Below are 72,089 nucleotides of genomic sequence, written 5' to 3'. Positions count from 1 at the left end.
ATTAAGTAAGGGGAGTGGAAAAGTTGAAACGGTAGAAACATGAGGTGCAGGAGTAGGCCATTCGGCCCTTCGACCTGCACCGCCATCAATATGATCATGGTTTCAGTATCCTGTACCTGCCTTCTCTCCATACCCCCTGATCCCCTTAGCCACAAGGGCCACATCTAACTCCTTCTTAAATATAGCCAATGAACTGGCCTCAACTACCCTCTGTGGCAGAGAGTTCCAGAGATTCACCACTCTCTGTGTGAAAAAAGTTCTTCTCATCTCAGTTTTAAAGCGGTTGATGTCCCGACGGCAATTAGAAATGAAGAGGTTTAGAGAGGTGGGAGGACCATTCTGGGCATCCAAGAGGAGGGGGACCCATGGAGACAGGAGAAGGGTCATCACTGGGAGGTGAGGACTCCTTCCCATAGGCGACGGAAGAAAAGCTCTACGTCGTGGGGGGACCCTGAACTCGTTGAGGTGGGGGTGGAGGGGAACAAAGGTGAGGACTGGCCATTCCGTATCAGAAAGGGGGAAGTCAGGGGGGATGGTGAAGACACGACAAGGGTGGAGATCGGGCAGTGGGCACAATCCGAATCGGGATCTGGTGGGGGGGTGGTGGGTGTACAGAGAGGAGAGGGCGTGAGGACCATTGCATGATTGGGGGATTGCAATACATTATTTGCCCATAGATGGCAATGTTTCACTTCCATAACCTTGCCTGCCATTCCCATTTGCAGCAGAGACGGTGCTGCAATGTTTCTCAGCAGGTCATGCCAACCACAGCACAGAAAGTCACAAGAGACTGCAGAAGCTGGAATCGGGAACAACAAGCTATTTGCTGGAGGGACCAGGCAGGTTGAACAGCATCTGTGGGGGAAATGAAGGGTCAATGTTTTGGGTCAAAACCCTGCCTCTGAACTAAAACCAATAGCTGAAACCACTTGTGAGCAAAGCCAATCATTTCAATGGAATATCGACACAAAAAGCAGGAGAAACTCAGCGGGTCAGTCAGCATCTCAAGAGAAAAGGAATAGGTTGACTTTTCGGGTCGAGACCCTTGTTCAGTGTCTATCTTCGGTTTAAACCAGCACCTGCAGTTCCTTCCTACACAAATCAATGGAAGGATTTATCAGTGTTTAAGAAGGAACTGCAGATGCTGGAAAATCGAAGGTACACAAAAAAGCTGGAGAAACTCAGCGGGTGCAGCTACATCTAAGGAGCGAAGGAAATAGGCAACGTTTCGGGCCGAAACCCTTCATCAGACTGATGGGGGGTGGGGAGATGAAAGGAAAAAGGAGGAGGAGCCCGAAGGCTGGGGGATGGGAGGAGACAGCAGGAGGGCTGAGGAAGGGGAGGAGACAGCAAGGACTGACAGCAGGAGGGTTGAGGAAGGGGTGGATTTATTAGTATTTTTTTACATTTCAAATGTCTTTCAAATCACTTGAATAGTTATATAACTTACATGTTAGAAAAGTAGCAGCAGCACCTACAAAAGGCAGCATCATTTTCAGTCTGAGAGAGGTATTGTGTATCACTCGATTGAGGTGAGAGCAAAGACGTTTCGCTGGTAGGGCTGATGTCTGTTGCTCCTCTGCAACTGGCCTTGCTCACTTGGCAATTTTCTGAGGTCGGCAAAAAAATCAAACATCATTGCTGGGCCTCAAAGTCACCTGAGGGCTAATCCAGGAATATAAACCAGATTCCATCTCTCGAGTTTATGTCGAGTTTTTACAATAATCTGGCAGCCTCGTGAATACAACTACTGGGTTCTTACTCATGTTTTGCTCAGTATGCCATAGAGGGAGTACAGAGAAGGTTCACCAGACTGATTCCTGGGATGTCAGGACTTTCATATGAAGAAAGACTGGATAGGCTCGGCTTGTACTAGAATTTAGAAGATTGAGGGGGGATCTTATAGAAACTTACAAAATTCTTAAGGGGTTGGACAGGCTAGATACAGAAAGATTGTTCCCGATGTTGGGGAAGTCCAGAACAAGGGGTCACATTTTAAGGATAAGGGGGAAGTCTTTTAGGACCGAGATGAGAAAAACATTTTTCACACAGAGAGTGGTGAATCTGCGGAATTCTCAGCCACAAATGGTAGTTGAGGCCAGTTCATTGGCTATATTTAAGAGGGAGTTAGATGTGGCCCTTGTGGCTAAAGGGATCAGGGGGTATGGAGAGAAGGCAGGTACGGGATACTGAGTTGGATCAGCCATGATCATATTGAATGGCGGTGCAGGCTCTAAGGGCCGAATGGCCTACTCCTGCACCTATTTTCTAGGTTTCTATGTTTCCATGTTTCTATGAGTGATATTCCTAAGCCTAGGTCTTGAGGCCATACCTCTGAATCTTTAGATAAGGCATCTGAAGTCTGAGTGCAGTAATACAATCTATTATTTTTAATTTCAGGTAACCCACTCTAATTTTTCTTCCCAACTTCTTCCCCTCTTTGTTCCCCTTTTCCATTCCTTCTGTACCTGCCTGCCCCCCCCCCCCCCCCCCCCCCCCCCCCCCTCATCATCCAGATCCACCTATCTTCCCATTCCTCTATATACTGCCCATCTTTCCTCTCCTCCACCACACCCCCCATTCCCAAACCCCCACTAGTCCTTCCTCCAGAGTGTTGCAGGTTCTCAGGGTCTTCGTCCAAAACATTGACTTCATTCAGGCTTCCGTGCCAGACCAATTTACCCCTTTCAAAAAATCAAGAAATGGAGACCATATTCTGGCAAATAATTTTTGTTTGTCAATTAAGACAAGTCTAGTTCTTTCCAAATGTAAGGTCTCCGACATCTCCATAATCCACATTTTAATTGTGGGGGTTGTTGGATTTTTCCAAAATTTTAATATTAATTTTTTCCCAGTTATTATACTATAATGAATTTCAAAGGGAATTCCCTGCTAATTGTTCCACATTATCCACTTTCCCCACGTTAATCTCTTTGGCAGCCTATTTTTATTTTGTTTCCTCCATCTCTGTTCTTCAGTGACACACGTTTGTGAAGAGCATGAAGATGAAGGATTCAGTACATGGAATCCTGTGGTTCCAGGTGTCAAAGATTGGCAACAATGCACATCCCTGTCACTTCATCATTGAAACCTTCCACTGTTGGGATGGAGCATTGGATTGCAGTGAGACCAGCTCATACCAATCAAATTTAGTTGATGGTCCATCAATTAGGATATTGCGACAGATCTATCTTCGACACTGATGTCTAAATCCTTACGTCACACTGTAAGTATAGGATGTCTGTAACCAGGATACCTGATGTATGGCCTATCATGTACAACCTAAGAACAACTTTGGCAGAAATGAATGGAACTGCTACAAACCGATCTTGTCAGAAACCACCAGCAGTCTGTGTCCTATGGAGAGAAGGCAGGTACGGGATACTGAGTTGGATGATCAGCCATGCTCATATTGAATGGCGGTGCATGCTCGAAGGGCCGAATGGCCTACTCCTGCACCTAATTTCTATGTTTCTATGTTTCTATGTCCTGAGGAACTTGCCCGAGTTCCTTGAGACTAATAACTGCCAAACAAAGCTGTTCTTTCTGGCCTTTCTTTCGCTTGCCCTGAATGGATTTTATTTCTGAAGAATAACTAGTCTCTTGCCCTGACTTAGTCCCTGTGCATGATCTGTTTTGGAAGGTGATGGTTTTTCATTCTTTCAACATGTTCAAATGTCCTAAATTGTGCAGGTAGAAGCATTTTTGCAGTTGGGGAAGTCCAGGACAAGTGGTCACAGCTTAAGGATAAGGGGGAAATCCTTTAAAACCGAGATGAGAAGAACTTTTTTCACACAGAGAGTGGTGAATCTCTGGAACTCTCTGCCGCAGAGGGTAGTCGAGGCCAGTTCATTGGCTATATGTAAGAGAGAGTTAGATGTGGCCCTTGTGGCTAAGGGGATCAGAGGGTATGGAGAGAAGGCAGGTACGGGATACTGAGTTGGATGATCAGCCATGATCATATTGAATGGCGGTGCAGGCTCGAAGGGCCGAATGGCCTACTCCTGCACCTAATTTCTATGTTTCTATGTTTCTATTTTCTAGAAGCTGGTTCTGTCCCTCATTCAAGGGCCTTGACATTTATCATTCCAACCTGCCAACAAATTTGTATTATTGAGCAGGAGGAAGGTGATATAAAAGCGCTTGATGGGACACCTGTAGAAGGAACGTGGCTCATGGCTGTGAAGGAGAGTTGAGAGGGCTGCGATAGTTTGTTGCATGGACTGATGGATGTTGTGTTAGTTGAGAGCTTGCTCGGAATCAACAAGGGCTTGGTTAGCTCTTTTGATTCAGCAGTCATTTGTATTTCCAAGAAACTGCTATTGGAGATGATGTTATCCAGATTATAAACTTTGCTCACAATTCTCAGCTTGTATAAATTCCTTGTTGGAAGGAAAAGATCCAGGATTCATTAGAATATCCTGACAACCTCAAGGGTGTGATTGAGTCATGGGCTGGGGTCAGGGGTTCACAGCAGTTGTGGGCCAAGACAAAAAAACCTCCCTGATGTACCAGTGGCCAGAGGACCTAGGGTGATGGAGGAACTGAAGGAAATTCACATTAGGCAGAAAATGTCGGGAGAGAGAAAACTATGTCCTGGGAATTATAGACCAGTTAGTGGGGAGGGAAGATGCTGGAGTCAATTATAAAAGATGAAGGAGGCACACATTTGGATAGCAGTAACAATACAATACAATACAATACAATACAATACAATACAATACAATACAATACAGTACAATACAATTTATTTGTTGTCATTTGAACCCAGAGGTTCAAACGAAATTTGGTTTCTGCAGTCATTCCAACAAGAAGAAGAACAAAGACGCAACACAATTTACACAACATCCATCACAGTGAATCTCCTCCTCACTGTGATGGAAGGCAAAGTCTTATCTCTCCCCTGCTCTCCTCGTTCTCCTCCCGATGAAAGAGTCAAAGCCCCCTGCGGGCGATGGTAAATAAGTCCCGCGGCAATTATAAAGCCGCGCCGGGTGATGCAAGGCCCTGCTCCGGGTCTTGGTGTTGGAGCCCCCGGCGGGCGCTAACAAGTCCCGCAGCCATTTAAAGCCGCGCCGGGCGATGATGTAATGCCCCGCTCCAGGTCATTTTCAACCCCGCAACTCGGGCGGGAGATTCAGAAATGCTATGTCGCCGTTGCAGAAGCCCCGAAAAGCAGTCTCCCAGCAGGGACCCGCGGGCTCCCGGTGTCACCGTCCACCAGACCTGCGGTTGGAGCCTCCGAATCCCCGGGGTCGGGTCGCAGCCGCGCGCCACCACAGCTCCTCCCGCTCCGAACTCGGCCAGCTCCGCGATGGTGGGTAGCTCCGCAGCTCCGTGACTGGAGCCCCAGGTCGTTCCGGTTGGAGGCCGCTCCACGGTGCTAGGCCCCAATGACAACGGAGACCCGACAAAGAAAAGGTCGGGTTCTCCGTGCAGGGGAAAGATTTTAAAAGTCCCCCCCCCACACACATACCCAGTTTAAAAAAAAAAACTACATTCAAACGATAGATAAAATTTAAAAAAAGACAGACAGACTGCAGAGGCTGCTACAACGTGAGTCGCGCCGCCCACCCAAGATTGGTCCAAGTCAGCATGGATTTACAAAGGGGAAATCATGCTTAGAAACATAGACACATAGAAACATAGAAAATAGGTGCAGGAGGAGGCCATTTGGCCCTTCGAGCCAGCACCGCCATTCATTGTGATCATGGCTGATTATCCCCTATCAATAACCCATGCCTGCCTTCTCCCCATATCCCTTGACTCCACTAGCCCCTAGAGCTCTAGCTAACTCTCTCTTAAATCCATCCAGTGACTTGGCCTCCACTGCCCTCAGTGGCAGGGAATTCCATAAATTCACAGCTCTCTGGGTGAAAAAGTTTTTTCTTACCTCAGTCATAAATGTCCTCCCCTTTATTCTAAGGCTGTGGCCCCTGGTTCTGGACTCGCCCAACATTGGGAACATTTTTCCTGCATCTAGCTTGTCCAGTCCTTTTATAATTTTATATGTTTCTATAAGATACCCCCTCATCCTTCTAAACTCCAGTGAATACAAGCCTAGTCTTTTCAATCTTTCCTCATATGACAGTTCCGCCATCCCAGGGATCAATCTCGTGAACCTACGCTGCACTGCCTCAATCACAAGGATGTCCTTCCTCAAATTAGGAGACCAAAACTGGACGCTGTACAGAAGACTAATCTTCTGGAATTTTTTGAGGATGTAACTGAATTTGGGAATTAATAAGCTTTATCCCTACTCGTTGTTTCCTGTCTGCCAACCAATTTTCTATTCATGTCAGTGCCCTACCCCCCAATACCATGTGTTCTAATTGCGCCCACTAATAGTAAGATTAAACGAGAACTTACCAGTTTGAAGTTTGATCTGTATTTTATGAGGAGTTACGATGAGGAATTACATGAAGAACCCCGCCAGGACGCATGCGTGTCATTCTTCAAAGCAGCGGTGTGAAATCACAGATAACTGTAATGACTAAACATAGTAAGATTAGAGAAGAGATTCCAGTTAAGTATATGATCAGGGTGGGAGCGGAGGGCACGTAATCCCTCATCGTAACTCCTCATAAAATACAGATCAAACTTCAAACTGGTAAGTTCTCGTTTAATCTTACTATTTTACTTCGGAGTCACGTGAGTGACTACATGAAGATTTTAAAGCTCTGTGATTTCATGCCGTGGAAACGAGTCCATGCTTCACGTCTGCCTTTGCTGTGGGAGGAATTGTGTTAACAAAATTTGGACATGAGTTCGATATTGAAATCATGAAGTTTATTAACACAAATTATAACCCTTTTTTGGGTTTGAATTAATTTACAGAACTTAAATTTTTTTCTGCAAACGTTCCAGGTTTCATTACTGGCTTATTATAAAATAATTGAAATGTTCTTTCCCCGGACCATCCTGCTGCTTCGAGGACTTGGTCCATAGGTACATCCAATTGTATTGCTGCCGATGTAGCTGCAGCCCTGGTGGAATGAGATTTAAAAATGTTACTATCCACACCAGCCTGTGTAAGCACCTGTTTCAGCCATCTGGACTGTCACTCTTTTGTGTGGTTGCTTGTGGCTGACCAAGAGTCCCTTCTCATTGCCTCTTAGGTTTTTTGTTTTCTCTATGTATAATGACAGGTGTCTGACTATACAGAGACGGTCATCTGTACGGTATGACCTAAATTGTATATTAAGTCCTGCTGATCCCTGTCTGTTCTGCTTTACTAGTTCGTAGATATGGAACGTAATATTGTCAGGTGAGGAAAGTCTAAGTTTGTGCAGTGACTGTACCCTCTGTGCCGTGACCAATGCCATTAGCATGACTGTTTTTAAAGTCAGTCTGTGTAGTGACAGCGCTGTTGCTGGGGACCAATTTCTTAGCGTCTTCAGGACAATGCTTACATCCCAAATTTGGGAGTACCTGGTTTTTGGGGGATTTGTATTAAAGATTCCCCTCATGAGCTTTGTTACCAGGGGGTGTGTCCCTACAGAATAACGCTCTGTCCCTTGCCATAAGGCACTTCTGGCACTGTTGATGGCACTGTAACTGAGCCCTTCATCATAGTGGAGGCCTGCCAGATATTCCAGAACAGACGGGATGTTCATGTTCCTGCTGGTGATATTGTTTTTGTGGCAGTATATTTCCCACTTCCTGATATAGACCAGATACTGTTTTTAGTTGATTGTCTTTGGGCCGCCGAGATCATGTTTGCTGTTCGGTCCGTTAGTCCCAGTTGTAGCAGTGGTGTTTTCAAACTCTACAAATCAATAAGTTCAAGTATTTATGGCATGGGTGGCTATCCCTTGTTACGGGATGTAGCAATAAGTCTGGTCTATGTGGGATAGTAATACATGGTTCTAATGCCATGTTTTGTACCACTGGGAACCATGGTTGAGTAGGCCAATCGGGTACTACCAAAATACCAGACGCAGAGTCTTGTTGTATATTCCTTAATACCCGACTGATGAGGCAGAAAGGAGGGAATGCGTAAATGAACAATTTCCCCCAATGCAGCGAAAATGCATCAGTCGCTGCTGCCCCAGGGTCTGGATCCCATGAAACATAATTTGGTATTTGATGGTTTAGTCTGGATGCGAATAGATCGATATCTGGTGTTTCATATTTTGCTGTGATATCAGCAAATACTTTTTTGTCCAACATCCATTCGGTGTTTTCATTAAATTTACGTGACCTGGTGTCTGCCACTAAATTTAGTCTTTCTGGTAGGTAAGTGGCTGATATCCAAATATTTCTCTGGATACACCATTGCCAAATTGAATTAGCCAGATTGTCACATGATATCGATTTGTTTCCACCCATGTGGTTAATGTATGCTACCACGGTGGTATTGTCTATTGGTAATCTGACATGCTGGTGATATAACCCAGTACAATATGACTTTAGGTCATGGAATGCACCCAACATTTCCAAGTAGTTTATGCCAAATATGAGTAAAAAAAGATGCCTCCTGTGCAATCCATCTACCTCCACAGCTGGTGATGGTATTGGTGGCTCCCCACCCAAATGCAATGGCATCAGTTTGTAGTACCATAGAAGGATTACTGACAATGATTGGGTTGGAACAAAGCAAGATGTTATCTATCCACCATTTTAGTTCCATTTTGGCTTGGATTGGTAGTTTCATAGGTCTATCAAAGTGACCTCTGTTAATTTTGAGCGCTTGTATTTTTGCTCTCTCTAAGTTTTGGTAATGTAGAGGTCCAAATTGTGTGGCTGGAAAAGCAGCCACCATTTTACCAATTACTTTTGTTACCAATCTGATGGATGGTTTCCAGATGTCAATGGGGTTATTGCAAGCCTCTATTAAATCTCTAGCCTTCTCCTTAGGTAGTGTCACCGACATGTGAATTGAGTCAATGGTGAACCCCAAATAGTCCATAGTATTGGAAGGCGTTAGTTTAGATTGAAGTGGATGGATGATAAATCCCAGTTTTTCAAGTAATTGTTTTGTGGCTGTTACTGTTTGTATGGCCAGTTCCAAAGTTTTGCCCACAATGAGTATGTCATCTAAATATGCCATAACCATGTGTTTACGTTTACGTAGAAACGCTAGGGCTGGTTTTAAAATTTTTGTGAACAGCCTGGGGGCTGATGATCGTCCGTTTGGCAGTGCTTTATACTGCTAGTTGTCCCATCTAGTTAAATTTTAAGTAACATCTGTGGTCACCTCGTATAGGCACTATATAGTAAGCATCTTTTAAATCGATGCTTGCCATGAAGTAACCTTTGGAAATTAAATGTTTAGCAGTAACAAAGGTTTTCATTTTAAAATGAATATATTGTACAAATGTATTCAATTTTGTCAGATCGATGATGATACGACAACCACCATCCTTTTTGATTTTGGTAAATATATTAGACACAAATTCTAATGATTCGTGTTGTGTTTCCTCAATTACACCTTTTTTGTAAAGCTGCTCCAGTTCTGCTTGTGCCTCTGATTTTTCTTTATCAGAGAGTCTGAACACTCGGTTTGGTATATGTTGAACTGGAGGGCTATACTGGTGTATAAACTCTATTGTATATCCCTGGATACTGCTTAAAATGTAAGTATCAGTTGTTAACATGCTCCATGCATTCAGAAAATAGTGTAATCTCCCCCGAACCTCCATGCTCTCCATATTTTTTAGGGAACCAGACCCACCTACCTCCATTGTTACCTGTGGCAGGTTTACTTCTTTTTGTAGTGCCTTCGTTGTTGTTGTTGCGCTGGTGTCTGTTTTTTTTCTGTTTGGTTGGCGTTGGAGGTCCCCGCATCCTCCAAGAAGGCCGGCCTGGGCCATGGCCTAAAAAAGACTCATGTTTGGAATACCGTGCCTTCGAGCTTTCACCACTTCTACTGGTGGGTGCGTAGGGGTGCTGTCTTTGGCTGTAGTGGGTTTTCGTTGGTGTTCCTTTTATTAGTCACAGGGTTTTGGCTTCCTCATCGAGTTATTTTACTTGTTTCGACAGGTTGCCTCCAAACAAGAGTATAGGTGGTTTTGAGGTCCCGGGTTTGCATAGTCCTGCGAATTTTGGGTTCAGTGTAGGTTGTATGGCACTTTTCCTGATGTTGTTTATCTCATACTGGGTATTACAGAATAGTGCCAGTGCATCTTGTTGGCCTGGGAACATGTCCACTGTCAGTCCACTGTATGGGCACAATGCTGTTATCCTGCGGTCAATAATTTCAGTACTTTTTGCAATTTTACAGGTCGATACTCCTGACTCCTGTTCCAATCCGATCCAGGTGGAAGCAGTGTTTACTAAAGGAACTGTTTAGAGATATGCAATTGCCCGGTGCCTGGTGCCTGCTCGAGTTGCGGGGGTTGTCCAGAGCTCCTACAGCGGGGCTCTTGTAGCCGGTTTAGAGACATGTAGTCTATGCTGGCAGCAAGCGAGTGGCTCCAGATTTTTACCAGTCTGATCCTGCCCGGCGTGGCTTTAATGGCCGCGGGCATACAATCGCCATCGTCCAGTAGGTTCTTTTCCTGCACCCCATGCACACTTATCTTTTCTTCTGCGGACCCCTCTTCCAGGTCAGCCCAGAACTGACCCGCAGTGCTCCCCTCCGATGAGGTGGAAGCACTGTGCAGCCCTTGAAAAGGTACTGCTGTGGGTTTATCATAGGGCCCACAGTGACCCAACTCCATCTCCCGGAGCCTGTCACGTTGGAGCAAATGCTCCACACACCGCTCTATTCGGCTCCAGCATTCTCGGTCGCTGGCCGCCCGCGGTGGTTCAAAGTCGGACTCCTCTGAGTCCACGACGTTGTTCGTTTTGTGTCTAGCCTTGCCGCCCGGTCGCGTGGACCCCACTACGGGTGATCCAAGTGCCTTCGGCTGCTGCTGCTGGCTGCCCGCTGCTCCGCGGCCCTCCCTCCCCAGCTTTGTCGCAGCCCTCGTCTTCTTTGTTTTGTCCATTCCTACCTGTAGCGGGAAATGGGAACAAAAAAGACCGCAGAGTAAACGCTTACCTGCTATTAGCGGCGTTTAAACTGCCGCTGCGGGGGAACGTCGTTCTCACGTGACTCCGAAGTAAAATCTCCTATGTGGGACATAATCAAATGCTTTCTGAAAGTCCAGGTACACTACATCCACTGGCTTTCCCTTGCCTATTTTCCTAGTTATTTATCTATTTATCTATTTATCTATTTATCTATCTATTTATTTATTTATTTATTTATTTATTTATTTATTTATTTTGGACTGAATAAAAGAATAAAAAGCAAACAACATACAAAAAACAAAACAAAAATATTTATAAAGTGTCATAAACAATATCTATAAATAAATGAAATCAAATGTGTCTGAAAAGGAGCAGGAAAGGCTTGGGAGTATAGATACGTTTTTAGTCTTGACTTAAAGGAGTCGATGGAGGGGGCAGTTCTGATAGGAAGGGGCCGCAACCGCAAAGGCGCGGTCTAGGAGCCGCAACCGCAAAGGCGCGGTCGCCCCTGAGCTTATGCCTAGACCGCGGGATGTTCAGCCCCAAGTCGGCCGATCTGAGGGACCTGGAGGTCGAGTGGTGGGTGAGAAGACTTTTAATGTAGGAGGGGGGAAAGCCCATTGAGGGCATTGTAGACATAGAGTAGGGGCTTGAACTGTATATGGAACCACACAGGGAGCCAGTGGAGAGAGGCCAGGATCGGGGTGATGTGGTTCCTTTTTCGGGTGCCCGTCAGGAGTCTCGCTGCGGCGTTTTGGACCAGTTGCAGGCGGGACTGGGAAGATTGGCTGATGCCAGTGTAAAGAGAGTTGCAGTAATCTAGGCGGGAGGAGATAAATATGTGGATGATCTTTTTGAGGTAGTGGAGGAATTGTTTTATTTTAGCTATCGTCCGAAGCTGAAAGAAGCTAGCTTTTACCATGGCTACATAACCATATAACCATATAACGATTACAGCACAGAAACAGGCCATCTCGACCCTTCTAGTCCGTGCCGAACACATAATCTCCCCTAGTCCCATATACCTGCGCTCAGACCATAACCCTCCATTCCCTTCCCATCCATATAACTATCCAATTTATTTTTAAATGATAAAAACGAACCTGCCTCCACCACCTTCACTGGAAGCTCATTCCACACAGCCACCACTCTCTGAGTAAAGAAGTTCCCCCTCATGTTACCCCTAAACTTCAGTCCCTTAATACTCATGTCATGTCCCCTTGTTTGAATCTTCCCTACTCTCAGTGGGAAAAGCTTGTCCACGTCAACTCTGTCTATCCCTCTCATCATTTTAAAAACCTCTATCAAGTCCCTCCTTAACCTTCTGCGCTCCAAAGAATAAAGCCCTAACTTGTTCAACCTTTCTCTGTAACTTAGTAACTTACATAGTACATAGGCTGCGGTATTAGGCTCCATTTTGGCAGTGGTGGGGTCAAATCAATCTGGCGTAAGATTTGATGTCATGACCCTCCATGTTTTTGGTGGCCGCTTGCATTACATGCACTAACGCCCCTTCCCTTCATGGCTCCTGCTGTTGTACTACAAACACACATGTACATCAGTCGTCATAAGGAAACCAATCTACAACACCCAAACAACAGTTGCAATCCAGCTGAGATTTGCACTTTCTGTTTCCATCAACGACGATGCATTCAGGATTATGTTTAGTTTGATTAAAGTTTGATTCAGCACAAGAGCACTGGTGGGAATGTTGTAGGAGGGCTAAGGTTAATTCACATATGATGTCTGCTAATGACTGATATAGCACAATTGGCCGAAAAAAGCAATGGGGCTCGGGAAACTGGAATATAACTACATCATTTTTCAAAGGAATCCATGGGAAATTGGCAGAACCTATCAAAACAAAGTTAGTCTGCAATCTTTACATTGCAAATCTTTAAATACCAACAATAGTTTATTAATTTTCGATTTCCCACTCAATTGTTCCCAGTTTTCCCTTCCCATGAGGGTGCTCAACTCCAAGTAACCCCTTCCAGCTGGGAAGAGAGGGCAATGCAGAGCAGAAACTTCACAACTCCCAATAATACATACATTTCCACAATCAGCCAAGAGCAGATTTAGTCATTTCTAAACCTTCCTGGGAAACAGAGTACTTTACTGCTACAATAAAAAGGGCTTGTCCGGTTTTGGAGGCTGGATTTGTATTTTTGTCCTGGCTGACCTTCTGTTTAACTTGCTAAATAGCCCTAGTAAAAATGCTGACAAGCATGCTTGCCTTACATCTATCCAGCGTGGTGTCATAGGAAACATCGTTTTATTTACTACCTTTTGTGGTCTTTCAAGATAATCATCAGGCTTTTTTTGCAAAAGTGGCGAAAGGAATTGTTAAAGTTTTCAAATTGCTGACTACACATAATCCATTAAACTTCCCACAATAGCTCTAAGATCACTTCAACTTTATCTGAGAATTTTAGATAAAGTATATATTTTTTCAGTAACGAAAAATTAAATGTTTTATAGCTGTTTCTCAACAAAGTGGATGCCATTTCTGATATCATCGTTTGAGGAAAGGGAACTTTGAGTGGGTAGAAAGGGAAAAATCTTGACCCATCAAATTAACTCTTCACTAAAAATATTTTACAATTGCTCCTATCATAGTTTTGTCTCTCTTGGAGAACTGTAGTTAGCTTTCCAGCTTGCATGTTAATAATTCACCAGCGTCCAGTTGGTACATTGTATGCCTGGTCAGGAAGCATCTTTGTTAACTTAAAGGCCTGTCCACCAGCATGAGATTGCATGCGTCTAGCGCGACCAAACGGAAGCGGAGTTCGCGCTAAGTTCGCGGTGAGTATGCGGTAAGTTCGCGCAAAGTTCGCGCGTGGCGTAATTTAGTCAAATTCACCTATCAGCTGGACAGGAGACGGGCCGAAAGGCATCGGTCGATGATGTCATCGCGCAACGGCATGCCAGGCGGTGACGTCATCGCGCATCACAACGCGCTGGGCGTATGCTGTCGAGACGATGCGTACGACGTCGAGACGTTGTGTACGCCCGTCGAGACGTCGTGTACGCCCGTTGAGACACTGCGAACGCCCTCAATGCGCCTGCGGGCCGACAGGCCATTGGCGTGCGGGATTTTCGGACAATGCAAGATTTTTGGAGCCCCGCGCGAGGTCGGGACCAACCCCGCACAACTGCATACGCCTCCGCCAGTCAAAGCGGGACCGGCCCCGCGAGGCCGTACGCCTCAAGCAACCATGTTTGGTCGCGCTAGACGCATGCTATCGCATGCTGGTGGGACAGGCCCTTTACTTGCAAAAAATGGTCCTTGGTATAAAGAAAGGGACTACATTAAATAGCATTCTTCACAACGACAGGGTGCTCTAACATGCTTAATGAAGCATGATTGAAATGCGAGAACCATCGCAATGCATAAAATATGACTGACAACCAAAGTGCAACAAGCTCTAAGAGTCAACAATGATGTTAATAACTAGTATTATTTTTTAAATGGAATTTGAAGGATAAAAATTGGCAAGGTCATGGCATCTTTAGCATCTATTTGAGAATCCAGACAATAACTGGTGAGGAACTGGTGCACGGGGCAGGGATTTAGATTCTTAGATCACTGGGATCTGTTTTGGGGTAAGGGGGAACTGTACAAAAGGGACGGATTGCATCTTAACAGGTGTGGGACCAGCATTCTGGCAGGCAGGTTTGCCAATGCTACACGGGTGGCTTTAAACTGAATAAGGGGGGTGGGGTGTTGAATGGGACAGTGGAGGATGGAGTTAAAGGGAAAGGGTTTCTTAAATGTGTGAGCGTAGAGACCGAAGGGTGTAAAATGAGGGTAGAAGAAATAGGTAGCAAGGTGAAAAGTAAAAGTGGCAGGCAGGCAAAACCAGGGCAAAAATCAAAAAAGGCCACTTTTCAACATAATTGTATAAGGGGTAAGAGTGTTGTAAAAACAAGCCTGAAGGCCAAAGGTCTCAATGCAAGGAGCGGCGGAATAAGGTGGATTTTTGAATGTGCAGATAGCTATTAATGACAAATGATCTAGTTGGGATCACGGAGACATGGCTCCAGGGTGACCAAGGCTGGGAGCTGAACATCCAGGGATATTCAATATTCAGGAGGGATAGACAGAAAGGAAAAGGAGGTGGGGTAGTGTTACTGATTAGAGAGGGGATTAATGCAATGGAAAGGAAGGACATTAGTTTGGAGGATGTGGAATCGGTATGGGTAGAGCTGCGAAACACTAAGGGGCAGAAAACGCTGGTGGGTGTTGTGTACAGGCCACCTAACAGTAGTAGTGAAGTTGGAGATGGTATCAAACAGGAAATTAGAAATGCGTGCGACAAAGGCAAAACGGTTATAATGGGTGACTTCAATCTACTTATAGATTGGGTGAATCAAATTGGCAGTGGTGCTGAGGAAGAGGATTTCTTGGAATGTATGCGGGATAGTTATCTAAATCAACATGTAGAGGAACCAACGAGAGAGCAGGCTATTTTAGACTGGGTATTGAGTAATGAGGAAGGGTTAGTTAGTAATCTTGTTGTACGTGCCCCCTTGGGCAAGAGTGACCATAATATGGTTGAGTTCTTCATTAGGATGGAGAGTGACATTGTTAATTCAGAAACAATGGTTCTGAACTTAAAGAAAGGTAACTTTGAGGGTATGAGACGTGAATTGGCCAAGATTGACTGGCAATTAATTCTAAAAGGGTTGACGGTGGATATGCAATGGAAGACATTTAAAGACTGCATGGATGAACTACAAAAATTGTTCATCCCAGTTTGGCAAAAGAATAAATCAGGGAAGGTAGTACATCCATGGATAACAAGGGAAATCAGGGATAGTATCAAAGCGAAGGATGATGTGCACAAATTAGCCACAAAAAGCAGCATACCGGAGGACTGGGAGAAATTCAGAGACCAGCAGAGGAGGACAAAGGGCTTAATTAGGAAAGGAAAAATAGATTATGAAAGAAAACTGGCAGGGAACATAAAAACTGACTGCAAAAGTTTTTATAGATATGTGAAAATGAAAGAGATTAGTTTAAAACAAATGTAGGTCCCTTGCGTCAGAAACAGGTGAGTTGATCATGGGGAACAAGGATATGGCGGACCAATTGAATAACTACTTTGGTTCCGTCTTCACTAAGAAGACATACATAATTTGCCGGAAATAGCAGGGGACCGCGGGTCAAAGGAGTTGGAGGAATTTAGTGAAATCCAGGTTAGTCGGGAAGTGGTGTTGGGTAAATTGAATGGATTAAAGGCTGATAAATCCCCAGGGCCAGATAGGCTGCATCCCAGAGTACTTAAGGAAGTAGCTCCAGAAATAGTGGATGCATTAGTAATAATCTTTCAAAACTCTTTAGATTATGGAGTAGTTCCTGAAGATTGGCGGGTAGCAAACGTAACCCTACTTTTTAAGAAGGGAGGGAGAGAGAAAATGGGGAATTACAGACCAGTTAGTCTAACATCGGTAGTGGGGAAACTGCTAGAGTCAGTTATTAAAGATGGGATAGCAGCACATTTGGAAAGTGGTGAAATCATTGGACAAAGTCAGCATGGATTTACGAAAGGTAAATCATGTCTGACGAATCTTATAGAATTTTTCGAGGATGTAACCAGTAGCGTTGATAGGGGAGAACCAGTGGATGTGGTGTATCTGGACTTCCAGAAGGCTTTCGACAAGGTCCCACATAAGAGATTAGTATAAAACTTAAAGCACAAGGCATTGGGGGTTCAGTATTGATGTGGATAGAGAACTGGCTGGCAAACAGGAAGCAAAGAGTTGGAGTAAACGGGTCCTTTTCACAATGGCAGGCAGTGACTAGTGGGGTACCCCAAGGCTCAGTACTGGGACCCCAGCTATTTACAATATATATTAATGATCTGGATGAGGGAATTGAAGGCAATATCTTCAAGTTTGCGGATGACACCAAGCTGGGGGGCAGTGTTAGCTGCGAGGAGGATGCTAGGAGACTGCAGGGTGACTTGGATAGGCTGGGTGAGTGGGCAAATGTTTGGCAGATGCAGTATAATGTGGATAAATGTGAGGTTATCCATTTTGGTGGCAAAAACAGACTATTATCTAAATGGTGGCCGATTCGGAAAGGGGGAGATGCAGCGAGACCTGGGTGTCATGGTACACCAGTCATAGTGAAGGTAGGCATGCAGGTGCAGCAGGCAGTAAAGAAAGCGAATGGTATGTTAGCTTTCATTGCAAAAGGATTTGAGTATAGGAGCAGAGAGGTTCTACTGCAGTTGTACAGGGTCTTGGTGAGACCACACCTGGAGTATTGCGTACAGTTTTGGTCTCCAAATCTGAGGAAGGACATTATTGCCATAGAGGGAGTGCAGAGACGGTTCACCAGACTGATTCCTGGGATGTCAGGACTGTCTTATGAAGAAAGACTGGATAGACTTGGGTTATACTCTCTAGAATTTAGAAGATTGAGAGGGGATCTTATAGAAACTTACAAAATTCTTAAGGGGTTGGACAGGCTAGATGCAGGAAGATTGTTCCCGATGATAGGGAAGGGAAGTCCAGGACAAGGGGTCACAGCTTAAGGATAAAGGGGAAATCCTTTAAAACCGAGATGAGAAGAACTTTTTTCACACAGAGAGTGGTGAATCTCTGGAACTCTCTGCCACAGAGGGTAGTTGAGGCCAGTTCATTGGCTATATTTAAGAGGGAGTTAGATGTGGCCCTTGTGGCTAAGGGGATCACGGGGTATGGAGAGAAGGCAGGTACGGGATACTGAGTTGGATGATCAGCCATGATCATATTGAATGGCGGTGCAGGCTCGAAGGGCCGAATGGCCTACTCCTGCACCTAATTTCTATGTTTTATGTCTATGTTTCTAACTGGAATTACAGACAAATCCAGGGGGGGTTGTGTCTCACTGACTAAGCGGTAGGTCTTGTCTCACTAACGTGACTGAACGTTTTGAGGAGGGGCACAGGAGCGATTGATGAAGGTAGGGCAGTGGATGGAGGTGCAAAATACACTTCTTATAGAGCGAATACACAGAGTATTTTACGTATGTTTAAGCGAGGACGTAGGTTTAAGCGAGAGAGGAAAGATTTAATAGGAACCTGAGGGGCAACATTTTCACTCAAAGGGTGGTGGGTACACAGAATAGGATGCCAAAGGAGGTAGTTGATGCAGTTTAAAAGACAATTTGACAGGAAAGATTTTGAGAGATATGGACGAAACACAGGCAAATGGGACTAACTTAAATGGGGCTTGTTGGTCAGCATGGAAGAGTTGGGCCAAAGGGCATATTTCCATGCTGTACGGCTCTATGACTGGTTATTTTCTGGTGTTGCTTATGTTGGGTTAACTGCTCAAATCTCTCTGGCAACTAGATTATCTGACAATAAAATAGTTTGATTCACGTCAATGTATATCTTCTTCGACCTCAACTGGCAAAATCCATTAGAAACCTAACTTTACCTCTCCCTGATGTTTCGGTCAAAGATAATTGAAGACCACAAGGACACAAAGGACCCAGCAGGTCAGGCAGCGTCTGTGGAGAACATGTTGAGTGATGCTGATTTACTCCATGTCCTTTTGTGTAACAACCAGCATCTGCATTTCTTAGTTTCTATGATTGATGACCATATATTTTGTTTACAATTCTTCCCACTGTTGCTTCTTGTGTTGGTCATTCACACTAACCGTCTGGTTCCATTTCAGAATTCTTTCCCAAATGTGACTTGCCTTCTGACTCTGCCTGTTTTTGTTTGTCCTTCCACTGAGCATGCCAAATTTAACTTCAACAATGACAGCCTGGCTCCTCATTTTGAGAGACAGCTCAACCAGTCTTCAACAGCAGCGGTGTAAGGAGAGTTTCAATGTTATCAGAAAACATGCCATCTTTGTGATCTAACATTTGCTTATAAAGGGCAAGTTTAACAATTGGCACTGTGTATTCAGCTGTTCCCATAGAAGAAAGGTGGTGTGGTGATATGTTTTACACAATTTTCATTCTCTTATTCTAGTTATTATCTGGATCCTCAGATAAATGTTTAAGATCCTATCATTGTATCTATTTTTAAACTATTTTTATTCATAAATTTGCACAAATTCTGCTGCATAAAACCGTGGTCTGTAATCCAATACATTACTCTGAAAGTCTGTGTGATGCTATCATACTTCGCTGAACAATCATTATGAACAGTTATTGTTCTTTCAACTCTACAGAATTTATACTCTGGAAAACCATTCGCAAGGGTGCAAAGCTAATTAATGACGCATTTTGCTTATTGACCTGCATGTGGGACACCCCCTCTATTGTCCTTTCTCTTCCCCCTTTCCCTTCCACTTATTATCCCTCCCTTTGGTTCTACATTTCACTCCCCAACTTGCAGAATTGTATTGTGTTGAAAGCTTGTTATGGCTATAATAAATTCACATCCGATCTCATCTTGGAGCTGATTCCCTGTTCCAAAATGAAAACTTTTGACAATGTGCAAGTAGTCAGGTTTGTAAAGGTCTTCCAAATGTTCACAATGTCCTTCTGCTTTGCATGGATAAACAAAGTTGGTCAACGTTTCATAAAGGCTTGTTTCAGTGAAAAAAAAACATGTTTTTGTTGCCAACAGCAACCAGCTTTGACCTGGATGATCTAGAACTTTGTCAATATTACCTGCTCTGAGGAGAATCTCAGAGGGTTTTTCAAGAGAAAGTGGAGCATTTATGAAGCAGGCATTTTATGGACTCGGGAAGAGTCACAGCAGCCAATAAAAGAAAGGAAAAGTGCAGAAGTGTGGGAAATGTACTTACATTTTCAGAAAGCCTTTAATAAGGTGCTGCACATGAGGCTGCTAAAGAAGTTGAGAGCCCATGGTATCAAAGGGCAGATACTAGCATGGATAGCAGGTTAGCTGGATGGCAATAAAGGGGGCTTTTTCTGGTTGGCTGCCAGTGACAGAGTGACAGTGGAGTTACACATGGCTCGGCATTGGGACTTGGGAGTGCTGGTGCAAGAATAGGTGGTAAAGAAGGCAAACACAATGCTAGCATTTATTTCAAGAGGGCTAATAAAAAACAGGGATGTAATGCTGAGGCTCTGCAAGGTATTGTGAGCAATTTTCAGCACCATATCTGAAGAAGGAAATGCTGGATGGACACAAATTGCTGGAGTAACTCAGTGGGACCGGCAGAATCTTGAAGGATATGCTGGCCCTGGAGAGGGTCCAGCAGAGGTTTACAAGAATGATCCCAGGAATGAGTGCGTTAACATATGATGAGTGTTTCATGAAACTGGGCATGTACTCACTGGAGTTTATGAGGGGGGTCCTCATTGAAACTTAGCAAATAGTGAAAGGCTTGCATAGAGTGGATGTGGAGAGGATGTTTCCACTAGTGGGAGAGTCTAGGACTAGAGGTTTGATTGAATGCCTGAATCGGCCTGATGGGCTTGATGGCCTAATTCCGCTCCTGTCACTTCCAATCTTATGACCTTATAACCTTATGTGCAGTAGATTAGAGATGGTCTTAGGATCATGCTCGAACAGACATAGTGGGCCGAAGGGCCTGGTGTGGTTCTGTACTGTTTGATGTTCTAACTACTCCAATGTGCATCATAAGTCTTTTGGTTCTGCTCATCCATTCCCAAGGCCTTTGCCATCTTAGAATAATAGATCAGTCACATGTACGCCATTTTTATTGGCTTCTCAGTCTAATTCAGTCTCAGGCTGAAATTATCAAGGAATTATTTTCCCTTTCAGCAAACAATGGATGAACTAAAATGTGTTGAGGAGCATCTGTAGAGGCAAAGGGATAGATGACGATTTAGTTTGAGACACTGGATCAGACAGGATATCAACAGTTCCCTCAGTTGGTTAGAAGTAATATGCAGCAACAAAACAAAATCAATTGGGATATCCCTATATTGCTCGTCAACACAATTTGATACTTTCCAAAGGCAACAAATCATGCATATGTACACCATTGTTACCAGGTTCTGGCTGCCTAGTAGAATATTTCTCCAAACGCTGCTATTACACTACAATTTCTAGAATAGGCAATAAGAAGTTGATTCACAATATTAGATATAATCCTGGCCAAACCAGTGCATCAATAATGGTTCAACTAATATATACATTTAAAAAATAAAAATCTTAAAGTAATAAAGCCTATAATGTTTGAGCATCAGTCAAAAAAAATCTAAAATAATCACATTTCTTACAGGTACGAGCCATTTTGAAAAGCTGTATTTGTATTGTGTTTGTATTTGTATTTGTATACACCTGGAGTATTGTGTGCCGTTTTGGTCCCCTAATTTGAGGAAGGACATTCTTGCTATTGAGGGAGTGCAGCGTTGGTTTACAAGGTTAATTCCTGAGATGGCGGGACAGTCATATGCTGAGAGAATGGAGTGGCTGGGCTTGTATACTCTGGAATTTAGAAGGATGAGAGGGGATTGTATTTAAACATATAAGATTACCAAGGGTTTGGACACGCTAGAGGCAGGAAACATGTTCCCGATGTTGGGGGAGTGCAGAACCAGGGGCCACAGTTTAAGAATAAGTGGTAAGCCATTTAGAACAGAGATGAGGAAACAGTTTTTCACACAGAAAGTTGTGAGTCAGTGGTATTCTCTGCCTCAGAGGGCGGTGGAGGCAGGTTTTCTGGATACTTTAAAGAGAGAGCTAGATAGGGCTCTTAAAGATAGCGGAGTCAGAGGATATGGGGAGAAGGCAGGAACAGAGTACTGATTGGGGTTGATCAGCCGTGATTACATTGAATGGCGCTGCTGGCTCGAAGGGCCGAATGGCCTACTCCTGCACCTATTGCCTTTTGTCTATTGTCGGACTACGAGCGTGTGCAATTTGCACCCATTTAATTCAAATTAGCAACATAAGTTATTTTATCACTAAATTCTCACTGTGGGTGATAATATTCATGGCACTTACCACATATTTGCTTGTTCTCAGATATTCAAAGCAATTAATTTAGCAGATGTAGTTGATGTATTGGAATATATTAGGATATGCCACAGAATTCCAGGTGGTTGTAAGTACTGTAAGAGCTGGCTATTCAGAATGCAGTGTATTTCATCAGATTAATAGCTGGTATAGCTGTGACAAAAATGATCCTGTTCTCTCATCCTGTTAAATATAGTTGTAAAAATAAGATCTTTATTTGCTTTCCACAGTTAGGAATCTAATTAGTATTTGCAAATCATAAATGGGTCTTGCTGATGGGTAAGTGCAGTAGTCAATATGAATGAAAGACAATTTATTGTTTTTGATAAATTGCTTTGTAAAGCAACTGCACCAACAGGCCAAGGGGTTGCACCTACCGCTGCCTGAACAAGACTTGTGCACACCAGGATACAGCATGTAAGCTGATAAAACATGGCAGGATATGGAGAGCCACACAGTGAAGAAGCTAATCTGATAAAAAGAGGGGTTGATGACAGAGGGTGTAATTTTGTATTAACTTTGGCTACTGCTTGATGTGTGTTGATAACTGGCTGTAGGCCATAATGATTGGAATGGCAGAGCTCTTTCACACTGATTACCTTATCCAGCAGGGTCTGATTCCCATGTATACGTGTACGTGTACGAAGACAAGACCTCCCTGGTGGAATAAAACTGGGTGAAAAAAAAGTCTTGACTTCCACTACCTGCAACTTCCAGTAACAACCTTCAACTCGCATCGCAACCAGCTTCAACTAAAAAACTACTGATTTTTAAAACGGCAAACTATTTTTAGTCGAGGCCGGTTTTGAATTTGTTGAAATAATCGCCGGAACATAGAAGAAGCTCGACTACGCGGAAACCACTTTCGGCCATTAGGGAGAGTGACCAAAACCTCCGGGAACCTCACGGAAATCTTGGGTGGGGCGCAAGGTCTCCAGAGGTTTCCGTTCAGGTTTCCTAAGTGGAACAAGGGCGTAATGAAATCATCCATGTCCCTTTGACTTAATGTCGGAGCTCCCTTCCTTTCTCTTGCAGTCCCTACGTATACTGTGAAAGTGCATGTTGCTGCTTTTGGATTGCCACAGTAATTTGCCTTTAAGACCTGTGCAGAAAGTTGTTGGGAGTTTTGCTCACAGGACTGTGATCCAGTTGTGAACAACACCAGTCCTGTTTTAGTGTTTCTGAAAATAAACAACCTTAACACTGCTTAAAATGTCTTGACCTATTTCATGTTTATTGCAGACGACCCAAATTAGCATTAAAGCTAATGCAGTTAAAATCAAAGGAAATTCAATGTATGGAATTTATATTTATACATATTGGAACATAAAGTTAATAATAAAACCTGAAAAAGATAGAATAGAAGTGGGGTGCTATATTTGAATAAGCCAATAATGGAAAAATGCCTTTTATAATGTAAACGTACTTAGCATAGTGGGACGACAGATGGCACAATGGGCTAAGTGTTCGGCTGGCGACCGGAAGGTAGCCGGTTTGAATCCCGCTTGAAGGACTGTCGTTGAGTCCTTGGGGCAAGACACTTCACCCACCTTTGCCTGTGTGTAAATGTAATGTAATTATGTGAAGCACTTTGGGGTCAATGCAAGTTGACTAAAAATGTGCTATATAAATAAGATTATTATTATTATTATTATTATATTAGCATATTCGTTCCTACTGCATTTATACTTGCTGAGAAAGTTATGAAGCAACACCGTTGCTTTCTCTGCACACATACACACTCACATTTGGATATTAGATAATAGGTAATAATAATTATATATTTCCATCAAAGACTATATATTCTCATCTACAAAGTTGTACATTATTTTTCATTACTTTTTAACTGAGTTTGGCTGCAGATTATGGATGAACTCATAATAGAAATTATGTTTAAAATTGAATTCAGGGAGACTCGTGGATTGAAATCTGGTGAACTTTATCACTGTAACTCAACCATTCCTGCTCTTTGTTTGTGAGGATCCAATAACTCGTCAAATATTGTTATATAACTGGTAAATGTTCAATGGAACCAAGGCAGAATTATAGCATTTTTTATAAATACTTATCTTTGCATTCAATTATTGGAGAAGCTGGCCATCTAATAACGTTGGTCTCATATTGAGTTATGAGTTTATGAGTCATTTAATTAGAATAGATAGAATCTATTATTCCTGAGGATTTTAATTCCACAGTTAGTCTATTAGAATTTATGTCGCCACGTTACTGCAGCAAATATGTTTTTGATGCTGTGGAATATTTATTTCAGTATGCACTAAAGTATTAAATATCCACTAAAAATTAAGAGTACATTTTTTTTATTGCTGTCATCAATTTTTATTCAGTGCTTATTATTAATTCTTAGTGGATCTGCAATTGAAACAACTGACAAAGCAAAGCATCTTTGGTTTATCACTGATACAACTCGAACAAATAAAGATTCTTGGACATAATCGAAGAAAACTTTATGTGGCACACAAAGTTCTTAAACGCAAACAGACACTTTCAGCAAAGCAGGACAAGTAATACCTTTCACACACATCAGATACTAAGCCAGCTGTGACCGAAAGGAGGTCCAAATGCGCCACAAACCTTCTACTGTATGTGCACCAATAAAGAAGGTAGGATACTGGCAGAAAGAAAATAGATTCTTTTAATGCACAAAATTATGCAAATATGACAACATATCCTTCCAATACTCTGCATTGGATGTTTCCCTGAATTTATGGGACAATTACTTATATGTTAAAATGGAACAATACGTAAATTTATGTTATAAAGACCCAGATTCTGCCAAGTTGACACTTTTATTGACTCTCCATAAACTTGCTAAAATTGTTTCCATTTCATTGAAAAGTCATGTTAATACAATAGAATATAAGCTGTAACGAGTTTATTAATGAACGCAATGCAACATTATTTTTACTAGCTTGAAAAATAGTCTATAAATGTCTTGGAGAATCTGTTAGAAGTCAGTTTCACATAAATCAGTTCCTACGTAACCAGAGGAGACCATGCATATATTTGTATTGCTTAACTGTAAATTCAAAGTTAATGATCTTGGAATATTTTAGAAACGTTATTGATTTTTAATCCCACATCTTTCAATTTCAGCCTTTTTCTATCACTCTATCTCTACCTTTAAAAACTCTCTTTAAAAATAATCTCAGCTGTCATTGCAGGTGGGCAACAATGAATTAAACGTTTCCACTCCTTCCACTGTTCTCAACTTACTTATTTTGCTTTGAATTTCCCTTTATATTTTTAATGCCCACAATTTCCAGAATGCTAATATAAATCTTCAATGTGGGTAGATGAAGGAGTGATAGGGTGGCACAGTGGCGTAGCTGGAAGAGCTGCTGCGTCACGTCTACTCAGCGGCAGTGGAAAGCATCTTGTCTGGAAATATTACCATCTGGTTTGGGAATTCCTCTGCCCAGGACAAGAAGGCTCTGCAGTGAGTAGTGCGTCCGGCCGAACGCACTATGGGAACGTCACTCGCCCCCCTGCAGGAACTATACATCAGGAGGTGCAACTCCAGAGCCAATAAAATCATGGGAGACCCCTTCCACCCCTGCAACGGACTGTTCCAGCTGCTACGGTCAGGCAAACGCCTTGCCATGCTGTGAGAACGGAGAGGTTCAGAAGAAGCTTCTTCCCAGAGGCCATTCGGGCTGTAAACTCTTATCTCATCAGGGACTAACTTTACGGAACACTCTACTGCTTTTTTTTTTCTTTTTTTATAATTGCTGTTTTTTTCCCTTTTTCCTTCCGCCCACAATATTTAATATGAAAAAGAATATGTGATTCTGTTATATTCTGTTTGGAGTTTGTTTGGTTGTTTGTTTGTTTGTCTTTTTGCTCAAAGTCCGCGAGCATTGCCACTTTTCATTTCACTGCACATCTCGTATGTGTATGTGACGAATAAACTTGACTTGACTTGACAGTGCCAGAGACCCGATTTCAATCCTGACCCTGAGTGCAGTCTGTATGAAGTTTGCACATTCTCCCAGTGACTGCATGGGTTTCCTCAAGGTGCTCTGGTTTCCTCCAACATTCCAAAGACGTGTGGGTTTGTAGGTTAATTGCCCTCTATAAATTACCCTTAGTACCTAGGGAGTGGATGTGAAAGAGAAACAAAAATAGTAGTGTGAACAAATGAATGATGCACTATGGTCACACTGATTTAATAAGTACTGCTGATCTCAGTGCTGTGATCATCTAGCAAAATTAAACCATATTTGACTACGGCTGCAGTTAAACTGCATTAATAGTCTCAAATCAGCAGCTGTTCAGTGAAAAACGCAAAAGACTTTAAGGGCCTGTCCCACGAGCATGCGACTGCATGCGGCAAGCGCGACCTAACGTGGTCACTTGAGCTGTACTGCCTCACTTCGATCGCCGGAGCCGTATGGAGTTGTGCGGAGCTGGTCCCGACATCGCGCGGGGCTCGGAAAAACTGACCGTTGAAAAATTCCGCGCGGCAACGGCCTGCCGGCCCGCAGCCGCCTCGACGCCGTACGCACCGCCTCGATGGGCATACACAGTGTCTCGTTGCCGGATGCAGCGTCTTGACGCCATACGTCACGCGCGAACTTCCCGCGGACTTCGCTCGAACTTCACTTCACTCACTCGACCTCCGCGCGGCCCCTGCTTCCGGTTTGGTCGCGCTCTCCGCCTGCAGTTGCATGCTGGTGGAACTGGCCCTTTAGACTTTCCATATACAGTGTGTAAACAGGTCCTTTGGCCCACAGAGCCTGCACCGACCAAAAATCGCTCCGAATATTTGTTCTATCCCATACACTGGGGACAATTTACAGAAGCCAATTAACTTACAAACCTGTACGTCTTTGGAGTGTGGGATTGAACCAGAGCCCCTGGAGAAAACCCACGTGGTCATAGGTAAAACGTCCAAACTCCGTACTGACAGCACCCGCAGTCAGGAATAAACCCGGGTCTCTAGCGTTGCAGGGCAGCAACTATATCTCTGCGTCACTGTGCCGTCCCAATAGGTGACACCTCAGAAGCAAGACATTGGCCCTGAATTGCAATGTGTCCACCGTGAGACAGTTTTGCTGTACGGAGACATTTATCAGGTAGAGTTGCTGCCTTGCAGTGCCAGAGACTCGGGTTCAATCCTGACTATCATTAGAGCACGAGTACAGGAATATACGCACATTTAAAAGTGATTCTGCTGCCAGTCCATTGAGTGCGCAGGTGGACAGCCAGAGCACTTGCAGAACAATGTGTTACACAATGTCCAGCCCAAGCCCCGATGGTTTAATATTATATTGTGCTGCAGACACTTTAATGCTGGACAGGTTCACACTGGCATGCAAGCAGCTGCAGAACTAAGTGTTTAGGGAAACCTGAATCCCAAGCCTTCTGCCTGCAGTGACAAGTTCTAGGCAGCTTAATAATCACAGGCAGTGATGGCAACTGAGCTCTCAGCTCCTTTACTGTCGAGAGTTACTGTGATGCCTATTCTCTCAAAGTAGCAGATTTTTCTTACAGGGCGACCATGGTGGTGCAGCGGTGCAGTTGCTGCCTACAGCACTTGCAGCACCAGAGACCCGGGTTCGATCTCGACGCTGGGCGCTGTCTGTACGGAGTTTGTACGTTCGCCCCGTGACTGCGTAGGTTTTCTCCAAGATCGTCAGTTTCCTCCCACACACCAAAGACATACAGGTATGTAGGTTAATTGGCTTGGTGCATGTGTAAATTGTTCCTAGTGTGTGGCCTAGTGTGTGTTGATGTGCGGGGATCACTGGTCGGTGCGGACTCGATGGGCCGAAGGGCCTGTTTCCGCACTCTATCTCTAAACTAATCTAAACTAAACTGCTCGACCACGCTAAGATCCGAGCTTGAAAGTTTACTGTAAACATCTGTATGTGAGAGTTCAGCTGGACTCTTGTGCACAGCTCTGGTCCCTATATTTAAGGGGTGAATATATTGGATGCAGATCTGAGAAGGTGCACTTTGTTAATTGTTGGAGTGAAAGGTTTGTCTCATGTGGAATAATTGGGCAGATTGAGCTGAATTTTAAAGAATTAGAGGTCATCTCATCGAAACATAAATTATTCGAAGGAAGTTATTCTATAGACCAGAAGGGTCTACAGGCGATTATCATTGGGAAAGCCTCTAAACATTTATCGGAAATAAATTCTGAAAACCCAGGAGGGAACAGTTTAAGATTAAGGGGTTGCCTTAGGTGAGGAAAAGTTTCTTCACCCAGAAGGTAGTGAACCTATGGGATTCTCTTCCACAGAGAGGATTTGAGAACGAATGATTAGGAGTATAAAGGGCCTGTCCCACGAGCATGCGCCTGCATGCGGCGAGCGCGACCAAACCGGAAGCGGGGGCCGCGCGGAGGTTGAGTGATCCCCGTACAGGGCCGGTCCAACCAGCATGCGCCTGCATGCAGCAAGCGCGACCAAACCGGAAGCCGCGCGGAGGTCGAGTGATTATATGGTTATATGGTTATATCTCAGACGCATTCTACAAACTTTCTTTCTTGGGGTCCTGAACCAAACTGATTTTCCCAGTCTACCTGCATATTGAAATCCCTCATCACCACAGTGGCATTACCTTTGTTACATGCCAGTTTTAACTCATGCTGCCAGGGCCGGCCTTAGGAGGTGCGGGGCCCAATTGGGTACACTTTTCATGAAAATATAAATATATAATTATAAATGAGTCACCTTCAGGCACGTGTCATGAGTAATATGACAGTCAATCGACTTTTAAAAAACCTTAAACCGCGCATGCGCAGATTGTTCTCCTCTCTGTATAAAAAATAAAAATAAATGAAGTAACAATTCAATTTGCCCAAGGCTTCCAAATCTCCTTCTTTCTGAATTACTTAATGGGGGGGGGGGGGAGGGTGATGGCGGGTGGAGAGATGGTGGGGAAAACGGGAGCACACCGGGACAAGATGAATCAGTTGTCATCTTATTGAATGACTATACTAGTTCAAGGGACCAATTGGGGGGAGAGTTCCTTTCACAGCGTGTGGGGAGTCTGGCCAAGGGTAAAGTTGTGGGAGTGTTGAGAGGCAAGATTCAAGATTCAAGAGAGTTTATTGTCATGTGTCCCTGATAGGACAATGAAATTCTTGCTTTGAGGGGGTTGGGGTTCATGCCAGTAACCCTCTCACACATCGCTGCCGCGGCGCTCCGGGCACGGAGCCACCGCATTGTGGCCGAGGATAGAAGCAGCTCGCGTGGCTACGAGCAGCCACCATCATCCGGACAGCGGAACCGACTGCCATCTCAGCGCCTTCTGCGGCCCGCTCACCTCTGGCAGTGCTCTCTGTCTGAACAGTCAGGGGACCAGCTCAAAAGCAAAGATCATAGAGCGGAGCGGGTCAGCTGGTAATGGATAACGTTACAGCGGGCGGTGGAGTCTCCTGTGTCAGCCAGAACAAAGCACCAATTGAGGTTACTCACCCTGACACATGGAGTAATCTCCACCGCCCGCTGTCCTGTTATCCATCGCCCGCTGACCCGTTCTTGAGCTGGATGCTGGCATGATCCCCAACCCTCTCCTTCTCAATGCTCCGGCCCTCCCCGCACCTTTACCCCTGGACAGACTACTCACATGCTATAAAAGGAACTCTGCCTCCCTCCCCCAGCAGCGCTGTCCTTTCACAGCTGCTTCCCACTTTACAGCCGCTTCCCATAAGCTGCTAGCAATGAGGTAAAGACTTGGCTATCCCTCAGTACAGCAACATCGTTCTTGATGCTGCTGTGCTGACGGATAACAAAGTCTATCTTTCTTGGCTAACAACCTGACCTTCGGCCTCGAAGATGCAGGTACATTTTCTAGCAAAAGTCGGTGATCTTAAAAATCAAGTCTGCAATTTATCCCATCAGATAAAGCATAAAGATAAGTTTAATTTGACACATAATTCCCTTTGATATCTTCAGTATTAAAACAGTTATGGCCATTTTCATACCCGGAAATTAGCATCTTGTTTCCTATTGCTTTTTTTCCATTGGCTTAACACAAAAGCTGTGATCGAGGACAGTCAAAAGCCCATAACTTTCTTAAAAAGTAAGAGAACTGAATGAATTTTTCAGTTAATATATTGAAGCATTCTGAAACAAATATAAAACATCTTACTTGGATGACCTGAAATTAAAGCATATAATCATAATTGACTGTTGTGATGGATATAGTAATAAACACCCAGGCTGCCTTGAAAATTCAAGGAGAGGCAGCACTGCGACTCTGGAGAGAAGACCCTTCTTCAGACTGAACTGAACTCTCGTCGGTAAGAGTACTTGTGATTGTCTGAACAAGGTTCTCAACCAGAAACGTAACCCTCTCCCCAGAGCCCCTGCCGGTCCCGCTGAGCCACCACAGACGAGGAGTTGAAGGTAGACACAGGGGGGTCCACCTTCAACTTCAGAGCCAAACAAAAAACAGTGCTGGAGGAACTCAGCAGGCAAGGCAGCACCCGTGGAGGGAACATATCAATTATCAGCAGCCGCCATGGGCCAGGACTCCCCCCCCCCCCCCCCAACAGAAAGGAACCGCAGATGCAGCCGTCACCGCAAAACGTCTAAGAAGGAACTGGAGATGCTGGAAAATCGAAGGTAGTCAAAAATGCTGGAGAAACTCAGCGGGTGAGGAAGCATCTATGGAACGAAATAAATAGTCAACGTTTCGGACCAGTCTGAAGAAGGGTTTCGACCTAAAACGTTGCATATTTCCTTCGCTCCATGGATGCTGCCTCGCCCGCCGAGTTTTTCCAACATTTCTGTCTACCGCAAAACGTCATTGATTCAGGGAATGCCGAGGCAACAGGGTGAGAGAGAGGGAGTGAGAGAGATAGAGAGAGACGAGATGGGGAGTGGAAGAGAGAGTGCGTGCTAGAGAGAGAGAGGGAGAGAGGGAGAGAGCAAAAGAGAAAGACAGAGAGACACAACTTGGGTCGGTAGGTAAATTGAATGACTAACCTGCTCACCAAGAAGAAGCCCTCAATCATGATGGTGAGTTTAAAAAAATTCTCAATGTGTCATTATTAATGCATCGATCTACATTCCTCAGTAAATGTAATTGTGTTTTGCACGTATTAATGACGCCGTGTGAATTGTATTCAAAGGAACGCAGCGCCATTAATACTTGCTCAAAACACAATTACATTTACTGAGGAATGTAGATCGATGCATTGATGACACATTGTATAACTACTTATTAACTACTGGCTGTTAACAAGTGCTAACAGTAGTAGTTAACAAATCATTTGTGTCTGATGGCTGTGCGGTTGTTATCCATGTTCGTTTTGTAAAAACATCCGTATGGCAAATTTTTTTTTTTCAATCTTTATTTAACAAAGCGAATTTGTATTTCCGTATGAAATTCGGAAAATTAACGCGGTGCCCCCCTTAGGCAAGGGGCCCAATTAGGTGAAATCGGTCCAATCGGCTTAAGGCCGGCCCTGCCTGCTGCAACTTACACCCTACATCCGGGCTACTATTTGGGGGTCTGTAGATAACACCAATGAGTGTCTTCTTGCCTTTACAATTCCTCAACTCAATCCACAGTGACTCTACCTCGTCTGTCCCTATGTCTTCCCTCACAATGGACTGAATTCCATCCCTCACCAGCAGAGCTACCCCCCCCCACCCCCCTCCGCTGCCCACCTGCCTGTCCTTTCTATAGGATGTATAACCCTGAATATTAAGTTCCCATGCCCGATCCTCCTGCAGCCATGTCTCGGTAATCCCCGCAATGTCATATCTACCAACCTCTAACTGAGCTTCAAGCTCACATCTACTTTACTTCTTATACTTCGCGCATTCATATACAATATTTACAATTCCTTACGCATCTCACCTTTCACATCGATCCCTATTACACTTGGCCATACTCTCCTATCCCTTAGTGAGCTTTCTTTCCCGTTAATTCTGGGGTCTTTAACCATCCCTTTACTCCCTTTCCATTTAACTCCGTCCTTGACTATCCCATTTGACACCCCACCCCCCTTATTCAGTTTAAAACCACCCGTGTAGCAGTGGCAAACCTGCCTGCCACAATGCTGGTCCCCCACTTGTTAAGATGCAATCTGTCCCTTTTGTACAGTTCCCCTTTACTCCAAAACAGATCCCAGTGATCTAAGAATTTAAATCCCTGCCCCGTGCACCAGTTCCTCAGCCACACATTCAGGTCCCGTATCTCCCTGTTCCTGCTCTCGCCAGCACGGGGAACTGGAAGCAAACCGGAGATAGCCACCCTGGAGGTCCTGCTTTTCAGCACTTTTCTGAGATCTCTAAAGTCACGTTTCACAATATTCATCCCCTTATTTCCGACATCGATAGTGCCGACATGCACTACCACTTCCGGCTGTTCAACTTCGCCCTTGAGGATTTTCTGCACTCTGTCCGTGACATCCTGGATCCTGGCACCAGGGAGGCATCACACCATCCTCGAATCCCGCCTGTTGCCACAGAAACCCCTGTCCGTACCCCTCACAATGGAGTCTCCAACTACCATGGCATTGCCTGACGTCGGCCTCTTTAGTTTTGGCTCAACAGCCCTTTTTGCTTCGCAAGCCAGTCTGCCATTCAGTGTGATAACGTCTTCTGTCCCGACAGCTTCTAAGTGGGTGACTGTTCACAAGAGGTACAACACCCGGGGACGTTTGCATTCCATGCTTCCCTCCCTTTCTCACTGTCTCCCACCTTCTCTCTTCCAGTACCTTAGATGTAACAATCTTACTGTAGGACTTGTCAGATTCTGGCAGATAGATTCGGAGTTGAGCTGTGCCCCTGGTTGGGATGTGTAAAATTACGAGTCACAGTCTTAAAATAAGGGGTTGGCTATTGAATGCAGAGATGAGAATAAATTCCCTCATCCACTGTGTTGCAAATCCTTTTATTTCTATATCCAAGAGGGCCACAGAGGCAGGATGCTGATTGCATTCAAGGTAGGAGTTAGTAGGTTTTTAAATATTAAGGGAATCGAGGGATATGGGGTTGGTGCTGGAAGGTGATGATGGAATGATAAGAAGGATATGACCCTTGTTGGTGGAATAGCACAAAGAGTCAATCATTTACAGAAGTCTACTTTAGTTTCGAGAGATACAGCATGGAGACAGGGCTCACGCTAGTTCTATGTTGTCCCACTTTCTCACCCACTCCCTACACATTAGGGGGAATTTTACAGAGGCTAATTAACTACTAACCTGCATGTCTTTGGGATGTGGGTGGAAACCGGAGCACACTGATGACACTGTGGTGGTGGGCCTGATCTCAGACAACGACGAGAAGGCCTACCAGGAGGAGGTGGCTGGTCTAGCACTCTGGTGCCAGGATAACAGCCTCCTCTTGAACATCAAAAAAACGAACGAGCTGATCATGGACTTTAGGAGGGCACATCATCCGAGGACGTACACTCCATTGAGGATAAATGGGGATCCTGTGGATAGGGTGAACTGTTTTAAATATCTGGGAGTCCACATCTCCGAAGATATGACATGGCATCACACGCCTCAGCACTCGTGAGTAAGGCAAGGCAGCGCCTTTACCACCTCAGGCAATTGAGGAAATTCAGAGTGTCTCCGAGGATCCTCCAGTGCTTCTACGCAGCGGCGGTGGAAGCATCTTGTCCGGGAACATTACCATCTGGTTTGGGAATTGCTCTGCCAAGGACAAGAAGGCTCTGCAGAGAGTAGTGCGTTCAGCCGAACGCACTATGGGAACTTCACTCGTCCCCCTGCAGGAACTATACATCAGGAGGTGCAACTCCAGAGCCAACAATACCATGAGAGACCCCTTCCACCCCTGCGACGGACTGTTCCAGCTGCTACGGTCAGGCAAACGCCTCCGTTGCCATGCGGTGAGAACGGAGAGGCTGAGAAGGAGTTTCTTCCCAGAGGCCATTCGGACTGTAAATGCCTATCTCACCAGGGACTAACTCTACTGAACGTTTTTCCTTCCATTATTTATTATGTAAAGGTATATGTGTGTTATGATTGTGTTTATAGTTTGTTTGGTTGTTTTGTTGTTTGTCTTTTTGCACAAAGTCCGCGAGCATTGCCACTTTCATTTCACTGCACATCTCATATGTGTATGTGACAAATAAACTTGACTTGACTTGACTGAGCAAACTCGCTCGGTCACAGGGAGAATGTGCAAACTCCACACAGTCAGCACCCAAGGTCAGAATCGAACCAGGGTCTCTGGCGCTGTGAGGCTGCGGCTTTAACAGCTGCGCCACTGTGCCGCCCAATACATCTTTTCCTCATGTGCTTTCATTCATATGTGTGATCCACAATATCTTCCCTTTCCCTTCCTCCTGTATAAGTTGCTCTGAACTAAAGGAAAGGGTGAATTGGCAGGACAGACCCCTCAAGGGAACCTCATCCCTTTCTCCTCATTTCCTGCTTCTAAACCACAAAGGAAAAACAGAGTCCACATGAATCGCATTCAGTCCTATATTGGTAACTTGCAGATATCTTGAAACTGATAGCTGAAAGGCAAAGATTGATGAACACATAGAAACACAATATATTCATAGAACCTCAAACCAAATTGAAAAATATCGACTCCCACGGTTTATTTGCAACTGTTGAACCAGACAAAAATCAAATCTCTGGCAGTGCCTACACTTCATGACAAAATAATATACAGATATCTGCTCGTCTAATGGCACTATCCTACACACTAGAGACTTACAATTTTCACCGAATCCAAATAACCTAAACACCTGAATTTCTTTGAAGTGTGGGAGGAAACCGGAACACCCAGGGAAAACTCACGCAATCATGAGGAGTAGGTACAGATCGTCCCCTATCAATAACCCGTGCCTGCCTTCTCCCCATATCCCTTGACTCCACTGGCCCCTAGAGCTCTATCTAACTCTCTCTTAAATCCATCGAGTAACTTGGCCTCCACTGCCCTCTGTGGCAGGGAATTCCACAAATTCACAACTCTCTGGGTGAAAACGTTTTTTCTCACCTCAGCCTTAAATGACCTCCCCTTTATTCGAAGACTGTGGCCCCTGGTTCTGGACTCGCCCAATATTGGGAACATTTTTCCTGCATCTAGCTTGTCCAGTCCTTTTATAATTTTATATGTTTCTATAAGATACCCCCTCATCCTTCTAAACTCCAGTGAATACAAGCCTTGTCATTTCAATCTTTCCTCATATGACAGTCCCGCCATCCCAGGGATCAATCTTGAGAAATAAAGGGTGTGTGTATTTTTTAGATTGCTGTCAGAGCTGGCATAGATATAATGGGCCAAATGGCCTCCTTCTTAGCTGTAAGTTCAGGACTCGAGGGTGTGAGCTATAGGAGAGGTTACTTTGATGAGGTCTTTCTTCCTTAGATGTGCAGGAGACTGAAGGATGAACTTATAGAGGTTATAAAACCATGAGGGGGATTGATAGAGTGATAGTCTTTATCCCAGGACAGGAGAATTACAAACTAGAGGGCACACGTTTAAGATGAGAGGGGAAAGATTTAATAGCAATCTGAAGGGCAACTTTTTTACTCAGAAGGGGATGTGTGTATGGGAATAAGCTGCTAGAGTAGATAGTTGAGGCAGGTATTATAACAGCATTTTCAATATACTTGGACAGATAAATGTAGCAATGTTACAAAATTTTGAGATTTAAAAAATCAAGTCTGCAATTTATCCCATCAGATAAAGCATAAAAATAAGTTTAATTTGACACCTAATTCACTTTCATATCTCGTAATAAAAAAATTATGGCCATTTTCATACTCGGAAATTAGCATCTTGTTCCCTATTGATTTTCTATGGACATAACAAAAAAGCTGTGATCATGGACAGTCAAAAGCCCATAACCTTCTTAAAAATTAAGAGAACTGAATGAAATGTTCAGTTATCATAGATTGAACCATTCTGAAACAAATATAAAATAATCTTACTTGGATGACCTGAAATTAAAGCATATAATTAGTTAGTTACCCAATTGTAGCTAATTTCAAACTTCAATTACTAGATCTAAACATCTATCCATTGCTTAATAAATGATTAACATTTTTAAATAGCCTAAGTGTCCAAATAATATTCACAATTAATTCACAATAAAACATGATTTTTAAATCTTATTTACATCAATTTATAGGCCAAATGGAAGGAATTTAGTGTTCAATTGTTGTAAATTAAAGTCCATTTTAAATCGGCTTTCTAGTGGGTTCCTGTGAACGCGCTGGTTTAGAACATTCACATTGCACTGGATTTGTGCCCTCAAATGCCCAGAAAAATACTGCGGGATATAAAGAGCCCAAAATGAACTACTCGCTATAGAAAACTTTATAAACAGGGTTATATACAAGCCCCATTTAATGTAAAAATAAGGTACATACCTTTAATTGTTTGCTTTATAAAACCCTGGGGCTGCGAGAGGTCACGGGTTTAGAGAGTGATTTTTAAACTACTATAACTATTATACAAGGCCATAAAAACTAATAATACCTTCTGCAACGGGGTCTTTCAGCGATTTTTCGTTAATGATTTACTAGGCTGAACATTTTCGATTGCAACAGCCTAGTAAAAATCGCGTTTTAAACCCGCCCCCTCTAAACAGCGCCAAAATCGAGCACACGCGGTGGGGCAGATTCTCAACGACGATTCAGGTAGGTTTTGTAACATACCTAATAAATGCTTAAGAAAGGCTTCGAGTCATATTGTCTAAAAGCGGGCAAATGTGACTAACATAGATGAAGCATCTTGGTCGGCATGGACAAGTTAGGCAGAAGGTCCTGTTTCCGTTCCGTATGGCTCTCTGACTTTAAATATGAAAAATAAAGATGTCAGATAGTCTGAATTAAAACTGCACCGGCAGAATGAACCGAGGTTAATGCTTAAGGTAAATAAATTATCTTGGCGAAAATTCAAGAAAATTCACCAAACTGCAGTACATTGTCACCCACCTGCAGTGTTGGCACTAACATATGTAAAAATGCTCTTTAACTGCCCAAGAACATCCGATGACTTTTTGTGATACTTTCTGTACTCAGGGGCAATATTTTCATTAAATTGCCAGAGCCTATTTTGAGTTGGAGAGGTTCATTTTAAGATATGCATAAGCTATGGCAGCACAGTGGCGAAGCGATACAATCACCGTCTTGCGGCTCCAGGTGCGATCCTAACTGCGGGTGCTGACTGTACGGAGTTTGCAAATTATCCTTGTTACCGCGCGGGTTTTCTTCGGGATCCCCAGTTTCCTCCCACACACTAAAGACGTGCAGGTTTGTATGTTAATTGGCTATGAAGAGTCCCTAGTGTGTAGGATAATGTTAGTGTACTGGTCGGCACGGAATCAGTGGGCTGAAGGGCCTGTTTCCGCACTGTATCTCTAAACTAAATTAAACTAAACTATTTTTGTGCCTCCAAGCATTGCAACCTTCCTCCCTCCCTCCTTCCTAGGAGGCCCTGGATTGAACCTTCCCCGATCACTCATTGCTGGTGTTGCATGAAATAATAGCCTAGGAATGCCAAGGCAGGTGAAAGTAAGCCTGCAGCTGGCTATCCAGGGCTCAGCAGGTGGAACATCAAAGCCATTCACTGGCTTTAACACAATTACTACTGTTCTGTTTCCCTGAGGTAAATCCTGTTCTTAACTGTTTCACCTTGATGTTAACGTCTTGGGAATTCCTTGCATACTTCTAAATCCATGCTATAATCCACAACATGTACACATTTATACCCAACTCTGCAAACACAAATACCACCCAGTGCTTGGGGTTAAAGAGCTCCTAAACAGTTCAATTTTCTCAGAAGACTCTTGATATTTTCTTTGAACATATGTTGCAGTGTTCAAGACAAAAATGTAGCTTCACTCGCAAATTGAACGATAGAAATTCAGCCTTACAATATTATCTTTCACAGCAATAATCTTCACATTTTAACTATAATAGAATTGCAAGTTAAAAGGAAGAAGGTTGTGGGGTTAAGATTACTTTAGGGCAGGAGGTGGGAGTGTTTACCAGACCAATCCCTGTTCATATTTCATCTTTAATTCTCCTTGGCACTTGTTTGACTTATTTGTGCCTCTGCTCTGACAGAGATGCAATCTATTTGCGATGTTCTGGTGAGAGAAGAACGGTTGAGTTGTGCCATCAGCTAGAACACAATGAGAAGGCCAAGTAGGTATTCTCTAGACCTCAGAAAAATAAACAGTACAGCACAGGAACAGGCCCTTCAGCCCACAGTAACTGTGTTGAACACGATGCTAAAAGGTCTGTCCCACGAGCATGCGACTCCATGCGGCAAGCGCTACCTAACGTGGTCGTTTGAGCCATACAGCCTCGCGGGGCCGGTCCCACTTCGATCGCCGGAGCCGTATGGAGTCGTGCGGAGCTGGTCCCGACATCGCACGGGGCTCCGAAAAACTGACCGTGTTCAAAAATTCCGCACGGCAACGGCCTACCATCCATTCGCTGCAAATCCATGTGCCAATTTACAGCTCTTCAATGGCATTATTGTACCTATTTCCACCATCATTCTTGGAAACATGTTCCAGTCACCCACCACTCACTCTGTGTAAAAAAACTTGCCCTGCGCATCTTCTTTAAACTTTTCCACTCTGACCTTAAACCTATGCTTTCCAGTCTTTGACATTTCCAAGAAATGACTGAACCAAGGAAGGAGCTTGGTTCATATAGAGGTGACCCTGACCATTAGTGTGTAGATCATATACCACAAACAAGGGTGGCACAGTGGCGCAGCTGGTAGAGCTGCTTCCTCACGGTGGCAGAGACCCACATTCGATCCTGACCTCGGGATGCTGTCTGTGTGGAGTTTGCATGTTTTCCCTGTGACCACGTGGGTTGCTTCAGGGTGCTCCGGTTTTCTCCCACATGCGGCTTTGCTTATTAATAGACTTCTATAAATTGCCCCTCGTGTATATGGGGTGGACGTGCAAGTGGGATAACATAGAACTAGTGTGAATTGAAGATTGTTGGCCGGCATGGACTCGATGGGCCAAAGAGCCTGTTTCTATGTAGTAGCAAAATGAAACAAAAAATCTCCCTCATTAGGAGAATATACTAATGTGTAGAAAGAGTACAGCAAGGGTAGAAAAAAATCAAAAAGAGTCAAATTCAAATTCAGAAAACAAGGTCTCTGCTCATCCTTATATATTTGAACCCTGGACTTCCTCAGAGGTGAACTATTCCTTTTGTTTAAATGTGAAGTAGTTATTGTCACAGCCCACATTAACTATTTTTGTTATCTGAAAGAATGTGATGTATTGCTGAATGTTGCCATTTGTTGCAATGAGATCTTCAAACTGGGCCCCTTAATAAGTAAAGCTTATATTTCTTAGCATTAATTGATAAAAAGAAATAAAAACACTCAAAGACCTAACAGTAAAATATTTATGTTATTGCTCTGAGTCTGTGCTGGGAATAAATTTTGAGTGTGTACAATTTTCATTTTCATTATCATTTTCGTTGAGAATGTTGCAAATGTATTTTTCACTGAGTTCCTCCAGCAGAATGTCTGTTGCTCCAGATTTCATCATCTTCATTCTCTTGTCTCCACATGTATTATCCGTTGTCTTTGGGGTGGGATAGGCTGATCTGTGTTGTGACAAATGTGACAAATGCGGAAGAGAAAAGCTATAGAAATAAGGGAAAAGTTAAAATATGCTCTTGACTCAATGAAAAGTTAATGATTTTGTCAACGAATGAATTAAGATAATACCTGACCCAACTGTTGTCATTATTTACTTCCTCAGAAGACTAATGGAATTTGGGATGACTTACCAATTTCTGCAGATGCACAGTGGTCATTGTCAAATGCATACCAGCTTGGAATAGCATCTATAGTGCCCAAGACCACAAGACATTGCAGAGAGTTGTGGATGCAGCCCAGTCCATCACACAAACCAGCCTGCACCCAAATCCCCATTGATACTGTATACACTTCACGCTGTCTAATGAAAACAACCACCCCCTCCCCGGGTACTTTCCCTTGCAACCGCGAGAAACGCTACACTTGTCGCTTTACCTCCCCCTTTGACTCCATTCAAGGACCCAACCAGTCTTTCCAGGTTCGACAGAGGTTCACCTGCACCTACTCCAATCTCATCTATTGCATCCGTTGCTCTAGATGTCAGCTGCTCTACCTCGGTGAGACCAAGCATTGGCTTGGCGATCGCTTCGCCCAACACCTCCGCTCCGTTCCTCAATAACCAACCTGATCTCCCGGTGGCTCAGCACTTCAACTCCCCCTCCCATTCCGAATCCAACCTTTCTGTCCTGGGCCTCTTCCATGGCCAGAGTGAGGACCACCGGAAATCGGAGGAACAGCACCTCATATTCCACTTGGGCAGTCTGCACCCCAGCGGCATGAACACTGACTTCTCCAATTTCAGGAAGCCCTCACTGTCTCCTCCCTTTCTCAGCTTTCCCTCAGCCCTCTGGCTCCACCTCTTCCTTTCTTCTTCCCGCCCTCCCCTCCCCACCCCACCCTACATCTGAAGAAGAGTTTTGGCCAAAAAGTTGCCTATTTCCTTCGCTCCATAGATGCTGCCTCACCCGCTGAGTTTCTCCAGCACTTTTATCTAACTTCGATTTTCCAGCATCTGCAGTTGCCTTTTTAAACAACATAATGAAGGACTATGCACAGCTCGTCTCCACTCTCCTGTCTTGCAGAAGATACTAAACTGTATTTTGAATGACACAGGTTAATTAGGGATAGTCAGCAATGTTTTGTTTCGTGCATAAAAGATCATAGTTGATAGATTGATTGAGTTTTTTGAAGAAGTAACCAAAAAATGCTAATGAGGGCAGAGCATAGATCTATCCATATGGACCTCAGTGAGTTCTTTAATAAGATTCTGCATGAGAGCCTGCTCTGGAAGGTTAGATTTTATAGTCGGGGTGATCAGTTGTACAAAATGTAGTGAATCAAATTACATGTGCAAAAACTTCGAAAAATGAGATAGGTAGGAAGCATTGGAGGCTGCAGTTGCCTTTTTAAACTGGCATAATGAAGGACCTTTTGATCTGGGTAGGAAGTGTCCTTTTGCGAAACGAGTTGGACTGGAAAGAAATCTCCAACTCTCGAAAGATGAAAGCGATGTCCAACTAATCCAGCTATTTGTCATCTCAGCAATGGTTTGGAAGGGCCAAAGAATGCTATCAAGGCAAGATCATAGTTGAGAGATCTGATTGAGTTTTTTGAAGAAGTAAACCAAAATGATACTTGTAATGAAGGTCAATCATGGTAGATTCTAAGCTGACAATGTGAGGTGGACAAGGCCGTATGGAGGTTCATTTGGATCAATTACTGGTGATTCTTTTATAAATCAGAGTTTGTGATAGTCAAAAATCATGGTATGTCCAAGGAAGGTCAGAAGGTTAAGGGTAAGTTGGGGGGATAGATTTTTTAGAGACAGAGGTTGAGTCCAAAGCTTTTTAGGGGATTAAAGTACTGCGTTATTCTATCAAAGTGGGAATGCATTCGCAAGGTTCGTTTTTATCATTTAAAAAAAAAATTGGATTGTTATGGAAGGAATTATGGCAAAAAGGGTAATCTGGAACATTGTGAGGTCGGAATTTCTTCCAAAAGCCTATTTGTTGTCTACAGTTACAAGATTTGGTGAAGGTGTTATTGGACAGAAGGAATGCTATGGTGTGTTTGTTCGATGTCATGCTATAATCAACAATTTGGATGAGAATGTACAAGGAATGATTAGTTTGTAGGTGACACTAAAATAGGTGGTAACGTAAACAGTAAAGATGGCTATCAAGAATCACATCAGGATCTAGATTAGCTGGACAATTGGGCCAAGGAATGTCTAATTCATTTTAATTCAGATCAGTGTGAGATGTTGCATTTTGAGTAGTCAAATCAAGGTAGTGAATGGTAAGGTCCTGGTGAGTGTTTTAGAGCAGAGGGAGTTAGGAGTACAAGTACAGAATTCTATGAAAGTGGTGTCGCAGGTAGATAGGTTGGTGAAGAGGCTTTTGGCACGCTGGGGTTTATCAGTCGGGGTACTACATATAGAAGTTGGGGTGTTGTTACAGTTGTACAAAATGTTAGTGAGGATGGTGATTCAGTTGGTGAGTATTGTGTTTTGTTTTGGCCACTCTGCTATAAGAAAGATGGCATGAAAAATGAAAGTGTGCAAAGAAGAATTACACGGATGTTGCCAAGACTCGAGGGCTTGAGCACTAGGGAGATTTTGGGCAGGGTTGGATTTTATTCCATGGAGTGCAGGAGGCTAGGAGATGCTCTTAAAGAGATGGACAACATTGGGAAGGGAATAGATAGGGTGAATGTATGGTGTCAAGAACTATTGGGCATAGCTTCAAGGTGAGAGGACAACATTTAATAGGTTTTTTTCATAGAGAGGGTGGTATATGCAATAAGCTGCCAGAGGAAGTGGTAGAAATATTGTTTAAAAGACATTTGAACAGATACATGGACAGGAAAGGTTTAGAGGGATATGGGCCAAAAGTGGGCCAATGGGACTATCTTAGACAGGGTATTTTGGTCGAAATGAACGAGTTGGACTGAAGAACCATTTTCCATGCTGTATGACTCCATGACTCTGAAAATTTGAAAGCATGTACCACTAGATTCAAGAACAGCGTCATCTCCTCTGAGCAAGAGCAAGTAAGATGATAGTAGTCCTTGAGTCCCAGGGGCTGCATCTCTGATACCTCTCTCCAGTGAGGTTGGGGACCAAGCTCTCCAACCCCCCCCCCCCACCCCCGTCAAACTCCAGGCTTCATTAACAGTTCCTAAATGTATCTCTCATACAGCGATCCTTAAAAATAACTACATTTTTAAAAAGATTACTCCAAAAAGTTTAGAAATATATTAATATATTGAAAGATCACAAATTGATTCATACATTAAAATAAAATGAAATAAATAACATAAAACAAATTACCTGATTCTTCCTAATCTCCGAGCTGGAAATTCCCATTCTATGGGTTTCTGATCCTCAGTTGGTTTGTTTGACATTGGATCACAGAGATAGATTCCCAGTGAAGTGCAGGGGAATCCCAACATGTTCAGACTCTGTGGCTAGGGTCCACATGAAGTCTGCCGATGTAGCTTAGTCACAGATATATTTCATGAGGTCCACATTCAATCCAAGCATTATTACCTAAGGAATGGCTGAATTTTAATGGTCTCCCATTCGAATCATTGGTTATAGCCTGGAAGATTCAGCCCAACCAACCAGTGACTTTTTAAAAAAGATTTTAAACACTTGTTTTTCAACTATCACTGATCGGCATACATTTCAGAAACTGGTTATCTTGAGGTCAGAATAGTTATTGTGACATCAGTTATTAATGTCATTGTGATGGATGCAGTGAATTATTAGTTTACAACTTACCATTTAAACATCCCCTCGTGTACTTATAATGCTGCATAGATGTGTTTGTCAGTTTTTGCTTTCTCTGAAGTGCATAGATAACTTTTTGCATTGCTTCGTTCATTTTACCAGCATCTTATTTCAATGCTATTTGCAATGCCTTGAGCGCCTCTTTGCTTGTGGCTTGAACAGCATGAGCAGCATTTTTGACAGTTACCTTTGCTGTATGGGAAATCTGATCCATGGTTACATTCACTTTGTAACCTGTCTGTTTCTCTGCTATTTCCGTTGCATAGAAAGTTTTTATAATTGCTACTTCAAGTGTATATACAGCCTACTCGATTCTTATTTTCATTGCCTTACCTGCCTAGTCAACTGTTACCTTCAAACTTACACGTGCAGAAACAATGAATGATGTTAGGAACTTATTGTCTTTGGGGACATGGTCGAAGACTGAGAAAAGACATTCTTTTTGATGAATAACATTTCCACAGTTCCCAAAGGATATACGTGTCCAAAATTTTAATAACGGCCTTTATCAGGAGATTTCACCACTGAGGTCACTCTTCAGCATAGAAGAACATGTCACAGCAGCAACGTAAAGACATACCAGGTAAACTAAAATTAGAGCACATGGTATTGGGGGTAGGGTGTTGACTTGGATAGAAAATTGGTTGGCAGACAGGAAACAAAGAGCAGTAGTGAACGGGTCCTTTTCAGAATGGCAGGCAGTGGCGAGTGGAGTGCCGCAAGGCTTGGTGTTGGGGCCGTAACTGTTTACCATATATATTAATGATTTGGAAGAGGGAATTAGGAGCAACACTAGCAAGTTTGCGGATGACACAAAGCTGGGTGGCAGAGTGAGCTGTGAAGAGGATGTTAGGAGGTTGCAGGGTGACCTGGACAGGTTGAGTGAGTGGGCAGATGCGTGGCAGATGCAGTATAATATAGATAAATGTGAGGTTATCCACTTTGGTGGCAAAAACAGGGGGGCAGATTATTATCTCAATGGGGTTAGGTTAGGTAAGGGGGAGGTGCAGCGAGACCTGGGCGTCCTTGTACACCGGTCACTGAAAGTTGGCTTACAGGTACAGCAGGCAGTGAAGAAAGCTAATGGAATATTGGCCTTCATAACAAGAGGATTTCAGTATAGGAGTAAAGAGGTTCTTCTGCAGTTGTATAGGGCTCTGGTGAGACCACATTTGGAGTATTGTGTACAGTTTTGGTCTCTTAATTTGAGGAAGGACATCCTTGTGATTGAGGCAGTGTAGCCTAGGTTCACGAGATTGATCCCTGGGATGGTGGGACTGTCATATGAGGAGAGATTGAAAAGACTAGGCTTGTATTCACTGGAGTTTAGAAGGATGAGGTGCGTTCAGAACCAGGGGCCACAGTCTTAGAATAAAGGGGAATCCATTTAAGACTGAGGTCAGAAAAAACTTTTTCACTCTAGAGAATTGTTGAATTTGTGGAAATCCCTGCCGCAGAGGGCAGTGGAGGCCAAGTCATTGGATGGATTTTAGATAGAGTTAGATAGAGCTCTTGGGGCTAGTGTAATCAAGGTATATGGAGAGAAGGCAGGCATGGGTTATTGATTGGGGACGATCAGCCATGATCACAATGAATGGCGGTGCTGGCTCAAGGGGCCAAATGGCCTCCAACTGCACCTATTTTCTATGTTTCTATTTCTATGTTAGGTTATTCTCCAAGATTGACCTAGTCCAGGGATATCACCGGATCCTTGAGCGACCAGAAGATGTCCCCAAGATGGTAATTATCACGTTGTTCGGATTGTTTGAGTTCCTGCGGATGCCCTTTGGTCTCAAGAACACCGCGCATGCCTTTCAGTGCCTAATGGACACCGTGGTGTGCGGGCTTGACTTCCTGTTTGTCTACTTGGACGGCATCCTCGTGGCAAGTCGCTCGCAAGAGGAACACTGCACCCATCTGCGTCTACCTTTCCAACGCCTCAGTGATCATGGCATCGTGATTAACCCTGGCAAGTGCCAGTTCGGCCTCCGGGCTATCAGCCTCCTGGGTCATCGCGTGACAGCGTGCCTCTGCCTGACAGGGTTGAGGCAATCCGCCAGTTCCCGCGGCCTGCTCCAGTACGTGGCCTCTGGGAATTTGTGGGGATGGTCACATTTTACCGGTTCGTTCCGGCGCTGCCAAACTTTGGCGGCCGCTTTTCCGGTTGCAGAGCGGCAAGAACGGCAGATACAGTGGGACGCTGTCGCCACGGTGGCGTTTGAATGGGCGAAGGAGGCCTTGGCTTGGGCAACTATGCTCGTGCAGCCATTGGCCGATGACCCCACAGCAGTTACCGTGAATGCCTCGGACTCTGCGGTTGCCGACGTTTTGGAACAGCCGGTTAACAGCTGCTGGTGGACTCTCGCCTTCTTTAGCTGTCATCTGAGCACTGCGAAGCTGCTAAGAGATTCTCTGAATGTCTTTTTGGATTTTGGCCTTCATCAATCTGAGTATAGAAGTTGGAAGGTCATGTTACAGTTGTACAAGATATTGGTGATGCCACATTTGGAGTATGTGATCGGTTTGGTCACCCTGTCATAGGAAAGATGTTAATTTACAGTGTGGAAACAAGCCCTTCGGTCCACCAAGCCCATGGCGACAATTGACTCTTTAACCATCATTTATTTTGTACTTTCTATAGCCAGTAAAAACCTATGTCTTCCAAGACATTTTCTTAGACATGTGTCTCAGTGGCTTTTGTCTATGACAATGAAGGTTGGTCCCATGAGTAGTCTTAGTACTCGGACTGTAAACGCCTATCTCACCAGGGACTAACTCTACTGAACGTTTTTTCCTTCCATTATCCATTATTTATTATGTAAAAGAATATGTGTGTTATGATTGTGTTTATAATTTGTTTGGTTGTTTTGTTGTTTGTCTTTTGCACAAAAGTCCGCGAGCATTGCCACTTTCATTTCACTGCACATCTCATATGTGTATGTGACAAATAAACTTGACTTGACTTGACTTGACTTATGGAACTACTCGCCATTTAACATGGCAGGGATGAGAACTGTCCTCCAGGTGCTGGCTGCCCATAGCATCAGCAACATTAGCAGGTACAATGAGATTGGGACAGAGGCCCCCATTGATAGATTCCATGCGGAGCATTCAAAAAGGTGAACATATCCTTCAGGAAATTATTTTGATGCGCTGGTCTAGAAGTCAAAGGCATCCTCTTTGCTGTTGCAGCATTGATTTCTTTCCTGCGTAACCACACTAAAAGTCTGAGATTATTAGAGTTTACTTTCATCTAAAAAATTTAAATATTTTGTCAATCGTTTGACATATTAGTGCAAGATTCGATAATTGTAACAAGATTTACTTTCAATTGCTGGGGACGCTTGTGACATTGTTTAGAGTGTCCTAGATAAATTATAGGTGATTACACAATCCAGTTTGAAGGAAAAAAATATCGCTAGGCTGATTGTATATTGTTTGAAATATTGTCAGAAAATTATAGAGCCTGGGGCACAGGTAGTTAAAGGAATATCCATTAATCATTGCACTAAAGTTCGGAGCGAAAGTCATGGGGAGCTTTTGGATGAGCCGCTGCTAGGCTTGGGAACTAGGTTAAGGACATGCAATGCTTATTGTTATGTCGTATGGTCATAAGGAATAGAAGTAGAATTAGGCCATTCAGCCCATCAAGGGTACACCGTCATTCTATCATGGCTGATCTATCTCTCCCTCCTAATCCCATTCTCCTGCCTTCTCCCCACAATCTCTGACACCTGTACTAACCAATAATATATCTATCTCTGCCTTAAAAATATCCCACTGGCGGCCTCCACAGCCTTCTGTGGCAAAGAATTCCACAGATTCACCACTTTCTGATGAAAGAAATTACTCCTCATCTCCTTCCCAAAATAACCTCCTTTAATTCTAAGGCTATAACCTCTAGTCCTAGACTCTCCCACTAGTGGAAACATCCTCTCCACATCCACTCTGTCCAAGCCTTTCACTATTCTTTATGTTTCAATGAGGTCCCCCTCATTCTTCTAAACTCCAGCGAGTACATGCCTAGTGCCGACAAACGCTCATCATAGGTTAATCTTCTCATTCCTGGGAACATCTCTGTAAAGTCTATGGAGGTAGCAGCGTGAATGAGATCAACGTTAGCGAGATACCACTGTGTCACCAGCATGGGATCTGAGACTGCACTTTCTCATGTAGATGAGAAATGGGAAGGGGAAAGCAGAGCAAGAGTAGAACATTAAGGAACAAGGCAGATGATGGGAGACACTGACAAGGCTAACAATTGTTACATTTCCCCTAATTGTCCTGGATGAACTGTTAATGAGTCCCCATCTGGAATTGTTGTGGTTTTTGAAGTGAAGGTACAAAGAAGACATCAGTTCCCTTAAGTGCTGTTGAAGATGCACCTATCTGAACATATAGAGTGTGTTTCTTCATACTGACGATCTGTAGTGGACCAGCCACATTGAAGCAACCGTGTGCAGACGGGGTGTCGAAGGACGAGAAGCCGAAGCGAAGAAGTGGAAGCCGAGATACCGAACGGACGCAACGCTGCAAAGCCAAATAACCGAACGGACGCAACGCTGCAAAGCCAAATAACCGAACGGACGCGAGGTCCAAAAGCAGCGAAGGAAAATTAAAAATCCTCCCCACCCTCCTGTCCTTATCTGGCTAAACCCTCCTTATCTGGCTTTAGCGCATCGCGTCCATTAGGTTATTTGGCTTTTCAACGTCACGTCTGTTTGCTTATTTGGCCTATTGGCGTCATGTCCATTAGGTTATTTGGCTTTTCGGCAATGAGTCCGTTTGGTTATTTGGCTTTTTGGTGTTAACCATATAACATATAACAATTACAGCACGGAAACAGGCCATCTCAGCCCTACAAGTCCGTGCCGAACACATTTTATTTTACCCTTAGTCCCACCTGCCTGCACTCATACCATAACCCTCCATTCCCTTCTCATCCATATGCCTATCCAATTTATTTTTAAATGATATCAATGAACCTGCCTCCACCACTTCCACTGGAAGCACCATAGAAAGCATTCGGTCGGGTTGCAGCACAGCCTGGTTTGGGAACTGCTCTGTCCAAGACCAGAAGAAATTGTGGACTTGTGGGTGTAGCCTAGTCCATCAACAGACTAAACTCTCCACCATTGAATCCATCTGCACTTCACGCTGCCTCAGAAACACACCCAGCATAATCAAAGACTTCCGCCATCATGGTCATTCCTTCTCCATATTCCCATCAAGCAGAAGATACAGAAACTTGAAAGTGCGTGCCATCAGACTCAGGAATAGCATCTTCCCCTCTGTTATCAGGCTTCTGAACATTTCCTCCATAAACTAGGATACTCTACCCCATTGCCAACATTGGACCTGGTCTCTGAAACTAGTGTGCTACAATTCTGAGAACTATATTGACTTTCTGTATCTTTGATCTACCTATTGCACGAGCTTGGCGTAATAATAATTTTGTACAGTATAATCTGAACTGATTAGATACCATGCAAAACAAAGCATTTCATTGTACACTGGTACAAAAAAACAAACCTAAACCTAAATCAAAACCTTTGGAAGTTTTTGAGAAGTCAGGAACTGAATTCCTTGCTAAAAACTACCCAGCCTTGAACATAGTCCAGTGGTTAGCAATTATGTGGTGAGACCAATTACTTAACTGAACGTTGACGATAGAGGATTTTATGATACTAATGCTATTAAATGGCAAGGGGAAGTGGCTGATCTCATTGGATAGTCATTATATCACACAACATGAACATTAATTGCCACTTCTTAGCCCGATTGTCATCTGGGGATTGTAACCCATGTGGGTGCTGAATGTCTAGTTTGTGAGCAAGTAAACGGGCAATAATTCTGGAGGTTTGAATGTGGAGTAGCACTTTGTGACAACAGCAGGTTAAAATAATGATAACTTAGAAAAGAACAACAACCATGTCACATTCACTGAACCTGATGGCCAGCCTTCTCGGCATCTGGTTCTTGTGAGCCTCGACAAATTATATTTTTGGCTGTCAGCCTGAAACGCAAGACTTATGGTTGAGAAACCAGAGGTAATAGCATGGTTCCGCAGAAGCTAGGAATAGTAATTGCACTGCTATCAATTGAGGGCTTAAGCAAAAACCCTCTTCTACTTCTGCCCAGGAGCAATTGCAATTCTAAAATAATGCTTTCCAATTTTATTTTTGCAGAGTTTTGCATGAATAAGCAGGGATTGAATGCAAACGGGGCATGTGCAGGCAAATGGGGTTAAGTCTGAATTGGCATCATACTGAATTTGGCACAGACATTGTCGGCGTAGGACCTGTTCCTGTGTTGTACTGTTCTGTGTTTTATGTCCACTTTGAGGTACATATGATTGGCAGTTCAGGTCAAAACCTTGCAGGCTCCAGTGAAATCAAGGCTCATGTTTTCACTGAAAAATATCTGCATTATAGTAAAAGCAAAATCTTAACAAAACTACACAACTGGCCAGTATTTTAGAATATGTTCATTCATCCATTGGTACATCCATGCATCAGCCTATTTATTCATTTATTCATTCAATCACTTATTTATCTATCTATTTATTTATTCATTTATCTATCTATTTATTTATTTGTCTACTTATTTATCTATTTATTTATTTATTTATTTATTTATTTATCTGTTTGTTTATTTATTTGTTTGTTTGTTTGCCTATCTGTCTATCCATTTATTTATTTATTTATCTATCCGTCCATTTATTTATTTATTTATTTATTTATCTATCTATCTGTCTATCTATTTATCTAATTTATTTATTTATTTATCTATTTATTGATTTATCTATCTACCCATTTATCAATTTATCTATTTATTTATTTATTTATCTATCCATCTATCCATTTATTCATTTATTTATCTATTTATTTATTTATTTATGTGTTTGTTTATTTATTTATTTATTTGTGTGTTTGTTTGTTTGTTTGCTTTATTCTCTTACAATTAAAGACATGTTCCAGTTGTTGTAGTTTCGTTCTCAAACTAATTATTATCTTAAAAGTTGGTCCATCACCTGAGATCTATTAATAGAACCCTGCATTGTATTGCCTTGCTGTACATAAGTCTGGTCAGTCGGAAAAACAAAACATCTTTTAAAAGTTGGCTATGTCGTGTCTTCCCGAGGAAACTCAAACAGGCCTCACTCCCCACCAACATCCTCAGGACTTTCTACAGGGGTACGGTGGAGTCAGTACTCACGTACTGCATAAACACCTGGTACTCCAACTGCAACTGCTCGGACAGGAAGGCTCTGCAGAGGGTAGTGAGGGGAGCAGAGAGGATCATTGGCGTCTCCCTACCCTCGGTACAAGAACTGTTCCAGAGCCACTGTCTGAAAAAGGCTCTGAGAATAGCTAAGGACAAACTGCACCCCCTCCACATACACCTGGATCTCCTGCCCATCCGGCAAGAGTTACCGTAGCATCAAAGCCCGGACTACCAGACTGCTAAACAGCTTCCTACCACAGGCTGTGAGGCTGCTAAACAGTCACTCCCCCTGATTCTGCGGCTGTGCACTGACATTTTAATAACTCTGTCACTGTCCACTCAAATCAGCTGCCCTGGACACTTTAATGATAGCTTTTTACTGTATTTATTTATTGTATTTTAATGTTGTTTTACCTGCTTTTAACTATTTATACTGTTTCATCAGGGACTGGATTGTTTTTTCACTGTTATTATGTGTGAAATGTTTTAAGTTTTATGTGTGATGCTCCGGTATTCCCTGGGAAACGTCTTCTCATTTTGCACTGTACAACTGTTGCTTTGCAAGATGACAATAAAGGTTGATTGATTAATTGATTGGTTCACACCTGGGGCAAAAATGGATCTGAAAATCTTCCTCAAAAGGCTAGAAACCGCAACAGTTGAAAATTGGAAATGTTTATTAATCTGATCTGTTGAGGCCAGGTTTGTGCATAGCAGAGGGTGTTGGGGGAAGACATTTTGTTCTTAGTTATGAACACTAAAGTATGTGAGAGAATCATTCCTTATTAATGCCAATGGCACCAAGTATGAGCAGGGATTGTACAACTGAGAGTTAATACGTCTGGATCTGAAGAAGGGTCTCGACCCGAAATGTTACCCATTCCTTCTCTCCAGAGATGCTGCCTGTTACTGCTGAGTTACCACAGCTTTTTGTGTCAATCTTTTGGACATTTAGCACATCTGAAGACATGTTTCTCCCCCAATAAATGTTGGTAACAGTTAGAACAAGATGATTGAGAAGGAACTGCAGATGATGGAAAATCGAAGGTAGACAAAAATGCTGGAGAAATTCAGCGGGTGAGGCAGCATCTATGGAGCAAAGGAAACAGGTGACGTTTAGGGCCAAAACCCTTCTTTAGAACAAGGTGATATTCTTTTTGCGTGCCGTTAATAGTGATTTCATTTCTGTGGTCATTTACACTAGTTTAACAAATACAAACAAGTTGCACTGCTTAATTTAATTGAATTTTTACCTGCAGTACATCTAATGCGTGTTTTTTTGCCTTTTTTTCTTCCAGATTTAGTGATTCAGATGGGATTCAGGCACAATGAATTCTTGCATTTTCGGCTTCTATCAGTTTTTGAAAGTGATGTGACCAGACTAGACCAGACAGTGAGAGCAATGAAAAACGCTGGCATTCTGAATCAGGCTTTCAAAAGGCTCTGTGGAAATAAAAATAAATACACCAAACCCTAAATATTACGAGGTCATTCCTGCTGAAGATATGTCCAATGAGCACATGTTCATCTGCACTTAACATTTCCTGGATCTATTGCTGCAAATTAGCTTCCAATTTGGAATCAGATCAGTTTATTGTTTCATGCATCAGAACGCAATAACATTCATAGTTAACCATATAACCATATAACAATTACAGCACGGAAACAGGCCATTTCGGCCCTACAAGTCCGTGCCAAACAACTTTTTTTCCCTTAGTCCCACCTGCCTGCAATCATACCACAACTTTCCATTCCCTTCTCATCCATATACCTATCCAATTTATTTTTAAATGATACCAATGAACCTGCCTCCACCACTTCCACTGGAAGCTCATTCCACACAGCTACCACTCTCTGAGTAAAGAAGTTCCCCCTCATATTACCCCTAAACTTCCGTCCCTTAATTCTGAAGTCATGTCCTTTTGTTTGAATCTTCCCTATTCTCAAAGGGAAAAGTTTGTCCACATCAACTCTGTCTATCCCTCTCATCATTTTAAAGACCTCTGTCAAGTCCCCCCTTAACCTTCCGCGCTCCAGAGAATAAAGACCTAACTTATTCAACCTATCTCTGTAACTTAGTTGTTGAAACCCAGGCAACATTCTAGTAAATCTAGTTCACATGCAAATCGCAGTATATATTCAGTAATGATCAGCAATAATGAATAAAACTGAGTGCAAAACAGCAGAATGGTGCAAGATTGTAGAGTAGATCTGAGAAGAACAAAGACATAAACAATACAAGAATGGAATAACAGAATGAGGTAGTGTTGAGAGTATGTGACATCACCATGGGGAAGGGGGAGGGAAAGAACAGATTGGATCAGGAGTCTGATAGCAGTGGAGAAAATGCTGCTCTACAGTCTGGACATACAAGCTTTCAAGCTCCAGTGTGTCCAGAATGTAGAAGGGAGAAATGGGAATGGTCTGGATGGCAGGGATCCTTGATGATACCTCCAGCCTACCTGTTACTGTGGACCGTGCAACCGTCTACAACCATCTGAGAATATAGTGCATCTGTAGAAGTTGGAGAGAATGCTTTTGGATATGCAAAACCTCTCAGATACCGATGAAAGTAAATACGCTGCTGCGCTTTTATGATCACTGTATCAATGTGACAAAGCCAGGATAGATTGCTGGTGATATGGTTGCCAAGGAACGTAAAGCTGTCACCAAACTCTTCAGCAGCTCCATGGGTGAGAACAGGGCTGCGTTTACCTCCTCTCTTCCTGAGTGGGCAAATGCATGGCAGATGCGGTATAATGTGGATAAATGTGAGGTTATCCACTTTGGTGGCAAAAACAGGAAAGTAGACTATTATCTGAATGGTGGCCGATTAGGAAAAGGGGAGATGCAACGTGACCTGGGTGTCATGGTACACCAGTCATTGAAAGTAGGCATGCAGGTGCAGCAGGCAGGGAAGAAAGCAAATGGTATTTTAGCATTCATAGCAAAAGGATTTGAGTATAGGAGCAGGGAGGTCCTATTGCAGTTGTACAGGGTTTTGGTGAGACCACACCTGGAGTATTGCGTACAGTTTTGGTCTCCTAATCTGAGGAAAGACATTCTTACCATACAGAGAAGGTTCACCAGACTGATTCCTGGGATGTCAGGACTTTCATATAAAGAAAGACTGGATAGACTCGGCTTGTACAGTTTTGGTCTCCTAATCTGAGGAAAGACATTCTTACCATACAGAGAAGGTTCACCAGACTGATTCCTGGGATGTCAGGACTTTCATATGAAGAAAGACTGGATAGACTCGGCTTGTACTCGCTAGAATTTAGAAGATTGAGGGGGGGATCTTATAGAAACTTACAAAATTCTTAAGGGGTTGGACAGGCTAGATGCAGGAAGATTGTTCCCGATGTTGGGGAAGTCCAGAACAAGGGGTTACAGTTTAAGGATAAGGGGGAAATCTTTTAGGACTTTCTATGTTTCTAAGATCAATAACCAGTTCTATTCACTTGCTGCCAGTAAGGGCTAGGTAGTCATTCTGACGGACTGATACAAGGTTCTCAAGTTTTTTCCTGTACTTTGGTGTTGTGGCTCCAACCGACAGGAATCGTATGTATCATCGACAAATTTTTTAATTGGGTTGGCGTATTTGGCCCTAGATGTACGGGGGGGGGGGGGGGGGGGGGGGGGGGGGGGGGGGGGGGGGGGGGGGGGGTGGAGCAAGAGTCTGAGCACAAAAACCTGAGGGGCACCAGTGTTGAGGGTCGGGGTGGAGAAAATATTATGACCAATTCTAACTAACTGAGACCAACTTGGGGGTCAAGATGTCCAGAAGCCAGACACAAAATGCTGGCGTATCTCAGCGGGCCAGGCAGCATCTCTGGAGAGAAGGAATGGGTGACGTTTCGAGTCGAGAACCCTTCTTCAGACTGATCAGAAGTCATTTGCAGATGGAGGCTCCAAGGTCAAGGTCCAGAAGTTTAGAGTTGTGCTTATTCTACATTGTGGTGCAGAAGGCTGAGTCGTATGCAATGAATAGCATCCTGACCCAGGTGTTCTTATTGTCAACATGATCCAGAACTGAATGTAGTGCAAAAGAGATGATGTAGACCTATTTTCCCTGTACGCAGATTGCAGAGGGTTGATATTGTCTGGAGGATTTACGCAGATGTTGGCCATTACCAGTCTTTTAAAGCTCCTCTTTACGGTCAATGTTAGAGCCACTGGGTAGTCATCATTGAGACAGTTTACTTTTCTTAGGGACTGGAGTAATGGATGTTTCCTTGAATCAGATGCAAAGACATTATTAGAAACTAAGGATTCCTCTATGCAATATTACTAGATTAATACTTAATACAACCCTTTGTCTGCTATTTCAGAGCAACATTAACCCATTTGTTTTAAATTGGGCAATGTCTCCATCATGAATACTGAGCAAAGGAATGCCCCATGATGACATTAAGCAGTTGTCTGCTAAAATTGCCCATAGATATTTCTAGTGCCTGATCACGAGTTGATGAAAGTCATTCAACATAATTGATTTAGTTCTTCCATGATATGTAACCTAGTTTTCTCTGCTGACGACATCCAGCCCGTTGCTAAATGAATCCAATGTCCTGACCTCAGCCATCATCTCTAACAACTATTACCAGCAATTTGGGATAATTCTTTCCATCTTGAATTGCTGGGAAAGTGAATTCTTGTGGATTCGCGTATTGTGACAATGCATGAATAAACATTTTCAACATTTGTCCCTAATAGTTTCAACTTTTTGCCAGCAGCAATCTATGTGAACTTGAAGGTCTGGATGGCACAGTAGCACAGTGGTAGAGCTGCTGCCTCATAGTGCCAGAAACCCAGGTTCAATCTTGACTCCGAGTGCTATCTGTGCAATGTTTGCGTGAATTTTCTCTGTGACTGTGTGGATTTCCTTCCACTTTGGGATTGCTCCAGCTTCCTCCCACACCCCAAAGATGTGCGGGCTTGCAGGCTAATTGGCCTCTGTAAATTGCCTCTAGTGTGTAAGAGGCAAAAGTGAGATAATATAGAACTGGTGTACTGGTGATCAATCATCAGCGTGGATTTGGTGCGCTGAAGGGACCCGTGTTGGTGCGCTGAAGGGACATGTTGTATCTCTGTATCCCCGCTGAATCGGTTCTCGATCATTCAAAACCCCTGGTCCTTATGCCCCTGTCCCACTTAGGAAACCAGAACGGAAACCTCTGGAGACTTTGCGCCCCACCCAAGGTTTCCGTGCGGTTCCCGGAGGTTTTTGTCAGTCTCCCCAATGGTCGTAAGTGGTTTCCGATTCTTCGATGTTCCGGCGATTATTTAAAATAATTCAAAACCGGCCGCGACTAAAAATAGGTTGCCGTTTTAAAAATCAGTAATTTTTTAGTCTAAGCCAGTTGCGATGCAAGTTGCAGGTGGTTGCCGGAGGTTGCAGGGAGTGGAAGGTAAGACCTTGTGTGGGGAGCAAAGTCTCCTGAGGTTTCCGTTCAGGTTTCCTAAGTGGGACAGGGGCATTAGTTTTGCAGTCTTGGCCTGTGTGAAAATCTTGTTCTGGATTTAAGATACATCAATTGATACTGACAATCTTAAACTGTTTGACACGGGTGGCTCAAGGGTGTTGGAGATTTGACACCGTCTCACAGCTTCAATGAACCGCGCTTGATTCCAACTCTGGTGACGCCTAACTGGAGAAGTGTTTCTGGGAAGTATGTAAATGAGGGCATGACAGAGGTGGGGTAGCTCTGAAAAGCAATGCCCTGAGAAAATGGGCTGAATAGTCTCATGTCACGTGGGAAAAGAAAATTGCCATTTGTCAGAATTTGAAAGTTAGGAATGCGCACCATCAAAGACGCAAAAAGGGGGTGGCAGAGGGAAACCAGGATGGCGATAATTCAAGATAATAGCAGTTTAGAGAGGGCGAAATGTGGATCAATTATTTGAAATTACGACGGTAATTTGGACGAAATGCTGGAAATCTGGAATAATAATGGTGGAAGTCGCCATTGTCTGAAACTGCTCACTCAGACCAAAAGCAAATGACAGCAACTATTGGAAGTCTGAAATAAAGCAGAACATGTTAGAAATGCTCAGTGGTTCAGGCAGCCTGTGGAGAGAAACAGTCAAGAGGTGCAGTGCAGCTGCCAACAAGCTGGTGGTCAGTAAGTGAGTGGTCAGTTGGCCTCAGGCAGTGACGCCTGTGATCCTGCCCACAGAACACACTGAACGTCCTCTGAAGGTTCGTGTTGCCTTTGGCCTTTCCACTGCTTCGAAACATCTCTGAGATGGGAAAGCATCCAAAATGTCAACATTGTTCCTCTCTCCATGTTGACTGACCTACTAGAAATTTTCAGCGTTTTTCTGTATTAGAAACATAGAAACATAGAAATTAGGTGCAGCAGTAGGCCATTCGGCCCTTCGAGCCTGCACCGCCATTCAATATGATCATGGCTGATCATCCAACTCAGTATCCCGTACCTGCCTTCTCTCCATACCCCGTGAACCCCTTAGCCACAAGGGCCACATCTAACTCCCTCTTAAATATAGCCAATGAACTGGCCTCAACTACCCTCTGTGGCAGAGAGTTCCAGAGATTCACCACTCTGTGTGAAAAAAGTTCTTCTCATCTCGGTTTTAAAAGATTCCCCCCTTATCCTTAAGCTGTGACCCCTTGTCCTGGACTTCCCTAACATCGGGAACAATCTTCCTGCATCTAGCCTGTCCAACCCCTTAAGAATTTTGAAAGTTTCTATAAGATCCCCTCTCAATCTCCTAAATTCTAGAGAGTATTGTTATTGAACTCAGGATGGAATCCAAAAGGCTGCATTATGTCTTCCGGGAAGATGTGGTGCTACTTCCAAGATCACATTGGATATTTGTGCAAAGGAAAACAAGTTCAGGAAGATGGGAGTGGATGTGAGATGAAGAATTAAATTGGCAACCAGCTTAAGGTCATGATTGTGGACCAGAGAGATATGTGTTCTGTGAAGTGGTCGTCCAATCTGTGTCCGGTTTCCCCAATATATTAAATTCAAAGGAAGAAGAATTTGCTATTTCACCGAGTAGACTGTTTTAAGAAGTGGATGACAGGAAGCAAGGATACAAAATGGCTGCCGTTGAACGGGAAAGTGCTGTGAAAAAGTGAGTGGAAAATGGAAGAATGTATTAGTTTCCCAGAGAGAGTAGTGCTTTAGGACTGCTGAAAGGAGAGGGGAAATATTTCTGGTAGTAACATCACTTCAGAAAGTATGGAGGATAAATGTGAAGTTCATGTTTAAGTTACATTTATGGTCACATGCACCAAATGGTACAGTGAGATTTGAGTTCCCTTACAACCATGCCAATAAAAAGAACACAATACTCGATAGAGTTTAACATAAACATCCCCACACAGCGGAATCATCGTTTCCCACTGTGAGGGAAGGCAATAACGTTCAGTCATCTTCCTCTTTGTTCACCTGTGGTCGGGTACTTTGAGCCCTCCACAGTCGCCGTTCCAGCGACCTGATGTTCAGGCCTTCTCGCCGGGATGATGGAACCTCCGGCCTCGGAATGGAAGAACACTCTCAGCGGCTTGGAGTTTGTGAATCGACCGCTTTTTACCAGAGACCGCGGCTTCCAAAGTCCACAGGCCGAGCTGGGTGGAGCTCCAACACTGGCGACCCCCGGCAAGGGGTCCCAGACCTCCGCGATGTTAAAGTCAGTGCCGCCCACGGCTAGAAGCTCCGCAAACCACAGTGTGAAACCAAACTTGGTGTGAACGGTAGATCAGATGTGGTAGAAAGGCCTTCAGTATGGATTGATGTCCTTGCAGCCAGCCAGATATGAAGAATTGTAATTGAACAAGGATACCTGGCACCACCCACACTTGAGGCGGGGATGGTTTGCATTAGCCATTCAAGCCCAATCCACTGACACCCCACAACAATCTGCATGTTGTCATCCCCAGGTGGGGACATTAGTCAACCTTAGTTGTGGCTGATTCTTGGCATCCAACCTCACACAAGGAGAATGCCTTCTTGGTCAGGATACTGCTATCAGTCCCACTCTTTTTCACCATGGTGTTCTGTCATCAGGAGAGGCGGAATGAATTATGGAATCCAGAGAATGAGAGTAAATACACCTTGCTTACTGATTACTTTATAATCCTGTTGTAAAAAAAAACAGATTTAAAAACTGCTAATGAATATATCTTTTTTTTCATTTTCTGGGGCCTGGTGGATTGTATTGTTGTGTATCCCACTGTTTTAATATGGTGGTCTATTCCCACTCTGCAGACTGTGCCAAAAGCTCTTCTGCATTCTTCGCCATAAACTATGTCAACATCAAGTCTCAGCACCTACAGGCCAATGTTCTAAATTAAGATGCCCAATGAATGCAGTTCTGTGTCTGCTGCTGGTTTATCGCTAGCATTTTATTGTCACGTGCAGGAATGCTTTGATGTTAGTAGCTACCCCCAGTGAAGGTTAGCCCCAAGTGGATTGAGGTCAACTTTGTTTCTTTTTATAGAGCCAGAAAATAGTTGTGAATGAAAATGATTTCCTGTGGCTGCCAAGGACATCAGAAGGTTCTTTCATTATATTTTCCTGCAACGGGTCATATGGCGCTTGTATTTGCAAAGCTGACTTCCTCTGCCTTGAGGGCACATTGGTCTAATTTAATGAGTTGAGGCCCACCAAAGCAGCTCCAATATTACGCTTGCCCAGACACATAGCATTTAGTGCAGCAGTCAGTATCATTATTGTTTTATCTGTAATTAAGTAATGGTAGCTAATTGCTGAATATGGATCACTGTCATGTTAGAGAAACTTAACATTCTCTGAAGCAGATGACTTGCTTCAGTAAAAAGCAAAGTCGAACGTCATTTGAAAAAATATCAGCTCTGCAGTTTTTTTCTTCACTGTTCTTATCAGTGCTACTTGTTAAACCAAATCCACATTTCAGGAGGAGCCCATGTGCTCACATTATTAGATTATACTTGTCAGAAATCACATTAATAAGATTAGATCCTAATTTTTCTAGTTGGAATGTGACATTCATTTTTTTTTAAAAGGCAAATGCCATGATCTCCAAAGTGCAGTCAGTATGCATGCAGTTTAAACTAGACTCCTGTTCATTTACCTTAATGATTAGATTTGGATTAACAGGGAACGGGGGTCAGTATCAGTATCAAGAATGGGCCGTCCTCCCGCAAACCCTTCTCCTGAATCTATTCCTTCAATCATCTACTCAGTAATGGGGTGGCATGGTGACACAGCAGTAGAATTGCTGCCTTACTGCACTAATGACTCGGCTTTGATCTTCACTGCGGGTGCTGTTTGTAAAGGGGTGACCTTGGGCGAGCTATTTGGCGAGTTTAGAAGGGATTAGGAGAGTTTGAAAAAATGACATGTTGAAGACCTCCTTCGACTATGTTGAAGACCAGCTTCGACTATGTTGAAGACCAGCTTCGACTATGTTGAAGACCAGCTTCGACTATGTTGAAGACCAGCTTCGACTAGCTATGACTAACTTCGGGAACATTGGACACCGAATAGTGGAGAGTGAAGACAACCTCCTTCGATCTCCCTTCGACTATGATGAAGACTACCTATGACTACCCTCGATTACCTACGACTAACATGCCGACCTACTATGAGCTACTACGACTAAACCTACGAGTAAAAAAAGTCTTGGTTTTTACCACGGCGACCTTTTTTCACTCGCGGGCATTTTTTAACATATTGAAAAAATCGCCGCGACCTAGCTGAGGCCTCGGATACGCGGAGACCACTCTCGAGCATGAAGGAGAGTTACGAAGACCCCCTATGACCTTGTGTCGACCATGCTGCGAGTATGAGTCGAGGGCAAACTCGCCAGAACGATTAGTTCGCCCAAGTGGGACGGGCCCTTTAGGAGTTTGTACGTTCTCCCCGTAACCTGTATGGATTTTCTCTGGATTCTCCGATTTCCTCCCACACTCCCATACAGGTTTATAGGCTAACTGGTTTGGTAAAAATGTAAATTGCCCCAAGTGTGTGTAGTATAGTGTTAGTGTGTGCGGATCACTGATCGGTGCACAGTGGGCTGAAGGGCCTGTCCACACACTGTATCACTAAACTAAACTAAACTTCAAGTATATTTTCTATCAGATGTAGCCGTTATTCAATTGAGGAACATGGAGATATTCAGCGATTGGGGAGAGCTGGCACAACAGGAAGAATAGAAAAATCATCATTTGAAACATTGGCTAGGCATTCTTTGCCCAGGATTTGGGAAGTCATGAGTGTTTTATTGTCATATGTCTCTGATTGGACATTGAAATCCTTGCTTGCTGCAGCACAACAGAATATGAATCCAGCAGTGTGCTGTTCACCCGGTGCAGTGTGGACGTAACTTTAGATGCTAATCCCTGTGTATAAACAACTGCGTGTTACTATTGGCCAGCATTATCACACGCCAGGATATTGGCAATGTGGCAATTCATTTAGAAATTACTACTGGGACTTTGCAGGCCTTAAACAATCAGAGAAGGAAGAATATCTATGACCTCTCTAGATACACACTAGGAACTGCTGCTCTGCCTTCAGCAGCAGCGTATGAGACCATTCAGAATGCGACTCACAATTCCTCACACATGCACCACATGGGAAAGCAACTTGCAAACTCTCAAACTCAGGTAATGTTCCCCTGTATATTAATATGGGTGAAATCAACGGCACTGGTCCTTGATAATTGCCTGCATATGTTTTATCTTTATTTTCCAAATAAATTGTAGGGTAATTTGATTCCTTCCCTTTACACCTGCACCCAAAGAGATATCCACTCATTCTATCCCATTGTCCCTCATCTCCAGGTACACTTTCAAACAGTTTTTTCCCCCCAAATATGTAAAACCATTGTGGATAACATTGAACGTGAGTGATTCCATTAAGTAAATTCTTCTGTCAATGGAAATAGAAAAGGAGTGGCCTTAACATCAGAAAAACGTCAGAAAGACTAAATAATTGGTTGTTGGCGTAAAGGGCCTGTCCCAACAGCATGCGATTGCATGCGTCTAGCGCGACCAAACGTGGTGGCTTGAGGCGTACGGCCTCGTGGGGCCGGTCCCACTTCCAACCGCGGAGCCGTCTGGAGTTGTGCGGGGCTGGTCCCGACATCATACTCACCAATCAGCTGGGTAGGAGGCGGGCCGACTGAATTTGGACGTCAGGCGGTGACGTCATCGCGCAACGCCACGAGCTAGGCGTACGCCGTCAAGATGCTGCGTACAGAGTCCAGACACTGCATACGGCGTCGAGACGCTGCGTATGGCATAGAGACGCTGCGTACGCCCGTCGAGGCGCTGCGTATGGCGTCAAGATGCTGCCCGTCGAGGCGCTGCGTACGGCCTCAATGTGGCTGCGGGCCGACAGGCCGTTGTCACGTGGGATTTTTTGACAGTCAGCTTTTCGGAGCCCCGCGCGATGTCGGGACCTCCATACAGCACAACTCCATACGGTTCCGGCGATCGAAGTGGGACCGGCCCCGCGAGGCCGTACGGCTCAAGCGACCACGTTAGGTCGCGCTCGTCGCATGCAGTCGCATGCTCGTGGGACAGGCCCTTAAGGAAGCCAAGTGGGTGGAGGCATGGAGGGAAAGGTGATTACAATCCTCTCTTCATCAACAGAGTTGCTGTTAATCGTCAGGTTCAAGTTCCTTGGCATCCATAGCACCAGCGATCTAACCTGGTCCCTTCACACTATATGATGATCAATAAAGTACATCAGCGTATTTACTTTCTTAGGCGTCTGGCAAGATTTGGCATGCCCAGAAGCATTACCTCCAGCGGATGCATGATAGAAAGTATTCTGATGGGACACATCTCAACCTGGTATGGCAACTGCTCTACTCTTGATCCCTCGGAAGCTCACAATGTGATGAACACAGCCCAGTCCATTACAGGCCATTGAGGGAATATTCCACAACATTACAAACATGTCTGGTCTTCCAGTCTAAGGAAGGATATGTTCATGATAGAGGGAATGCAATGAACATTCACCAGATTAGTTCATGGGATGGTGAGTTTGCCATATGAAAGATTAAGCAGAAATCTTTGCCGAATGGGCCTGTCCCACATAGCCGACTTTTTAGGTGAGTGCAGGAGACTCTGCGCTCGCTACATGGTCACCACGTTCGCTGATGGCGAGTCTCCTTCATGGTCGCGAGGAGTTCCCGCATTCTGGGAACCAGTCGCCGCCTCAGTATGGCCGCCACAAGTTTTTCAACATGTTGAAATTTTTTCTGCGAGAAAATCGATAATCCTGTAGCTGTAGGTGCAGTTGTAGTGGGATCTCCATGTAGCTATGGGTAGTCGAGGTAGTCGTAGGTAGTTTTAGTTAATCGCCTTTCCGGACCGATTGGCTCATTGGGGAAAAAAAACGTAAGCACAAGTTTTCAGAACCAAGGATAACCGACCGGTAATGTTAAATGCCCGCCAAACTTCACAGCTGTGTATCTCTGGCTTATTAACAGTTGTCTGGCTTCTTAAAAGTGTCTCCCCCCTTCTCCCCTCTTTTAAAGGGCTTACTGTTCACTGTGCTAGCCGTCTTATTTACAGCGCCAACCTTCCTGTTCATTGTGGTGTGTGTCTGTTTCACCTTGGCTTTGCACCTTGTGAATTTGAGACAGCGCTCCCCCCCCCCCGCTTGGTCATAACTAGATTTACTACGAGACAAACACAAACCCTGAAAAGGATTCTGATGTTATCAACTTCTCACTCTTATGAATCAGGATACTTTGTGCAATTATTACCATAGCTTCCAGTTAATCGTCTTACTTTGAAACCAGGGGAGAGGTTGTTTACTCATTGTGATACCTATTTTTGAGTGAATTCGGTATTGGTTTGAAGTAGATCTCTTCAGGATATATGTACAGCTGATGCAAATTGAAATAGGGAGGTGCAACTCTCTGTGGTGCTCAGTTGCTCAGATTAAGAAAAAGTAGAACATTTCAAAGAATTATAGTGTGGGGATTAACAACGACAGTCCTGACATAACAGTTGCTGAACGCGCTTTTGAAATAGACTTTTGAGTGGGTGGAAAAGTAAATTTTAAAACCCTGCTCACAAAAAATATCCTGATTTCACTAGATCTGCCACAGCTGGATCACAGACTGATGAAAAACTCTCCTCTATCAGTCCGGACGAGGGATAGTCTTTTTACCACTGCAGATGCTGCCTGATCCACTGAGTTCCATAGCCATTTATTTTTTGTCCTCAGATGGATGAAGTTGGTCAATTGCTGAGTGTAATATTGTCCTAGATATCTGGGTTTCAAAAATAAGATTTTCCATTGTATGAACCAAATTATTGCAGCAATGCTGTTGTGGAAATATAAGGTACTTGGGGGACATTTCTATTTCAAAAGACAAGGGATTTAATTATCATAGTACCAGGACTAGAACAATGATATTCTTACTCGCTGCAGTGTTACAGGTATATTAGACATAACAACAAATAAATATATTATGGAGAGAAGGCAGGTACGGGATACTGAGTTGGATGATCAGCCATGATCATATTGAATGGCGGTGCAGGCTCAAAGGGCCGAATGGCCTACTCCTGCACCTAATTTCTATGTTTCTATGTTTCTATATAGTCAATTATCAATATTGTAGTAAATCGGTATGATAGTGCAAAATAAAGTACATACTGCTACTTTAATTGTAGGTTTCCTGCCCTTGATCTTAATGCGCTCGGGTTGCCAAAGATCTTGTGAGAAAAAGTCGCTTCCTCACTTTGTTCTCTCCAGCATTAGTTACATAAAGGGGAGTGGCGGGTTAATGTGTGTCAACCACAGATAAAGGATTTAAGGGTCTCATTATAAGTAGGGGGCATGGTGCAAAGCAAATGTGTTTGAAAAGCCATTCCTTTTTCGGTAACATGCTAGAAAATGACTTGCTCCTTTGAAGGGAATGGTCTTCCTGGAAAAGTGTAAATTTCTCAACCAGACATGTTAGTGTTTGGTCATGTAGTCCAATTCTCCAAAAGCAAAACCCTCAGGACTACTTTCTAGTTGTGGGTATGATTATTCAGTTACCTGATTGCAGCTGGGGAGAAACTGTCTCTGAATCTGGAGGTGTGTGCGGTTTCATACTTTTATACCTTCTGCCTGATGGGAGACCATTGGAAACTTATGCCCCTGTCCCACTTAGGAAACCTGAACGGAAACCTCTGAAAACTTTGCACCCCACCCAAAGTTTCCGTACGGTTCCCGGAGGTTTTTGTCAGCATCCCTAATGGTCGAAAATGGTTTCCGCGGTAAAATCTGTAATGTTTTAGTCGAAGCCGGTTGCAATGCTATTTGAAGGTGGTTGTCGGAGGTTCTTACCTTCCACTACCTGCAACCTCCGGCAACCACCTGCAACCACCTGCAACCTCCGGCAACCATCTTCAACTAGTATCGCAACCGGCTTCAACTAAAGAATTACTGATTTTTAAAACGGCAACCTATTTTTAGTCGCGGCCGATTTTGAATTTTTCCTTGCGGTTCCCGGAGGTTTTAGTCAGTCTCCCTAATGGTCGAAATGTGCTTTCCGCGGTAAAACCTGTAATTTTTTTAGTCGAAGCTGGTTGCGATGCTAGTTGAAGGTGTTTGCCGGAGGTTGCAGGTAGTGGAAGGTAAGACCTTCCAGAGCAAATCTGAAACACTGACCACATTATGATTTCTGTATTGACCCAGCCATGCTTGGAAGTCCTAAAGTCTTGAAGTGGCTGTCAGCTTCACAGTGTAATGATAGGGAATGCTGATAATATTACTGCATGTCTATGATGGGCCTCCTCATGTGCCTTAAACTCTGTGTTTCTCTGATTACCACCACAAAACCAAGGCCATAATGTTCAGTCATGAAATTGAATGCAGCTTATATAATTTAACCTACAATTTGGTATTCATAATGTTTCCTCTCAAAACTGAAGCAGGATCTGTCTGCTGGATCACTTGCATCCCTGCTAACTTATCATCAACATCAAATGTGGGACTCTAAACTTTAGCTTTGCTAAGTGTTCATTTTAATCAGTATGTCTCACAGGTTTTGAACATTCTTTTGTGCTAACTGTGCTGCAGTAAGTCTGGCTCTATGCCTGAAGATTATATGTGATTACTTTCAAGGTTAATGTCGGGAAACCTGCAGCCATTATCACAGCATCCTTCAAATTCTCTATGTGTCTAAGTCAAAATAAGTATTACTCCTTCTGGTTATTTTGGTTTGCATTGGAATCAAATGTTGCACCAAAAAAATTCAGGAGAAAAAAATATGACTGAGCTAGATGGTGAAAAGAACATAAATAGCTTGTTGATGCAACTTTTACATGGAAGGGTGGGTTTAGTTTAATTTAGTTTAGTTTAGAGATACATCACGGAAACAGGCCCTTCGGCCCACCAGGTCTGTGCCGACCAATGATTCGCACACATTAAAGGGCCTGTCACACTTATGCGACCTTTTCGGCAACTGCCAGCACCCGTCATAGGTCGCTGAAAATTTTCAACATGTTGAAAATTCAATGGCGACCAGAAAGACTCTTTAGGTGATTAGGAGACCTCTCACAACCATAAAGGCGACCCCTGTGTCGCAGGGTGTCACCCGGGGGCATGTCGCCAGGGGGTCGTCTGTATGGTCATGAGAGGTCGTCAGGGGTCACCTTTATGGTCGTGAGAGTTCTCCTAGTCACCCAAAGAGCCATCGCATCTTTCTGGTCGCCACTGAATTTTCAACATGTTGAAAAATTTTGGCGACCTATGACGGGTGCCAGCCGAAAAGGTCGCATAAGTGGGACAGGCCTTTAACACTATCCTACACCCGCTTGGGACAATTGTTTTACATTTACCAAGCCAATTAACCTACAAACCTGTACATCTTTGTAGTGCGGGAGGAAACCGAAAATCTTGGAGAAAACACAGTCAGGTCACGGGGGGAATGTACAAACTCCGTACAGACAGCACCTGTAATCGGGATCGAACCCAGGTCACCAGCGCTGCATTCGTTGTAAGGCAGCAACTCTACCACTGTGCCACCGTGACTGCCCAGTCTTTTTTAGTCAAGGAAAGATAGACATTTCAATTGTCAATGTTCATATATTGAACAGCTTTGTTACTACTTAATACAGTGTGTGCAAATTTGCCCATTTCAGAATTGAATTCAACTATGAGGAGAGTTTGTGTAGGCTGGGTGGAGTTCCTTTGAATAAGGGGGGCTGAGGGATCCTGATGGAGGTATAGAAAAATATGTGGGGCATAGATAGATACTGTTTCACATTATAATGTGTAGGAAGGTACTGCAGATGCTGGTTTATTCCAAAGATAGACACCAAATATGGAATAACTCAACGGGACATAGAAACATAGACACATAGAAAATAAGTGCAGGAGGAGGCCATTCAGCCCTTCGAGCCAGCACCGCCATTCAATCTGATCATGGATGATCATCCAAAATCAGTACCCCGTTCCTGCTTTTTTTCCCCATATCCCTTGATTCCATTAGCCCTAAGAGCTAAACCTAACTCTCTCTTGAAAACACCCAGTGAATTGGCCTCCACTGCCTTCTGTGGCAGAGAATTCCACAGATTCACAACTCTCTGGGTGAAAATGTTTTTTCTGACCTCAGTCTTAAATGGCCGACCCCTTATTCTTAAACTGTGACTCCTGGTTCTGGACTCACCCAACATGGGGAATATTTTTCCTGCATCTAGCCTGTCCAATCCCTTAAGAATTTTATAAGTTTCTGTAAGGACAGATGGTGGCCGATTGGGAAAGGGGGAGATGCAGCGAGACCTGGGTGTCATGGTACACCAGTCATTGAAGGTAGGCATGCAGGTGCAGCAGGCAGTAAAGAAAGCGAATGGTATGTTAGCTTTCATTGCAAAAGGATTTGAGTATAGGAGCAGAGAGGTTCTACTGAAGTTGTACGGGTCTTGGTGAGACCACACCTGGAGTATTGCGTACAGTTTTGGTCTCCAAATCTGAGGAAGGACATTATTGCCATAGAGGGAGTGCAGAGACGGTTCACCAGACTGATTCCTGGGATGTCAGGACTGTCTTATGAAGAAAGACTGGATAGACTTGGTTTATACTCTCTAGAATTTAGAAGATTGAGAGGGGATCTTATAGAAACTTACAAAATTCTTAAGGGGTTGGACAGGCTAGATGCAGGAAGATTGTTCCCGATGTTAGGGAAGTCCAGGACAAGGGGTCACAGCTTAAGGATAAAGGGGAAAATCCTTTAAAACCGAAATGAGAAGAACTTTTTTCACACAGAGAGTGGTGAATCTCTGGAACTCTCTGCCACAGAGGGTTAGTTGAGGCCAGTTCATTGGCTATATTTAAGAGGGAGTTAGATGTGGCCCTTGTGGCTAAGGGGATCAGGGGGTATGGAGAGAAGGCAGGTAAGGGATACTGAGTTGGATGATCAGCCATGATCATATTGAATGGCGGTGCAGGCTCGAAGGGCCGAATGGCCTACTCCTGCACCTAATTTCTATGTTTCTATGTTTCTATGACAGGCAGCATCTCCGGAGAGAAGGACATTTTCGGTTAAGACCCTGTCTGAACCAAAGATTTAAGATAAAGGTAAGAAGATTAGGGCATATCTGGGGGAAATAAATTTCAGCCACCTTCTGAGAAGGTGAGAGGGGAAAAAATTAAAGATGATCTGAGGGGCAACCTTTTATTTTATTGTGTAGGTACAATTACAATATTTAAAATGCATTTGGACAGGTACATGGTTTACATTTAGATTGAGGTATATTATTGTTACTGGTTCAAGCTTGTCAACAAAATAGAGAGAGTACAGAGGAGATTTACTAGAATGTTGCCTGGGTTTTCAACAACTAAGTTACAGAGATAGGTTGAATAAGTTAGGTCTTTATTCTCTGGAGCGCAGAAGGTTAAGGGGGGACTTGATAGAGGTCTTTAAAATGATGAGAGGGATAGACAGAGTTGATGTGGACAAGCTTTTTCCTTTGAGAATAGGGAAGATTCAAACAAGAGGACATGACTTCAGAATTAAGGGACAGAAGTTTAGGGGGAATATGAGGGGGAACTTCTATACTCAGAGAGTGGTAGCGGTGTGGAATGAGCTTCCAGTGGAAGTGGTGGAGGCAGGTTCATTGGTATCATTTAAAAATAAATTGGATAGGCATATGGATGAGAAGGGAATGGAGGGTTATGGTATGAGTGCAGGCAGGTGGGACTAAGGGGAAAAAAAATTGTTCGGCACGGACTTGTAGGGCCGAGATGGCCTGTTTCCGTGCTGTAATTGTTATATGGTTATATGGTTATAAGCTACAGTGAAGGTAATGGCCAATTAACCTGCCAGCCTGCATGTCTTTGGGAAATGGGAGGAAACTGGAGCCCCTGTCACGGTCACAAGGAGAATGTGCAAACTTTATACAGACAGCACTGAAGGTCAGGACTGGAGCTGTGTGGCAACAGCTGTACTAGCTGTGCCATTTTGCTGGTGTACTGCTTTATTTCATTCCAAAAGACACGCTGAAAGGTTCTAATATGGTGAGGAAAGAATTTGTTTTGTACATGCCGTGTTGTTTCTGCAAGGAATGGTTGACAGGTGCCTGGCATCCCCACTGCTTAATAATCTGTCATCGTTTTATATGTTAACTCACACATGAGAAATGACCAGAGAGGTCAGGTACCAATGATGCATAAAATAGCTTTTACTGTCCAGGTCAAAAACCATAGAGAGAATAGCCTTCGGTGTCACGGAAAAATGCTATCCTGCTAACTTTAAACAGTGCCATCAATATTGGAGAGACTTTCATTCAAATGATTCTCAAAACAATTATTTGGCATAACCAAGCAATTGAAAACTGAGGTCAGGCCAATTTTTGTACATCATATAAAATATTTTAACATTGAAGTTGATAAATTGCTCTCACAATACAACGGAGCACTGAAATTATAATAACATTTTGGGTGATGGATAAGCTTAGATTCCTGTTGTCAACAAACTGATAATAACAACTATAAATTCTACAGGCATTATGTTTGGTGGCTTGGTAGAGAGAAAATGTAAATCTCTTTCTTTAAACTGATTTTAGGCTGTATTTGTGAATATTTAGGCTAATATTATTCTAATTAATAATAGCATATTGAGATCAAACTTGCTGTCATAAGGAAACATAGAAACATAGAAAATAGGGGCAGGAGTAGGCCATTCGGCTCTTCGAGCCTGCACTGCCATTCAATATGATCATGGCTGATCATCCAACTCAGTATCCTGTACCTGCTTTCCCTCCATACCCTCTGATCCCTTAAGCCACATCTAACTCCCTCTTAAATATAGCCAATGAACTGGCCTCAACTACCTTCTGTGGCAGAGAATTCCAGAGATTCACCACTCTCTGTGTGAAAAATGTTTTTCTCATCTCGGTCCTAAAAGATTTCCCCCTTATCCTTAAACTGTGACCCCTAGTTCTGGAATGATCATCTCAAATTGTTATAAATCACATTTTATTGATCCCATTAATCAATTGATCATTCCAGCAATCAATTTGCCCATTGCAATTCCCATGAAGATCATTGAGATAAATGGCTATTTTAGAACTGATGTGTTTTGAACTGAACTCAGCAGCACTCTCCCCTCGTCTCCAGTTGGTTCAGAATGCTGCTGCTCACCTTTTAACTGGGACTCGAAAGAGGGAGCACATATCGCCAATTCTGGCCTCCCTACACTGGCTCCCGGTGCACTTTCGAGTTCATTTTAAGATACTGTTATTTGTTTTTAAATCTCTGAATGGGCTCGCCCCGCCTTACCTCTCTGAGCTGCTCCACCCATACGCTCCTGCCTGGTCCCTCAGGTCAGCTGGTCAGCTGCTCCTGGAGGTACCGAGGTCTAGTCGGAGGCTCAGAGGGGATAGAGCCTTCTCTGTTGCTGCGCCAGCGCTCTGGAACACCCTGCCGTTGCACATCAGACAGGCCCCCTCACTGTCCATCTTCAAATCCAGTGTTAAAACACATTTGTACTCCCTGGTTTTTGACCATGCCTGAGACTTTGCTTCTGTTTTTATTGTTTTTTAATGTTTCTTTATTTTACGTCTTTTCCTACTATTTATTTTGATTGTTATTATTGGTGTGTATTAACCTTTTTGTCAATGATTAGTGATGTACAGCACTTTGTTGCAACTATGATTGTTTTTAAAGTGCTCTATAAATAAAATTATTATTATTATTATTATTATTAAAGAATTCACGGGGCAGAGGTAAAGTCGCTGCCTTACTGCACTGTGGAACTGGGTTCGATACTGACTATGGGAGCTTCTGTACGGAGTTTACACTTTCTCCCTGTGACTGCATGGCTTTCTCTGGGTGCTCCGGTTTCCTTGCACATTACAGCCTGCGGCCAATAACATGGAGTGTGTTCCATCCATCCCGACATCGGAGATTCGATCATCCTGACGAGAGGGCTTGTACATCGGGCCGTCCATAGCAGTGAATGCGGAGGGTCAAGGCCCCAAACACAGGTGAACAAAAAGGTGACTTTAGGAAGACTGACTGAACTTTATTGCCTTTCTTCACAGTGATCACCGTGGTGAATGTTAGGTTCTATCGTTCTTTTAATTGTTTTGTGGTCTTTTAATTGTATGGCTGCATGGTAACTCAACTATCACTGTACCTTAATTGGTGCATGTGACAATCTATGTGAATGTGAATGTGAATGTGAATGGGAAGGGCCGATTTGACCAGGAAGTTGCGGAGGGAAGGTCTCTGCGAAAACCTGAAAGGGGTGGAGGTGGGAAGATATGGCCAGTATTTGGATCCCGTTGGAGGTGGCGAAAATGTTGGAGGATTATATGCTGTATGCGACAGCTGATGGGGTGGGAGGTGAGGACAAGGCGGGACTGTCGTTATTACCAATGGGGGAGGGGGGAGTAAGAGCGGAGTCGAGGAGACCCTAGTGAGAGCCTCATCTATAATTGAAGAGGGGAACCCCTGTTTCCTAATGAATGAGGACATCTCCGATGCCCTGGTATGGAACACCTTATCTTGGGCACAGATGCGGCGTAGACGGAGGAATTGGGAGTTGGGGATCAGTAGATTTGTAGTAGATGTCAGTGGGAGCCAGTCGGTTTTAATGGTTTTAATGGAGAAACTGATTCAAAAGCCAGGTTAACCTGACAGATTTGACTTGGGGTTTAAGCAGGAACTGTAGATGCTGGAAAATCGAAGGTACACAAAAATGCTGGAGAAACTCAGCGGGTGCAGCAGCATCTATGGAGCGAAGGAGATAGGCAACGTTTCGGGCCGAAACCCTCCTGGCTCACCTTAACTCCACCACCGGCATACACAAGATTTGCCTTGGGAGTTGTTATCTAGGATACAGCCTGGAATAGTGGGGATAATCTCAACAGCACACCCACAACTTTCAACGAGGGTGGAGGGATGTCAATATCTATTTGAAATTGACTTTCAAAAATAGCAGGGAAATGGAATTAATTGCTTGTTTTCTTCAAAGACCCATTTTGAACACACTGGGCAGAAACATCTTCTTCTACACTACCAACCCCCCCTCCCTCCCCTCCTAACCCACCCCCCCCCCTCCCCCCCCCCCCCCCCCCCCTCCTCCCCCCCCCCCCCCACCCCTCAAGAAAGGTTTCAAGAAAGGTTTCAGCCCGAAACGTTGTCTATTTTCCTTCGCTCCATAGTT

General features: G+C 43.7%; 1 long non-coding RNA gene across 2 annotated transcripts; it reads left to right on the top strand.

Annotated features, from left to right (window-relative positions):
* Positions 1–27,422: 27,422 nt before the first annotated feature.
* LOC129696707 (uncharacterized) lies at positions 27,423–52,559 on the top strand. Of its 2 annotated transcripts, XR_008723386.1 has the most exons (4): positions 27,423–27,560; positions 43,688–43,806; positions 44,891–44,963; positions 51,749–52,559. It is a non-coding gene; the product is annotated as an uncharacterized LOC129696707 (long non-coding RNA). The 2 variants fall into 2 exon arrangements; XR_008723387.1 differs by lacking the exon at positions 43,688–43,806 and having other exon boundaries at positions 27,424–27,560.
* Positions 52,560–72,089: the final 19,530 nt, after the last annotated feature.

Source organism: Leucoraja erinacea, chromosome 4, assembly GCF_028641065.1.
Source record: "Leucoraja erinacea ecotype New England chromosome 4, Leri_hhj_1, whole genome shotgun sequence".
Lineage (NCBI taxonomy): Eukaryota > Metazoa > Chordata > Chondrichthyes > Rajiformes > Rajidae > Leucoraja > Leucoraja erinaceus.
The sequence above is the reverse complement of the archived record's forward strand: the minus strand, read 5'-3'. Positions and strand labels throughout refer to the sequence as shown.